The 69,420-nt window shown below is 51.6% G+C and overlaps 3 protein-coding genes across 6 annotated transcripts; 1 reads left to right on the top strand and 2 right to left on the bottom strand.

Moving 5' to 3' along the window:
• Positions 1 to 25,126: 25,126 nt before the first annotated feature.
• TSPAN17 (tetraspanin 17) lies at positions 25,127 to 36,138 on the bottom strand. Of its 4 annotated transcripts, none has more exons than XM_027098168.1 (9): positions 35,830 to 36,138; positions 31,581 to 31,631; positions 31,344 to 31,490; positions 30,380 to 30,550; positions 28,550 to 28,675; positions 27,937 to 27,984; positions 27,344 to 27,460; positions 27,196 to 27,257; positions 25,127 to 26,714 (listed from the first exon to the last, which is right to left on the bottom strand). In XM_027098168.1, the coding sequence occupies exons 1-9, from the start codon at positions 35,914 to 35,916 to the stop codon at positions 26,678 to 26,680; spliced, it is 846 nt and encodes a 281-aa protein (XP_026953969.1). In that variant the 5' UTR covers positions 35,917 to 36,138; the 3' UTR covers positions 25,127 to 26,677. The 4 variants fall into 4 exon arrangements, with proteins under 4 accessions (XP_026953969.1, XP_026953970.1, XP_026953973.1 ...); XM_027098169.1 differs by adding an exon at positions 35,333 to 35,433 and having other exon boundaries at positions 25,127 to 27,257; positions 35,830 to 35,919; XM_027098172.1 differs by lacking the exon at positions 31,344 to 31,490 and having other exon boundaries at positions 35,830 to 36,041.
• A 2,047-nt stretch (positions 36,139 to 38,185) lies between these two features.
• Positions 38,186 to 42,158, bottom strand: EIF4E1B (eukaryotic translation initiation factor 4E family member 1B). The gene is made up of 7 exons (XM_027098166.1): positions 42,096 to 42,158; positions 41,092 to 41,261; positions 40,699 to 40,794; positions 40,021 to 40,084; positions 38,939 to 39,052; positions 38,665 to 38,804; positions 38,186 to 38,300 (listed from the first exon to the last, which is right to left on the bottom strand). The coding sequence occupies exons 1-7, from the start codon at positions 42,156 to 42,158 to the stop codon at positions 38,186 to 38,188; spliced, it is 762 nt and encodes a 253-aa protein (XP_026953967.1).
• Positions 42,159 to 52,299: 10,141 nt separating this feature from the next.
• Positions 52,300 to 61,557, top strand: SNCB (synuclein beta). Its single transcript, XM_027098178.1, has 6 exons — positions 52,300 to 52,560; positions 53,181 to 53,310; positions 56,126 to 56,167; positions 56,378 to 56,496; positions 60,361 to 60,450; positions 60,800 to 61,557. Exons 2-6 carry the CDS (start codon positions 53,190 to 53,192, stop codon positions 60,830 to 60,832), a joined length of 405 nt encoding a protein of 134 aa, XP_026953979.1. The 5' UTR covers positions 52,300 to 52,560; positions 53,181 to 53,189; the 3' UTR covers positions 60,833 to 61,557.
• The last annotated feature ends 7,863 nt before the right edge of the window (positions 61,558 to 69,420 follow it).

The raw sequence follows: 69,420 nt of genomic DNA, 5'->3' as shown, positions 1-69,420 counted from the left end.
GTGGGTGGTATCACAACGTGGGTAGGTAGTTGGCAGATGGGTCATAGGTTGGTGTCTGCCCTGCTGACACCCCCAAGACATACACGGGCACATCTGGTTCTTGGCTGTCATCTCCCTTCAGTGCTGGCAGCCGATGAAGTGTCTGTGTCCTCATCTGGTCCCTGCTTGTAAGGACCAAGACAGGGCACAGGGGACCTGGGGGCCTCGCTCAGCCAGGTGCCCCCTGCAATCAGATCTTCAGCTCTGCTGGGGATATAATCCTTCCTAGCTGCCCTGCTTCAGGGATTCCCTCCCCTCCCTCCTCCAGACCTAGAACAGCCCCAGCAGGGCCCAGCTCACTCATTTCATTCCTTACACTCTCTCTCTTTCCCAGCCAGACAGAATTTTTAACCTCACGTATCTGTGGTGACCAAAAATGCGCTGGGCAGGCATTGTTCCAAATTTACTGTTTATGATGGGACCTGGGCCTTTGGGAGCTCAAAAGCTAAGATTTAGCTACTTTTGATTCTCTCTGCTCCTCCGCATAGCCTGCATCCTGCAGGTCGGGTCTGGTTGCTGTGGGTGGTGGGAGTGTGATACAGTAAAGAGGACATTGCAGGCCTTGCTGGCCCTCGCTGGGGAAGATGTCACAGTGTCACCCACCTCAGGCTGGCTGGGGTGAAGCCACAACCCTGGGAGAGACAAGGCCATCTCTAGTGACACTGTGTGCTGAGAGCCACACATGGGGGTGGGGGCAGCTATAGAGGTGGGTCCCTCCCTGTGGGGCAGGCCTATCAAGGCAGCCAGACGCCCAGTGGGGAGCTCCTGGCAGAGGCCGGAAAAGCTGCCCTGCCTGCCACCTAGAGGCCAAGTGGACCAGGAACTTGAGAGCACCAGCCACAGTTGGTGACCAAGGCCCAGGGGCTGATGTCGGAGCTGGAGGAGCCCATCTTGTTGGGCCGGACCCGGGCTTCTTGGCTTCTCTGTGTTTATACCTTTGTTAAGTCCCAGCAGTAACAAAACTGTGCACAGGGGACCCAGGGAAAAGGTTATTCACACGGGAGCCAGGACATAAAAAGGGGCAGCACTTGCCACTGATCCCTGAGGGGTGGGTGGCAGGAATCAGAAGGAGAGACCCCCAGGGAGAGAGGGAATCCGAAGAAGCAGTGGTCTAGGTTTAATTAATGGAAACAGGAGCCCCTCGTAGGGGCTCCCAACTCAGAGGAACAACTGCAGACTCCAGACAGCAGGCTTATCTGCTTACTCACATCAGGGAATATCACCTGGCCCCAGCAGTCTCCTGGACTCTGAACCTTTTGAAAGTACTGATGACCTCAGTCAGGTGTCTTTTGGTTCCAAGTGGCCAAAGCCCCACTGTGACTATCAGTCACAAGAGGAAATATGCTGACTCACAACTGAAAGTCAAGAGATGGCTGAGCTGGCCATTGAGAGCCTCTGTGAAAGTAAATTTTATGTCAACTTGGCTGGGCCATGGGACCAAGATATTCAGTCAAACATTATTCTGGGTGTTTCTGTGAGGGTGTCTCTGGATGAGATTCACTTTTTTTTTTTTTTAACATCTTTATTGGAGTATAATTGCTTTACAATGGTGTGTTAGTTTCTGCTTCATAACAAAGTGAATCAGTTATACATATACATATGTTCCCATACCTCTTCCCTCATGCATCTCCCTCCCTCCCACCCTCCCTATCCCACCCCTCTAGGCGGTCACAAAGCACCGAGCTGATCTCCCTGTGCTATGCGGCTGCTTCCCACTAGCTATCTATTTTACATTTGGTAGTCTATATATGTCCATGCCTCTCTCTTGTTTTGTCACAGCTTACCCTTCTCCCTCCCCATATCCTCAAGTCCATTCTCTAGTAGGCCTGTGTCTTTATTCCTGTCTTACCCCTAGGTTCTTCATGACATTTTTTTCCTTAAATTCCATATATATGTGTTAACATACGGTACTTGTCTCTCTCTTTCTGACTTACTTCACTCTGTATGACAGACTCTAGGTCTATCCACCTCATTACAAATAGCTCAATTTCATTTCTTTTTATGGCTGAGTAATATTCCATTGTATATATGTGCCACATCTTCTTTATCCATTCATCTGATGATGGACACTTAGGTTGTTTCCATCTCCAGACTATTGTAAATAGAGCTGCAATGAACATTTTGGTACATGACTCTTTTTGAATTATGGTTTTCTCAGGGTATATGCCCAGTAGTGGGATTGCTGGGTCGTATGGTAGTTCTATCTGTAGTTTTTTAAGGAACGTCCATACTGTTCTCCATAGTGGCTGTACCAATTCACATTCCCACCAGCAGTGCAAGAGTGTTCCCTTTTCTCCACACCCTCTCCAGCATTTATTGTTTCTAGATTTTTTGATGATGGCCATTCTGACTGGTGTGAGATGATATCTCATTGTAGTTTTGATTTGCATTTCTCTAATGATTAATGATGTTGAGCATTCCTTCATGTGTTTGTTGGCAGTCTGTATATCTTCTTTGGAGAAATGTCTATTTATGTCTTCTGCCCATTTTTGGATTGGGTTCTTTGTTTTTTTGTTATTGAGCTGCATGAGCTGCTTATAAAGTTTGGAGATTAATCCTTTGTCAGTTGCTTCATTTGCAAATATTTTCTCCCATTCTGAGTGTTGTCTTTTGGTCTTGTTTATGGTTTCCTTTGCTGTGCAAAAGCTTTGAAGTTTCATTAGGTCCCATTTGTTTATTTTTGTTTTTATTTCCATTTCTCTAGGAGGTGGGTCAAAAAGGATCTTGCTGTGATTTATGTCATAGCGTGTTCTGCCTATGTTTTCCTCTAAGAGTTTGATAGTTTCTGGCCTTACATTTAGGTCTTTAATCCATTTTGAGCTTATTTTTGTGTATGGTGTTAGGGAGTGATCTAATCTCATACTTTTACATGTACCTGTCCTGTTTTCCCAGCACCACTAACTGAAGAGGCTGTCCTTTCTCCAGTGTACATTCCTGCCTCCTTTATCAAAGATAAGGTGACCACATGTGCGTGGGTTATCTCTCGACTTTCTATCCTGTTCCATTGATCTATCTTTCTGTTTTTGTGCCAGTACCATACTGTCTTGATTACTGTACCTTTGTAGTATAGTCTGAAGTCAGGGAGCCTGATTCCTCCAGCTCCGTTTTTCGTTCTCAAGATTGCTTTGGCTATTCGGGGTCTTTTGTGTTTCCATACAAATTGTGAAAATTTTCTGTGAAAAATGCCAGTGGTAGTTTGATAGGGATTGCATTGAATCTGTAGATTGCTTTGGGTAGTAGAGTCATTTTCACAATGTTGATTCTTCCAATCCAAGAACATGGTATATCTCTCCATCTATTTGTATCATCTTTAATTTCTTTCATCAGTGTCTTGTAATTTTCTGCATACAGGTCTTTTGTCTCCTTAGGTAGGTTTATTCCTAGGTATTTTATTCTTTTTGTTGCAATGGTAAATGGGAGTGTTTTCTTGATTTCACTTTCAGATTTTTCATCATTAGTGTATAGGAATGCCAGAGATTTCTGTGCATTAATTTTGTATCCTGCTACTTTACCAAATTCATTGATTAGCTCTAGTAGTTGTCTGGTAGCATCTTTAGGATTCTCTTTGTATAGTATCATGTCATCTGCAAACAGTGACAGCTTTACTTCTTCTTTTCCAATTTGGATTCCTTTTATTTCCTTTTCTTCTCTTATTGCTGTGGCTAAAACTTCCAAAACTATGTTGAATAAGAGTGGTGAGAGTGGGCAACCTTGTCTTGTTTTTGATCTTAGTGGAAATGCTTTCAGTTTTTCACCATTGAGGACGATGTTGGCTGTGGGTTTGTCATATATGTTTATTATGTTGAGGAAAGTTCCCTCTATGCCTACTTTCTGCAGGGTTTTTATCAAAAATGGGTGTTGAATTTTGTCGAAAGCTTTCTCTGCATCTATTGAGATGATCATATGGTTTTTCTCCTTCAATTTGTTAATATGGTTTATCACGTTGATTGATTTGCGTATATTGAAGAATCCTTGCATTCCTGGAATAAACCCCAGTTCATCATGGTGTATGATCCTTTTAATGTGCTGTTGGATTCTGTTTGCTAGTATTTTGTTGAGGATTTTTGCATCTATGTTCATCAGTGATATTGGCCTGTAGTTTTCTTTCTTTGTGACATCCATGTCTGGTTTTGATATCAAGGTGATGGTGGCCTCGTAGAATGAGTTTTGGAATGTTCCTCCCTCTGCTATATTTTGGAAGAGTTTGAGAAGGATAGGTGTTAGCTCTTTTGTAAATGTTTGACAGAATTCGCCTGTGAAGTCATCTGGTCCTGTGCTTTTGTTTGTTGGAAGATTTTTAATCACAGTTTCCATTTCAGTGCTTGTGATTGGTCTGTTCATATTTTCTATTTCTTCCTGATTAAGTCTTGACAGGTTGTGCATTTCTAAGAATTTGGCCATTTCTTCCAGGTTGTCCATTTTATTGGAATAGAGTTACTTGTAATAATCTCTCATGATCTTTTGTATTTCTGCAGTGTCAGTTGTTACTTCTCCTTTTTCATTTCTAATTCTATTGATTTGAGTCTTCTCCCTTTTTTTCTTGATGAGTCTGGCTAATGGTTTATCAATTTTGTTTATCTTCTCAAAGAACCAGCTTTTAGTTTTATTGATCTTTGCTATTGTTTCCTTCATTTCTTTTTCATTTATTTCTGATCTGATTTTTATGATTTCTTTCCTTCTGCTAACTTTAGGGTTTTTTTTTGTTCTTTCTCTAATTGCTTTAGGTGCAGGGTTAGGTTGTTTATTCGAGATGTTTCCTGTTTCTTAAGGTAGGATTGTATTGCTATAAACTTCCCTCTTAGAACTGCTTTTGCTGCATCCCATAGGTTTTGGGTCATCGTGTCTCCACTGTCATTTGTTTCTAGGTATTTTTTAAATTTCCTCTTTGATTTCCTCAGTGATCACTTCGTTATTAAGTAGTGTGTTGTTTAGCCTCCATTTGTTTGTATTTTTTACAGATCTCTTCCTGTAATTGATATCTAGTCTCATAGCGTTGTGGTTGGAAGAGATACTTGATACAATTTCAATTTTCTTAAATTTACCAAGGCTTGATTTGTGACCCAATATATGATCTATCCTGGAGAATGTTCCATCAGCACTTGAGAAAAATGTGTATTCTGTTGTTTTTGGATGGAATGTCCTATAAATATCAATTAAGTCCATCTTGTTTAATGTATCATTTAAAGCTTGTGTTTCCTTATTTGTTTTCATTTTGGATGATCTGTCCATTGGTGAAAGTGCGGTGTTGAAGTTCTCTACTATGAATGTGTTACTGTCGATTTCCCCTTTTATGGTTGTTAGTATTTGCCTTATGTATTGAGGTGCTCCTATGTTGGGTGCATAAATATTTACAATTGCTATATCTTCTTCTTGGATCAATCCCTTGATCATTATGTAATGTCCTTCTTTGTCTCTTCTAATAGTCTTTATTTTAAAGTCTATTTTGTCTGATATGAGAATTGCTACTCCAGCTTTCTCTTGTTTTCCATTTACATGGAATATCTTTTTCCATCCCCTTACTTTCAGTCTGTATGTGTCTCTAGGTCTGAAGTGGGTCTCTTGTAGACAGCATATATATGGGTCTTGTTTTTGTATCCGTTCAGCCAATCTGTGTCTTTTGGTGGGAGCATTTAGTCCATTTACATTTAAGGTAATTATTGATATGTATGTTCCTATTCCCATTTTCTTAATTGTTTTGAGTTCATTATTGTAGGTCTTTTCCTTCTCTTGTGTTTCTTGCCTAGAGAAGTTCCTTTAGCATTTGTTGTAAAGCTGGTTTGGTGGTGCTGAACTCTCTCAGCTTTTGCTTGTCTGTAAAAGTTTTAATTTCTCCATCAAATCTGAATGAGATCCTTGCTGTGTAGAGTAATCTTGGTTGCAGGTTTTTCTCCTTCATCACTTTAAATATGTCCTGCCAGTCCCTTCTGGCTTGCAGAGTTTCTGCTGAAAGATCAGCTGTTAACCTTATGGGGATTCCCTTGTATGTTATTTGTTGTTTTTCCCTTGCTGCTTTTAACATGTTTTCTTTGTATTTAATTTTTGACAGTTTGATTAATATGTGTCTTGGCATATTTCTCCTTGGATTTATCCTGTATGAGACTCCCTGTGCCTCCTGGACTTGATTAACTATTTCCTTTCCCATATTAGGGAAGTTTTCAACTATAATCTCTTCAAATATTTTCTCAGTCCCTTTCTTTTTCTCTTCTTCTTCTGGAACCCCTATAATTCGAATGTTGGTGCATTTAATGTTGTCCCAGAGGTCTCTGAGACTGTCCTCAGTTCTTTTCATTCTTTTTTCTTTATTCTGCTCTGCAGTAGTTATTTCCATTATTTTATCTTCCAGGTCACTTATCCATTCTTCTGCCTCAGTTATTCTGCTATTGATCCCATCTAGAGTATTTTTCATTTCATTTATTGTGTTGTTCATCATTACTTGTTTCATCTTTAGTTCTTCTAGGTCCTTGTTAAATGTTTCTTGCATTTTGTCTATTCTATTTCCAAGATTTTGGATCATCTTTACTATCATTATTCTGAATTCTTTTTCAGGTAGACTGCCTATTTCCTCTTCATTTATTAGGTCTGGTGGGTTTTTATCTTGCTCCTTCATCTGCTGTGTGTTTTTCTGTCTTCGCATTTTGCTTATCTTACTGTGTTTGGGGTCTCCTTTTTGCAGGCTGCAGGTTCGTAATTCCCGTTGTTTTTGGTGTCTGTCCCCAGTGGCTAAAGCTGGTTCAGTGGGTTGTGTAGGCTTCCTGGTGGAGGGGACTACTGCCTGTGTTCTGGTGGATGAGGCTGGATATTTTCTTTCTGGTGGGCAGGTCCACATCTGGTAGTGTGTTTTGGGGTGTCTGTGGACTTATTATGATTTTAGGCAGGCTCTCTGCTAATGGGTGGGTTGTGTTCCTGCCTTGCTAGTTGTTTGGCATAGGGTGTCCAGCACTGTAGCTTGCTGCTCACTGAGTAAAACTGGGTGCTGGTGTTGAGATGGAGATATCTGGGAGATTTTCGCCATTTGATATTATGTGGAGCTGGGAGGTCTCTTGTGGACCAGTGTCCTGAAGTTGGCTCTCCCACCTCAGAGGCACAGCACTGACTCCTGGCTGTAGCACCAAGAGACTTTCATCCACATGGCTCAGAATAAAAGGGAGAAAAAGTAGTAAGAAATGAAAGAAAGAAAGAAAGAAAGAAAGAAAGAAAGAAAGAAAGAAAGAAAGAAAGAAAGAAAGAAAGAAAGAAAGAAAGAAAGAAAGATATGAGGGAGGGAGGGAGGAAGGAAGGAGGGAAGGAAGGAAAGAAAGAAGATAAAGTAAAATAAAATAAAGTAAGATAAAATAAAATAAGGTTATTAAAATAAAAAATAGGGCTTCCCTGGTGGCGCAGTGGTTGAGAGTCCGCCTGCCGATGCAGGGGACGCAGATTTGTGCCCCGGTCCGGGAAGATCCCGCATGCCGCGGAGCGCCTGGGCCCGTGAGCCATGGCTGCTGAGCCTGCGCATCTGGAGCCTGTGCTCCGCAACGGGAGAGGCCACCAACAGTGAGAGGCCTGCGTACCGCATTAAAAAATAAAAATAAAAAATAATTATTAAGAAAACAAAATTTTTTTAAAGAAAAACGAAACAAAACCAAAAAACAGACGGATAGAACCCTAGGACAAATGGTGGAAGCAAAGCTATACAGACAAAATATCACACAAAAGCATACACATACACACTCACAGAAAGAGGAAAAGGGGAAAAAAATCATAAATCTTGCTCTCAAAGTCCACCTCCTCAATTTGGGATGATTCGTTGTCTATTCATGTATTCCACAGATGCAGGGTATGTCAAGTTGATTGTGGAGCTTTAAATCGCTGCTTCTGAGGCTGCTGGGAGAGATTTCCCTTTCTCTTCTTTGTTCGCACAGCTCCCGGGGCTCAGCTTTGGATTTGGCCCTGCCTCTGCGTGTAGGTCGCAGGAGGGCGTCTGTTCTTCGCTCAGACAGGACGGGGTTAAAGGAGCAGCTGCTTCGGGGGCTCTGGCTCACTCAGGCCGGGGGGAGGGAGCGGTACAGAGTGGGGGGCGAGCCTGCGGCGACAGAGGCCGGCGTGACATTGCACCAGCCTGAGGCGCGCCGTGCGTTCTCCCGGGGAAGTTGTCCCTGGATCCCGGGAACCCGGCAGTGGTGGGCTGCACAGGCTCCCCGGAAGAGAGGTGTGGATAGTGACCTGTGCTCACACACAAGCTTCTTGGTGGCGGCAGCAGCAGCTTTAGCATCTCATGCCCGTCTCTGGGGTCCGCGCTTTTAGCTGCGGCTCGCGCCCGTCTCTGGAGCTCCTTTAAGCAGCGCTCTTAATCCCCTCTCCTCATTCACCAGGAAACAAAGAGGGAAGAAAAAGTCTCCTGCCTGTTCGGCAGGTCCAGACTTCTCCCCGGACTCCCTCCTGGCCAGCCGTGGCGCACTAATCCCCTGCAGGCTGTGCTCACACCGCCAACCCCAGTCCTCTCCCTGCGCTCCGACCGAAGCCCGAACCTCAGCTCCCAGCCCTGCCCGCCCCGGCGGGTGAGCAGACAAGCCTCTCGGGCTGGTGAGTGCCGGTCGGCACTGATCCTCTGTGCGGGAATCTCTCCGCTTTGCCCTCCGCATCCCTGTTGCTGTGCTCTCCTCAGCAGCTCCGAAGCGTTCCCCCTCCGCCACCCGCAGTCTCCGCCCGCGAAGGGGCTTCCTAGTGTGTGGAAACCTTTCCTCCTTCACAGTTCCCTCCCACTGGTCCAGGTCCCGTCCCTATCCTTTTGTCTCTGTTTATTCTTTTTCCTTTTGCCCTACCCAGGTACATGGGGACTTTCTTGCCTTTTGGGAGGTCTGAGGTCTTCTGCCAGCGTTCAGTAGGTGTCCTGTAGGAGTTGTTTCACGTGTAGATGTATTTCTGGTGTATCTGTGGGGAGGAAGGTGATCTCCGCGTCTTACTCTTCCACCATCTTCCCTACGATTGAGATTCACTTTTGAATTAGTAGACGAGTAAAGCAGATTGCACTCCCCAGTGTGGGTGAGCCTTGTCGAATCAGTTGATGGCCTGAAAAAACAAAAAGGCTGTCTCTCCTCCGAGGAAGAGAGAATTCTTCCTGTCTGACTGCTTTTGCATTGGGACACCAGCCTTTTCCTGCCTGCAGACTTGAATTGAAACATCAGCCCCTCCTGGGTCTTGAGCTTGCCAGCCTTCAGACTAGTGGAACTCCACCTCAGTCTCCAGCTTGGCAACTCACCCTGCAGATCTTGGGACTTGTCAGCCTCCATAATCACATGAGCCATTTCCTTATAATAAATATGCAAATTATATCTATTTATATACATCCTATTTGTTCTGTTCTCTGGAGAACCTTGACTTATAGAGCCTTTCTGGAGCCTTTGAGGGAAGGAGGCTCCAAGGTCAGCTCAGGAAGTGGCTTGAACCTGTCTTATGCTGCCAGGGTCTGCCTGAGGTGAAGCCAACCCAGGAGAGAGCTGGGGAATCTCTGGAGGGTCCTGGAGCCCAGAGGTGCACCAAGCTCGTGCCATCAGCTTCTGAAGTTGCCTCAAAAGGCAATTCCTCCCACTAGGATGGATAGAATCCAAAAATTAGACAATAACAAGCGTTGGCAAGAAATGTGGAGAAATCGGAACCCTCACCCACTGTGGGTGGCAATGTAAAGTGGTGCAGCCTCTTTGGAAAACCGTCTAGCAGCTCCTATACACAGAATGACCTCGTGACCTAGCAATTCCACGCCTAGGCGTGTACCCAAGAGAAATGAAAACATGTGTCCATGCTGAAACATGTACACAACTGTTTATAGCATTATTCATAATAATCCAAAAAACGTGGGATGAAACGATTAAATGTCCATCAACTGACTAATGGATAAACCAAATGTGGTCATTCTATACGATGAAATATTATTCAGCCATAAAAAGAATGTTCTGACACATGTCACAGCATGAATGAACCATTATGCTAAGTGAATTAAGCCAGACACAAAAGGCCGCATAGTGTGTGATTCCATTCATACGAAATGTCCAGAATGGGAGGACCTACAGAGATGGAAAGTAGATTACTGGTTGCTTAGGGCTGGGGGGACATGGGGATGATAGCTAAAAGGCTTCTTTTGGAGATGATGAAAATGTTCTCAGTTGATTGTGATGATAGTTGCATGTATCTGTGAATATACTAAAAACCACAGAATAGTATACTTTAAATGGGTGAAGTATGAGGTATGTGAATTATACCTCAAAAAGCTGTGTCTTTTTTTTTTTTTTTTAGAGCATCTCTCCCTTGTAATCTTTGCAACTGGACTCCATAGAGTTCTGGAACCTGAGTCTTTCTCCCAGGATAGAGAGCCTAGTTCTCACCAGGCTGCTGCCCCCATTCCCCTAACTGCCCCTCCCACATCCCTGAGGGTGGGGCCCCAGATGCTGTCCTATGGACGGGGCCCAAGCAGGGAGCCTCAGCCCACATCCATGGGCCTGAGCTAAGGTCTCCTACATTTCCGTGGACCCTCATGTCTCTGTGCTGCCCACAGGGAGCCAGGGTCCCTGGAGCACCCCTCTATGCCTGTGCTGCCCACCCCCTGCCTTGTGTTTTGGTACTGTCCACAGACTCTGGCTTCGCCTTAGCTGTTCTCCTTGGCCCTGCTGGCCAGCTACCCTGCCAGCCACCCAGTGCCCTCTGATTTCCGCCCTTACTCACCCTCCAGCCCTTGCCTGTGGCCCCACCATCATGTCCAGCATCAACCCTGATGGCCTTTTGCGTGCCTGCCTGGAATCCAGCCCCTACCTTTTGGGGTCACGCCTGGAGCTCTGGGGTCAGCTTCCTCCCTTCCACCCTGATGCCCAGTCCATCCAGGTCTTTGATGCTCCCTGCTCTGCCGCCCACCTCTAGCCAAGACATGACCCTCTGTGCACTTTCACTCGCCGTCACCTAGGAGGTGGGGGCTGCTGGGGGCAGTCAGCTGGAGCCCCACAGTGGGGACACTTTGGGCAGTGATGCATCCGACGTCCTCCACCTGAAAAAGCATGCCTCTCTCCACCAGTGAGCTCACTGCTCACCTGCCCTCAAGAAACTGGCCCAGGTGCCAGGAGCCTTGCAGCGTGGTTAGTAATTGTGAAAACCTGGGAGCCACCCAAGTGTTCGTCAAGGGGTCGCTGGGTGGCTAAAAGACAGGCTAGTCATGGAAGGGAGAACGACCTGGCAATTCCAGGAAGGATCGAGACCCACATGGGTCTACTCACACGGAGCTTGAAAACATATTGAGTGTAAAACACAAGAAGCTGCATGATGCAGTACGATACCACTTAAGAAAGGAAAACAAATCCACAAAAGAGTACTACCTCTTTTAAGGTATCTTTGGATATTTGTAAACTCAAGAGGAAAAAAATCCTTAGTAGTTGCCTCTGGGGAAGGGGAGGAAGGGGTGGGGTTGGGACTGGTGGTCACAGTGGATTTTACCTGGAATGTTCTAATTTTTTCAAAAGGAGAATTGATCCTTGTATGACATGTGTAATTTATCATAGCTGAAGAGAGACAAAGAATTCCAAGAGCTGGGCCACATGCCCCCTGTGCCAGCCTCACTCCTGGCTCCCCGCCTGCCCCCATTCCTAAGGCTTTCCTGCAGTCCCACCCTCTAGCTGGACCCAGAGCTGGAGGCTGTTACATCTTCCATTTAAAACTCCTCATCCACGCCCGCACTGGGGAGTTTCTTATTCCCTTTCCGATGTAACTGTCTGTCACCGGTAATAGTCTTTTTCGATTTCATTTCTTTGAGTTCCTGCCAGCCACTCTGAGAGCCGCCTTCCCATCCCTGCTGCCCCCCCACCCAGACCCAAGTCAGGGGGAAAAAAATACATTTTTGCCTTTACTATGATGTATGCGATCCCATAAAATAGTGAAACAGATATGAAAGGTTGAGAGGAGGTAGATAAATGGCTCCTATTATTCTACCAATCAAATGAAATACCTATCCACGTCCTCATTTGAATGATAATAAAACTCGGAGAGGCTGCTGGTTCGCCGTTGTCACCGCTGGCAGTGGCTCGAGCCGCGGAGCCACAGGCCAAGGTAACCTTGGGGTGTCCTCTGCAGCCGGCAGGGAACTGCAGCCCCCGTCTCCTCGCGCCTCTCCCCCAGTCCGAGGCTTCCCATGCTCCCACCCCCAGCCTCCTTCCCCTGCCCCGCCCACCCAGCTCACCCACTGGACAGTTTTGCACCTGTCTGCCCATACCCCCCACTCCCTCTAAGGTCCACAGGGCAGAGCCAGGCCCCAGAACAAAACACTAGGGTCCCCCAGGAATGTGCTCCCTGTCTGCCACAGTCTTCCAACCACCCTCTCAGCTTTCCCACGCAGATCTCCTCTGGGAGCCCCTGACCTCCTATCTAGGCTGAGCACCCATGCCGGACACTCCCTTGGCACTTGCCACATGCCTCAGTGACCATGTCTTGTTCTATCTCTAGTCCAGGGCACATCTGTCTCCACTGCTGGACTCAATCCTGGGAGGCAGGGGCCACGTGGGTCTGGCTTTGCAGCACCCTCTCGACCTAGGCACGTGCGCAGAGTTTCATTCATTCCACCTGCATTTACCAAACACGCGTGGAGCCCTCCCAGGTTCAGACGGGAAGCCCTGCCCAAGGGCAGTCACTCCGTAGGGGGGGGCAGGTGAGGCCACCTCCCCTTCTGAGCCCTGACATACCAAACCCTTATGTGCTTACAGTTCAGCTCCCCCGGCACTTTCAGTGTCTCTTATGAGTCCTTGCCTGACAACCAGGGGACACTGGTGGTTTTTGCCTTCCCTGTGTCTCCCCCACTTTGCAGGGAGCAGCTCCTGAGGACTCAGCCCTTCTCCACCACAGGGAGTCCTGGCGGCTGTCAATCAAGAGACCCTGGTGGGTACTGACACAGGCCCGTGAGGCTAGGCAGACCCCTCTCTGTGATTTTGACTCTTCAGCAGAATTTTTCATTCTGATGGCCACCCCCTGAAGAGACTTTACCTGAAGGTCTCACTGCTTAGATCCGCTGTGCTGCCCTGATTTCTGTCCTTTCCTTCCAAATCCCCTTGCTCAAGGTAGCCAAGGTCAGTTTCTGGTCCAAAGACTGACCAAGGTCTGGACAAAGCCCCAAGATGACTTCCAAGGCACTGGGACTTGCTCCATCATCTCTCCCAACTGTGACATCTCATTGTCTGTCCCCTCTTTGGGCAGGGGCCTGTCTGAGTCATCTCCTCACACTGTCTCTCCAGCACCAGGGACAACGCCTGCCCATAGGAAGTGGGTTGCTGACAATGAGTGAAACAGGGGTGGGGTGCCCTTTTTAGAGATGAGGATGATGAGCCCCAGAGGGAGAGTGACAAGTCAGGACCCAAGTCTGGGAGTTCTCCCCAAGCCTGGGACCCCTCCTCTGCCATTTGCTCCCAAATACGTGACGCCCTCTCCTGGGTTTCCTCAAGCCAAGGGAAATCCAGAGGAAGCGTCTCCTGAGAGCCAAGCCCGCACTAAGGCTGCAGGTTCACGAGGGAGGGGAATAGCAATCATGGTGTGCAGGGCTCACTGATTACAAGCAACAGAGAGTTCCCGGGTTGCCCTGGGAAGTTGTCAGGCAGCTTACTGAATCAACAGCAGCTCAGAGCCTGCTCAGGCCACTTATCCGTCCCTGTGTCAGACCTCCCTCTGCTCGGGACTCAAAGCCCTGGCACAGAGACGGGCAGGTAATCCTCCTTTGGCCAGGGTAAGGCCTTGAAGGACAGTCCCCACTAGGCTGCGTGTGATGGAGGAGGAGAATCCCCAAGAGAAAAAACTGGAACTGTTACTTCTAGCAAGAGGCGTGGACTCGGGCAGCTCAGGTACCGTAAGCGAATAAGCCAAGCCACCCAGACTCTGAATTTCTGGTTCCTGCCTGGCTTGGCCTCCCAAGGGCTGCTTTGGGCCTGGCCCAGTTGTTCAGATTCCCCACAGGGTAAAGATCACAGACTTGGAGAGCAAGGGCTCCTTGGAGGGGACTGAAACTGCACATTTTGTAGCTGGGGAGCCCAAGGCCCACGGAGAGACAGTGACAGAGCCAAGATCCCTCCAACCCCAGCATGGGGCCAACACTGACTAGGGACCCTCAGGTCTCCACCAGGGAAGAGGCAGCCTGGCTGGGGGCAGGAGCTGTGAGCTGTGTGACCTGTGGCAGGCCACCAAGCTCTAAGCTCCCATCCTCCTGTGTATAAAATGAGGCTGCTTGTCAGGGTTATTGTAAGGATTAGGCAACTATGACATTGATTTGCTCATGTGAAAATACTTGGAATAGAAACAAAAACATATGTCCACGCAAAGATTTGTACGTTCATACAGTTCATAGCAGCTTTATTCATAATCGCCAAAATCTGGACACGATCCAGATGCTCCATCAACTGGTGAATGAATAAAGAAACTGTGTGTCCACATGAGGGAATACTACACAGTGGTAAAAGGGACAACTATGGATACGCACAACGAAGTGGATGCATCTCAAGAGCATTATGCTGAGTGGCAGAGCCAGACTCAAAAGGCTGCCTCTGCGGGATCTCAAACACAGAGGTTCATTCTTCTGTAAAGTCACTGCAAACACTGAATTTGTGAGTCTGAACCATCGCTCCTGGGAGAATACGCACAGGGTTAGGTTCCTGCAAGCCTCTGGTCACATGTGCGTCAGCCAATCAATACATAACTTTGTTGTGTGTGTGTTTCTGTTTAAAGACACTTTATTTAATACATATAGTTGAATCATTAACATTGAATTCACGGCCAGAGGCACTGTAACTCATGTCTCTACGAAGCTTATCTAACACACGTATTTTTTCCATCAGGCACATCACAGCCTTCTCACACTGAGGAACACTGGACAGCACTTCAGCACTACATTTGGGGCCATTTTAAACAGCAAAACCACCACCAAAAACAAACAAACAAACAAAAACAAATGCCAAAATGCAAAAATCGCAGCACTAAATAACCTGCAAAGAGAACGCTTGTTTACAGTGGGAATTGAAGCAAAAAGCAGAGCCTTGTTTTCTTCAGTCTCAGCTGGGAATGGCGTCATATGAATTACATTTTTCACCCCTCTGCGTGTGTCTACAAATGACCACGAAAGCACCACGAGAGTTGATTTGGGGGTTACAAATAAATTTTAGCAAGTAGGTGAGTTCTCAAATATGGAACCTGCAAATACTGAGGACTGACTGTATATGAAAAAAATCTAACCTGCAGTGACAGAAAGTAGGTCAGTAGTTGTCTGGTTGGGGGAAGAGCAGAGACTGGCCAGGAAGGACCATGGGGCACCTTCTGGGTGATGACAATGTTCTGTATTTTAATTGTTATGGGGGTTACACAGGGCAATGCATTTGTAAAACTCATTGAAATATACACTTAAAATGAGTGCATTTTATTGTTTGTAAGTTTTACTTCAGTGAAGTTGAGTTTATAAAAATGACTTACCAAAAATGATATCTGATCATTCTTCCATTCTTCTTGGGATCTTGGGGCCAGCCCCCTTGGAAGGGTCAGCACAGAATAAAGGAAGAGGCAGGGATGCTGACTTGGGCTCCATTTGGAAGCTGTTTGCACCCCCAAACCTCACCCCTGTGAGACAGCATGTATGATGCAGACCTTCAGCTTCTCCCACCCAGACATTCTCATTCCCATTGTGTCAGTCATTACTCTTTTGGTTGCTGGTGACGGAAACCCAACTCAAATCAGCTTAGACAAAAAGCAGAGCAGTGGGGCAGGGGAGGACATAGAAAACAAACTTATGGTTACCAAAGGGGAAAGGGAGGAGAGGGATTAACAGATACACACTAATATATATAAAATAGATAAAAAACAAGGACAGCACAGGGAACTATATTCAATATCTTGTAATAACCTATAGGAAAAGAATCTGGAAAAGACTATATGTATCTATATATACACATATATATGTATATATATATAAAACTGAATCACTTTGCTGTACACCTGAAACATTGTAAATCAACTATACTTCAATTAAAAAAAAGACTTATACACAAATTTTCATAGCAGCTTTTTTTTTTTTTTTTTTTTGCGGTACGCGGGCCTCTCACTGTTGTGGCCTCTCCCGTTGCGGAGCACAGGCTCCGGACGCTCAGGCTCAGCCGCCATGGCCCATGGGCCCAGATGCTCCGTGGCATGTGGAATCTTCCCAGACCGGGGCACGAACCCGTGTACCCTGCATCGGCAGGCAGACTCTCAACCACTGCGCCACCAGGGAAGTCCCTCATAGCAGCTTTATTTGAAGTAGCCAAAAACTGGAAACAACAGGTGAATAGTATATCCGCACTATGAAATATTACTTAGCAATAAAATGGAATAAACTATTGATACATGTAACAACATGAATAAATCTCAAAATAATTATGCTGCATGAAAGAAGCCAGACATACAGTATGATTCTATTTATATGAAGTTCTAGAAAATGTAAACTAATCTATAATGAGGAAAAGTAGATCAGTGATTTCTTGTGGGTGAAGAGAAGGACAGGAGAAAAGAATTCCAAATAATCCTCAGAAAACTTTGGGGATGATGATTTGGGGTGTTCATTTATTGATTATGATGATGATTTCGTGGGTGTATACATGTTAAAATTGGTCAGATTGCACACTTTAAATATGTACTTTATTGAATGTCAACATTACCTCAATAAAACTGTTTTAAAAATTGAAAATAAAAGTCGGGGTGCTATTTGTTCATGTCATTGGAAAGAGCAGGAAAGCTCTGCCATCAGACATGACTAGATCTAGGGATCAAGTATGGTCACCAGGCCAAGACTGATCTCCCTCTCTTGACTCTCTCTGTGTCAGCTTCACTCTGGGACCATGGGCAGGAAGGTGGTCACCAGTAGACCCAGAACACCAAGGAGAGGGAGTATCTCTGTTATCAGCAAACATTCAGGAACAGATGTCCTTTGCCAACCCTCCACAGCCAAAGGGATGGAACATGCTGACTGGTCAGGCCTGGGTTCTGTTCCTACTCCCCTTGAAGAACACGGACTGAGGGTGGGGGAGATTTCTCCCCAAAAGATAACTCAGGTACTGTTTCCAGAAGATGGGGGAAGAGACAGGGACCAGGCAGAAACAGTAGGTACCCAACACCCAATTTGCCTTAAGCCAGAGCTACTTTTCCTGGACATAACTAAGTCTTTTCCTGGCATCCCAAGAGCTCTCTGACTCACTTCTGGTCTCAGGGAAACATCATACTTCTATCTTTCTGGCAGCACCATGATGATGGAACTTTGTGAACACCAGTGAATTTTCTCTGACTCTTGCTATTAGAGGATCAGTTCTGCTCCTGCCTCCTTCAAGAAACTTCTTTGAGAACACACTGAATTTTTCTTCAATTTAACAAACATTTATTAAGTATCTGCTTAATTGGAAGCAAGATGAAAGAGATGGTCCCTCCCCTGTCTCTTCCTTTCTATTCTTTTTTTTTTTTTTTTAAGATTTTTGATGTGGACCATTTTTAAAGTCTTCATTGAATTTGTTACAGTATTGCTTCCGTTTTATGTTTTGGTTTTTTGGCCCCAAGGCATGTGGGATCTTAGCTTCCTGACTAGGGATTGAACCCATACCCCCTGCATTGGAAGGCGAAGTCTTAACCACTGGACCACCAGGGAAGTCCTTCTTGCTTTCTATTCTTTACACTTATTTATTTTCTTGTGTTATTGCATTGGCTAGGACTCCACTACAATGCCAATACTAGGCATCCTTGTCCAATTCCTGCTACTAATGTTTCATCATTAAGTATAACATTTGTCTTATATGTCTGGTAGATGCCCTTTATCAGGTTAAAGAAACTCTCTTTTATTTCTAGTTGCTAAGAAATTGTGATTTTAAAAATAAGCATAAATTGATTTAAAATTTATCAAATGCTTTTTCTAGATCATATTTTCTGTAATCCAAAAGCTATACTACACTAAGCTCTAGGAGAGGGGAGGCAGGGGCTAAAGGAGCATTTGAGTAGTTCCTTCAAGGATGTGAGAAACTGACCAGCCTCAATGAGGGGAATGGCATTGTAGGCTGCGGGGACAATCTCAGCAAGGATATGGGCGTGTGAACACGCCTTTAGAGAATGAGTACTAGTCTGAGTGGTTCTTTCATGTGAAACCCCCTCTCCTGGTTTGCAAACACCTGCCCACTGTGGGTCCAGGACACACCTCAACCCCACAGGAACAGTAACTTGGGCATTCTACAGTGAAGTCGGCACTCATGGCAAAAATCAGGAGAACAGTCAAGATTAACCCATGGAAACTGCTTACATTGCCTATAAAAAACATACATGGGTTTTATGTCTAAAACTCTGTAAGAATTCTAGAGTGCTCCTGCTTGCCTGCCAGGCTGACTCCAACCTGCTTCTGGGAGTTTATTAAGCTTTATCCTTTAACATTTACACTCATTAATATATTTGTTAGTTGCTGGAAGGATTACCTGAGTTGTAGCTCAAGTCAGCCAGAAGTTAGATGATGCAGAATGTCATTGTGCCGTACATGCAGCCGAGACGGTATACCTTGTCCCAGAATGGCCAGCGAGGCTTCTGTGCCTCCTCTAAGTCAGGCTGAGGCTGGCCCTGACACCACTGAAAGTCTGCCCCTCCCCAGTCTGCAGGCACATGACCAGAGAGTGACAGGGGTCTTCCCAAGCCCGACTTCCTTGGCCATGCTGACCCCAGGGCAGACCTTTCTCTCTGTCTTTGCATGTGGCCAACACCACCAGGAAAGGGGACCCATTCACCATGACCCCACACACCTGGCAACTGGGCTTCTGGCCTTGACCATGATCGTCCTTACTTTATTGCCACCGATTTCTCAGCTCATCTGCTCCTCACCGGACTTGCTCCAGTCACACTGGTTCCATCTTCTTTCTCAAACACCCAAAGTTCATTTCTGCCTCAGAACCTTTGCACTGCCTGTTCCCTTTGCCTAGAGTGCTTTTCTTTTTTCTTTTCTTTCTTTTGTTTTTTTTTTTTGTTTGTTTAAATGCACCTCACTTTATTTTATTTTACTTATATTTTATAAATTTATTTTTATTTATTTTATTTTTGACTGCATTGGTTCTTCATTGCTGTGCTCAGGCTTTCTCTAGTTGCAGCGAGTGGGGGCTACTCTTGGTTGAGGTGCGCGGGCTTCTCATTGTGGTGGCTTTTCTTGTTGCGGAGCACGGGCTCTAGGCTCTCGGGCTTCAGTAGTTGTGGTTCGCGGTCTCTAAAGCGCAGGCTCAGTAGTTGTGGCGCATGGGCTTAGTTGCTCTGTGGAATGTGGGATCTTCCCAGACCAAGGCTCGAACCCGTGTCCCCTGCACTGGCAGGCGGATTCTTAACCACTGCACCACCAGGGAAGCCCTGGAGTGCTTTTCTTTGTCACCATTCAGGTTTCAGTTCACATGTTGCCTCCCCAGCCCTCTTCCTAAAGTAGCACTCCATCCTGCATCCCTGTCATGTAACCCTGTTTATTTTCTTCTGAGCAGTCATCACCATTTATTACCACATGAAGTATTTTCCTAGTTACTGTCCATCTCCCTGCCCATGAAGAAGATCCTGACTGTTCTGGTCACTTTGCAGCTACCCAGTGCCTGGCACGCCGTAACCACTTAATAAATATTTGTTGACTGACTGTACAATGGAATCTATGGCTGGCCAATTCGGTTTTGGAGTGTCTTGGTCCCTCCTCCACACATGACTAACTGGGGACCCTGCCTTACGTTGGGCCCCAGCACTCATAGCTTTCCTAGGATGCCCTCCCAGAACTCCAATCCCACCTCCAAGACTGGCCTCTGCCTCCACCCCAGCAGGCAGCTGAATTCCAGAGCCCCTCTGCCCACCTGTGTGCTAATCCTGCCCCAGGGTCAGGTTGAGGGTCGGATGGCAGCCTGGAGGGGTGGGCAGAGGCAGCTGCAGACTTCCCAGCTGACTTGAAGGCCTTGCATCTCCATCTCCTGCCTGTCTCTCCACCATGTGCGGGCCTCCAAGTAAGCGTCCCTCAGCGGCAACTCCCTCCCCAATCATCCCCATTAGCTACTGTCCACACTGGGCTGGAGGGAGATCAATTACCAGTGCTGGCCACTGAACCGTGCTAATGAGGATGTACGCACACCCAGCTGGTGGTGGGCATGGGTGGGAGGGGCAGGGGAGGCTACTTACTAAGTGCTTGGTGGGGCAGGTCCCCTCTAGGGTCCCTGGAAGATGCTCCCTTGGGGCAGAGACCCCAGGAACCATGGTTTAGCTCAAGCTGTGTGTGGGAGCAGAAGAAACAGCCTGGCTGGGGATTCGGGACTCAGGGAGTAGGGGTGACACTGATGAGAAGAGGTGCATTCTCAGGCTTGGCCTGTTCGGGTGTCCCTGCTGCCCAGCCCTCTGAGCCTTTGCTCAGACCCTCCCCTCTACCAAGAATGCCCTCCCTGTGTCTACCCCATATCCCAAGGGCCAGTTCAGATGTCATCACCAGCAACGCTCCTGGACCACCTCTACCCTTACCCCTGACAGAAAAACCACTCCAGCCTCTTGGCTCCTAGCCCCTTTGGACCTCGCTCTGTGTAATTCTGACTCTACCAGATTGTACTGATCTGTTTGAAAAGACACTCAGCCTCTCTCATAAGAGCAATGCAAAGGAAAACCATGAGAAGAGATGGTTTTCTTCTATCAGATTGGCAAAGATAGAAAAGGTGGATAAAGGCAGTGCTAGCCCTCGCTGCCGGAGCAGGAGGGGCAGGTGCCACCTTAGTAACCGAGTGTGACCTCTTCAGAGGGTAATTTGACAATAGCTATGTAAATTCAAAATGTACCTGCCCTTTGACCTAGCCATTCACTTCCAAGCATTCATTGTCTGAGATACAAGTGCCCAAAGATAAAAGTACCAGAGTGCTCACTGCCTGGAAATGTCCTCCACATTGTCCATCAAGAGGGTGGTGAGAGTCACTCAGGCCACGTCACACAATAGGCATCCCCAACCCCCTGCCCGTGGAGTGAGATAAGCAGAGCACCCATCTCCAAGCTATTGCGGGGAGTCAATCAGTTAATATAAATAAAGTGCTTAGAGGAGCGTCCAGCACAGAGTAAGTATAAGTTCTTGCTATTATTATGGGTTTGCTGTTCTTGAAAAGCATTGGGTGGATCTCTACATATTGATATGTAATTATCTCCCAGAAATGCTGGTCAGTGAAAAATGCAGACAGAGGCCGCCAGTGGTGCAGGATGTGGATTGGGTTCTGGCTGGCTTTGTTTCTTGAGGAGATCTGCTTTTGAATGCATAGACCATCTCCAGGGAAGTGGACAGGGCTGACAGCAGTGGCTGTCTCTGGGGAGGGGCAGGAGACTGGGAGACAGGGGCGAGAGGAAGATTTGCACAGAGACTTCCACGCAGTTTGCAGTTTTTAACCACATGCCTGCACCATCTATTCAAACAAATAAATCACTCATGAAGACTGGTGATTCACCTGTCTGCATCTCCCACCAGACCATGAGCCCCCTGAGGGCAGACACTGTGTTGGAGCCACTGCAGAATTCCCAGCCTGGCACACAAAGGTACCTGGCAAATGTTGGCTGATGGGTGAGCTGGCTGGAATTCCATGTGGTCCCTCTGCTGGGACTCCCCCGCAAGGCATGATTCCCAGGAGATGCCCACAGATTAGGGATGGGGCATGCTGGAGCAGCCTGGGGAGCATTTGGCCTTAGTGGGAGGCAGACCTCAAAAGCTACTTCCTAGAGGATCATTCCTGGAAGCAGGACCCAGGTGTCCAGGTGCATCCAGGCCTCCAGGAGCCTAAGATAACAGCCTCGATCAAGGGCAGGACCCTCTCTCAGGCCACAGCGCAGGCCCCTCTGTATGCAGGAGGCTGATGTCCCCATCTATCTGCATGGCTGTACGAAGGACCAGGGAGGCATTACCGTGGCAACAGCCTTCACAGTGCCAAGGGACTAATTGTGTGGCTTTCACACTTCTGATGGGCTGAGTTCCAGGTCCCAGATCTGTGGTAATGCAGCCTACCAGGCCGGTGCCTGGGCTGAGGAGCAGAAATGATGCCCCTAGGCACAGGAAGGGACCTGCTGGGCCCACCTCTGCCATCAGCCCCGACTTCGAGCCACCCTCCCTTGTAGCCCTCGTCCTGTGCAGTGAACAGTGGCTGCTCCAGCTGGAACCCCAGGAGAGGAGGCCCGGCTGTGTCTCTCACCAGAGCCTTGTGGCGGAAGAGCCCCAAAGTGGGAAGAGCTTGACTGTCCACTATCCATGGGCAGTCAAGGAAAGGGATGGAGAGGTAAAACATGGCTTATCCCCGCAGGGAACACCCCCGAAGTGGAGAAATGAAGCAGCTTTACATGCACAAATGTGACTCTGTCTTCAAAACACATCACTGGTGTGTGTGTGGGGAGCGGTGGGGGGAAAGCTAGCCCAGCAAGATGCGGACAGTATCCCGCCACTTAACACACATACACACGATGCTGAACACTGTCTCTGAGTGCATAATATGAGGAGGAAATTTTTAAAATGTAAGTGGTCCAGAGGGATCTATAGCTCACAGCTTCAACATCACAGGGAGAGGAGAGGGGAATAGAATAGGGCAGTAAGGGGACCTTAGAGTCATCCATTTTTTAAGTAGACTGGGTTCCTATTTTTACCTGTGCTACCAAAATGATTTAAAGTTAATATAAAAAGTCATTGCTCTATCTTGCTGTCTCATCAAGGCTCCCTCTGACCACCCTCTTTAGTGCCGAGGCCTGACCTAGCCCCTACACTCCCAAGGCCCCTTGCTCACTCATATTTCCACAGCAGTGAGGCTCACTGTGCCTGGTCTTCTCCCTTCCTGGGGGGAGGGGGCAGTGGGGGATGGCTATACCAGCTTGTGTGTGAGGCCAATCTGGCCCACTGCCTGTTTTTACACAGCTCCAGAGCTATATATAAAAGAATGGTTTTATGTTTTTTAATTGTTGAAAATCAAAAGAGGGATAGTATTTTGTGACACATGGAAATTATATGAAATTCAAATTTCAGTGTCCAGATAATGTTATTTGAACATGGCCAAGCCCATTCGTTCGTCTTGTCAAGAGATGCTTTCTGCTATAAAGGCAGAGTTGAGTGGTTGTATGACCTGAAAGCCTAAAATATTTATTTGGCCCTTTGCAGACAAAGGTTGCCAACCCTGATCTGGACTGTAAGCACCACAAGGATGGGGGTCTCGTTTTGTTCCCTTATGTATCCCGAGTGCCCACCACAGCGTCTGGCACACAGTTAGGTGCTCAGTAAATCTGGCTGAATGAGCGAATGGACGTGTATGCGTTGGAGCATGTCGCTTCAACCTCCTAGAGAAAGTGACCCCCTTCCCAGCTCCATCTGGCAGACATCACTGCCTTCAGGGATGGGAAGGTGGGCTCAGGTCTCCCTGAGCACTGCACTGGGAGAGGCATCTGTGGGGCAGGCAGTGTCATTTGCTCTAAGTCCTCGGAGAATAAAGCAGAGGGTGGCAAGGTCTGGATTTGGTACCAACAGGGTGGGCCCCCAGGTCTCTGGAAGGTGGCATGTCTTTGCTTAGCCACGCGGACCTCCCTCCAACGACCCACAGCCCCTCTCTGCCCACAGCTGACTCTGCTGCCTGCGTGGGCTGCGCTTTGGTGCCCTCTGGTGGCCGCCAGGAGTGTCTCTTTCCAAGGCATGCGCCAGCCACCCTCTGGAAGTGAACCCTGGCCCCGGACTCCATAGCCCATCTGACCTCCTCGTCCAGAGATCCAAGGGCTCAATGGTCCGGCTCAATCTGTCCCTTCCAGTTCTTCCCCCGCCCTCCCCCCACGCACAAGGTAGCTTGATATCAGAAGATGCCCTCCTGCCAAGATGATAGGGGAGCTGCTGGCAGCCTCTCCTCTGGTTAGACTAGGTAGGCCCATGGCTCCTGAGGGTCTCCCAGGCTGCAAGACAATGCCCACCTCTGTCACCTCCAGTGTCCCTGACGGTGGGTGGGAGGGTGACCTTGGTCCCCATGTCCCAGGGATCCTAGTGTGATGGGCAGTAGGTAGCTTATAAGCTTCCTTGTGTTTTCTACACATCCGGAGAGGTCCCATCTGGGTAAGGGCTCCTCAGTCCAAGGAAAATAACTGCTCCAAGTTCTACTTTGGGGACAGAAGATTTGTCTCTCACCAGCATGAAACGCCACGTGCAGTGATCATCATGTGCTCGTCACCACATGCACATTGCACCACTACCTCTACCAGGAAACCATGGGCTCTGGGAGGGGAAGGGCAAGTCTGAGCTGCCTCAGCAACCCCAGCCTCCAGTCAGGGCCTGAGTGGATGGATGGATGGATGTCCTGCAGCAGAACTGAGCTTTGGAGAACTCTGGGTCCGCAGCCAAGCTCATGACCACTCCTTCCAGTCATGCCCATGCATCTCATCAGTCCTATTTCCAAATATATCCTGGTTCTACCACTTCCCTCTGTCCGTGCCCTCTGCCCCTCACTCACTTGCACCTCTCCAGCACCCCAGCCTCCCTTATGCCAAGCCTACCCAGCTTCAGGGCCTCTAGGGCAGCTGGTACCAAAACCTGAAACACTGTTCCCCTGGAGCTTCCCAGATATGGGACTTCTTCCACCACCCCAGCAAGGGGTCCCTTCTCACAGGCATTCCAACCATCACTGTCTAGCTCATCACTCTTATTTTCTTCATAGGTTATATTACTAACAAAAATGCTTATTTGCCTACTTGTGTCTCCCCCACGAGAATGCAGCATGAGGGCTGGGACTTTGCCCTTCTCTCTCCTCCACATCCCCGGCACCTGTGTGGAAGCTCAACTCATGCTTGGGGAACGATCCCTTGCTGTCCCTTACTGGTTCACACTTCAAGTATGCAGGTGTCACCCAAATGCATCAGAAAGGCAGGACGGGTCTGGTGCAGAACTCCGGCGAGAAGGCTCAGATCTGGGTGCCTCCTCCAGCTGTGTGGTGGGCAACTCGCTCCCCTCTCTGAGCCCAGTTTCTTCATCAGGAAAAGAGTCTCCACCTCACAAGGGGGTTGTGAGGTTTGAGGGAGAAAATGAAAAGTAAAAGCTTGTGAAATTAAAAATTTCAAGACGTGCACAATATTGTGAGCTCCATTTATTGTACTCCACTGGTACGTGTCAGGGACCCCAGGACACTGTCCAGCCTGTGTCTGGGAGCTACAATGCTGGTTGCATACCCCACACCCTCCCCTCCTGGCAGCAGCTCCCAGCACCCCTGAATGGCACAGCAGCCAGGACCCCAATGGGTGATTATCCCAGAGGGAACCGTAGTGACACAGGGGCCAAAGCTGGCTCCCTCCTCTTTTGTTGGGCTTGCAGCATTTTTTTTTCATTAGTTGTCAACACCTTAAAAATAGGAATATTTCACATAAAAGCCTGGATCTCTGGCTTCTCCAGATTTCTGACATTAGACCTGCATTCCCACTTTATAGCAATTAGCCACAACTAAATGACAACCACCAACTTCAGATGGGGACCTGTGCTTTGCCAGTCCCCACCACTCTATTGTACCTCAAGGTCAGCTGCCATTGTCAACTTGATGGTCCAAATATTTTTCATTATAAAGCAATGTCTCTCTGTGTAGTCTTCAGGAACAGTAGGAAAGTCAGTTGCACTGCAAAGACCTCACAAGTCAAAGGCCTACTTCATTCATTTATACAACCTTAAGAGCATCTGAGTAAGAGATCTGTGAACCAGCCCAAATCCCCCCTTTTATCCACAAAGGGCACCCTAGGGATGGGTGCGGCAGTCACTCTACACACACCCCTTCATGCAGCTAAGAGGCAGAGCTGAGAGCAGCAGACTTCACAAGTCTGAGCCAGTTGCTCCTTTCAAAGTTCTCAAATTCCCTGAACCCAAAGTACTGGTAAGCTGGGTGGACACACCAGGCACTTGGCTGTACCAGAGTGAGGTTGTGGACGAAGCAGCCAGACCCAGGCAAAGCTTGCTGGTGTGCCCTCTGGTGGCCATGAGGCAGCTCTGCAGGCCTCCATGAAGAGTTTTGATTTGATTCCAAGTGAGCCCGTGTCAACCACCATGGGTCCCAAAGCAGGCTCCCCCCAACCCCATGTGTGCCAAGTTTTCAACTTCCAACTACTTCCTTCCCCAAACATTCCTGATCTCCATTCCACCCCTCAGCCACTCTCCTGGGCACCCATCTCAGTCTCCAGTGTGGCTGGACTCCTCCTAGGCTGTGTGGCCTCTTCACGGCAGGGTCCAGCCTCCCCATTCTTCACATCCTGGTGCCTCACCCCAGGCTTAGCCCACGGCAGCCTCGCAGTGGTTGCAGGGAAAAACCCTACAGCAGTGGGGAGGCCAACCCCAACCTACAGGGTGAGCAGCACAGGCCAGGTGGGTCCCTCAGAGAACAGGAAGCACATGACCCAGGAGACGATGTCCCAAGAGCTGCTGTGGCCAGATGGCCAATCTTCACAAGAAGCTGGGGACCTGGACTTTTATGTGAAATACTCCAAGTTTTACAGGTTGTCTCAAATGTATATACTACCCAGGCCAAGAAAACACATTGGCGGATGGCTCCAGGCTGGGGCCCAAGATGGAGAGCTCTGCTGAGAACCTGCAGCTGACAGAACCTTCAAGATGCCGGGCGGAAGCCAGTGGTTTTCAAGGTTTTGTTTATTTGAGTAGTCTGTAGCCGTCATCATGTTTGATCCTGAGAGGCAAGCAAGGGAGAGAAAATTCTTGGACCCATTTTAGAGTCTGAGACATTGAGGCTGAAGTGGGCTCCTGGCAGGGTCAAGGTCACAGCTAGTGGAGAGAGCTCTGAGATACATGAGGCTGTGTCCCACGCAACAGCAGGCCCCAAGCCCACCCCACCTGGCCTGCCCCCTTAGCTGTGCCCGTCCTAGTCCCCTGGAGAGCCAACCACCCAACAACAGCTGAGATGGCGGCTCCCTGTGCACACCCACTGGCCACACCCACCCTCCGTGCACACAGCTACAGGACAGGCAGCCCGGGCAGAGCCATGCAGCTCTCTCCATGGGTGCACAGCCCAGAGGCACGCAAGCCCCATGTGGGGTTCAGGTCCAAGCAGAAACACCTCCTGCAGCCTTGCCCATCATGGGGAGAGTTGCGGGGGGGGGGGGTCCCTGGGTCAGCCAGGCGAGTGGCCATGGCCAGCGAGGCAGCCTCACCAGTTGGCCTTCACTGCCTTGATGTCACTCACGAGGTTCTGGGCCAGGCAGATACCAAAGATCTGTAACGGAGAGCAGGTGAGGGAGAGGCCACTGGCAGGGCAGGTTGTCCAGGGCAGAGTGAGGGCATGCAGGGCCACAGTGGTACCTGGAGGAGGGCGATGCCCACAAAGATCCCAGCCACGATGATCAGGTTGTCCTGCAGCCACTTTTCAAACTGGCCCACGCAGCCTTTGGTGTGGATGAAGCCCTGCTGCTCCAGCTCCTGGGGACAGATGGGCACCAGGCTCGGCTCAGCCCACCCACCACCACTGCAGGCCCCATCTCAGTCCAGCTTGCCAAGCTCAGCTCCGCCCAGGACCTTACACCTTAGTGCCTGCAGCCTGGAGCTCAACCACAGGGCCTTCTCCTCATCGGGGTCTCAGCACAGATGCCTTCTCCTCCGAGAGGCCTTCCCTGACTGCCCTGCCTCAATCCCATCACTTCTCTGATTTTATTTTCTTCCAAGTGCTTAGCTGAAATTGTCACATTATTGTTCGTATTTCTTTATCCATGTCTTACTGTTTTCTCCCTCTAGTGGAGTCCACTGCCTTGTGTTTGGCTGTACCAAGCCCCGCGTGCCTCCTAGGACTCAGCATCCCCTCCCCTGAATCCCTGAGGCCTTTTAGAGCCTAGAGGGGACCCCCCCCTTCCGATCCCAGTGCCCCCAGCTGCCCCCAGCCCTGTCCCCTCCCCTCTCACCAGTTTGAGCCGAACATCGTAGCCACACTGAGTGTTGAGGACATCTTCCTGAGAAGAAACAGGCCAGTGAGCAACTCAGTGGGGGGGGGGGCATCCATGGGGTCTCAGGGGAAGCAGATGGAACCGTGGATTCCGCTGCGTCCACCGCTCCTTAAGCTAGGCTGGCTGGGACCCGTGCACCTCTTTCCCTGATGCCAGGGCGCATGGCCACAACACCAGCTTGAACTGCTTCAGTTTTAGGAACCCTGACTGCTCGAGTTTTATAAGAATGGGAAGAAACCTGGCCCTCGTTGTCCCTGTGCACTGTGACTGGAGGGGTGTCACCGAGAGAAGCTTCTGCTCTAAAGAAAGCCATAAAAGGGTCAGAACCCCCAACCCTGCCACCCCAGCATGGTGGCCCAAGAGGAGCAGTCCCTATCCAACAGGCCTCAGCACTGCCCATGGACACAAACTCCCCAGCCCACAGGGCTACTCCTATGTAAGCTGACCTCCCCCGACATCCACATCCACAGCCCCCAGAGCAGGGTGGAGTCGAGCCAGCCCGGGGATGGGCTCTTCCCAGACTGCGCCTGCGAACTGCGAGGCCCACCCCTCCTCACCAGGCCCCACTCACCACAGGGTCCCTGACGCAGCAGGAGAAGGGCACCCCGCAGCGCTCCCGGCTCGGGTTCACGTCAGTGCAGTTGAAGTAGATATTGAGGTTCCAGTCGTTGGGCCCTCGGGCTCCGCAGCAAGACCACTAGCGGGTGGGAGAAGAACCCCAGGTGAGCCAGGCCCAGTCCAGGAGCCCCATCCTGTTTGGGGACAGGCCCAGGCTGCAGGAAGACAGGGCTGGGCTGGCCGGGAGGGGGCCTAGAGGCAGCCAGGCAGGCGGGTAGCTCCGCCACAGACAGGCCAGGCCTGGGCCCAGGGCCACCAGAGCAGCTTGAGGCTCCTGCCTGGGTTGGTGGGGGCTGGGTGGAGTAGGAAGGGGCTCCTGAGCTTGTCCCCTAGTCTAAGAGAGGATGAGAAAAGGAAGGGAGGGGGCAGGGATGGTGGCCCAAGGACTGTGGCTTCCTCCAGGCCACCTTGAGGGGTTCGAGTTTCAACAAACCCTGTGGGGAAAGGCACCACTGAACCCCACATCTGTGACCCGTCTCCCCACACTTGCCCCAGCGATTTTTACAGAAGACCTTCTCTCTTCCTCTCTGCCAGGACAGGAGGGCAATCCTGCCACCCTCACAATGATCCCATTCCACTTTACAGATGCTGCTGTCAGCACCTGTATCACCATTACCCCTACCCAGCACATCATGGGGCTGCAATGAAGCAGGGAGCTCATGATCTAGTGGGGAGACAGGAGCACACAGCCTTAACTCACTGACATGGCACAGGCTGCTAAAAAGCTGGCCCTCAAGGGACCAGCTCAAGGCTGGTCCTGAGAGGCCTTCTCCTCTCCCAAGGCTGCCCCCAAGAAGCCTTCGCCTTCTCCGGGCTTCCCCATTTCAGCCCTTACCACAGTTTATAATTCTACACACACATGCACACACACACACGTTTGTTTGTTTTGCTCTTTTATCATCTGTCTCTTCCCCCAGACTACCAACCCCACAAACACAGGTCCCAGCTTTTTTCACCTCTGAATCCCCCCCCCCAGCCCCTAGCCCAGAGCCTGGCACAGAATAGGTCCATAACAATTCTGTGTTGAATGAACAAATAAATCACATCCTAACCACCTGCCTCTCTGTTTACTTCTGCCCTGGGTTGAGAGCTCCTCAAAGCAGGCACCGGCTCTGGTTCACCTCTGGATCCCAGAGCAGTTCTTGGGGTGGATGGCACCAAAGGAGTATGACTCTGAGTGTGTGTGACTACGCGTGTGAGTGGGTGAGAATGTGCAGGCGGGAGGTGTCTAGGATTTTGTGAACTGTTCACTGACTGCTTCTTCACAGGGGTTAGGTTTGCAAGCTTGAGGGCAGAGCTTCTGGGGGGCAGGTCTCAAACTCGAATATGTTCAGAGGCCAAACGAATAATATAAATGAGGGAAGAGGGCCGACAGGTATAATAAAATAGAGTGGCGGGGACGGGGCAAACAGTCCCTCTACCAGCAAAGGGGGCAGTGGCAATGTAGCGCCAGCCCATACTGTGGGCCCAGTTTAGTAGAAGAAGAAATCTATATTTTTATGCCACGTTTCCTCCTTTAAGTGTTCTGTAAGCCCAGCCTAGGAGCTGCCAGTTTGGATCCTCTGGCCTCTGTTCCCCAATGCTGTGACCATGCAGGGCTAGGCACATGGAGATCACGAGGGGCTGGCTTCCTCTCAGACAGGGGCCCTCCTGGCTCACTTCCTTGGGGCCTGCCTGGCCTGGTGGGCGAGGGAACAGACCCAGCACACAGGGAGCTTGCTCCCTCATTCATCTGTCCAGCACGTGCCTCCTGCATGTGGTCAGAGCTGGATGCTGGACTTACGTATTCCTGAGCAAAGTCAATGAGGTTCTGGAGGTCAATGTCGTCCCGATAGGCCTTGACATTGTTGTTGATGAAGAGGTTGAGCTGGTCTCGAATCCAGTCCTTGAAGACGAAGGCCAGGATCCCTGTTGCCAACTCCAGGAAGAAAATGAGGCCAAGGAACACGGAGAACTGGGGTTGGGGGCACACAGACAGTGGGGGTCAGAGATACAGGGTCTGGGATTGCCACTGGGTGGGGCTCCAACCTCCTGCACCCTGACCCAAGACAGCCCAGAGTCCCCACCTTCTATCATGTTAGTATTGTTTTATGATGAAAAAAGATAGTGCTGTTCTTACCTACCCTGTTGTCTTTGAGAAACCACTCTCCACACACACATTCAGTTTCTGCTGCTACGCAGGAGCCACCTCCACCTCTTTTCCCATTCCCACTCCCACATAGAGGACTGGGCATGCGTCAAGATCCCACCAATCAGAGCATTACCTCCCCTGGGACCACAGGGATTGGTCCAGAGGCAGCCAATCAGGACTAAGGAGATGCAGTTGAAGTACTTGGGCAGAATGGTTGGGAAGGGAGAGCCTCACTCAGCCTCCATCAGGAGTTCCTGGGAGGGCAGCTTGAAGCCAGCACCCACCCATTCCTGGACATCTTTCCACCCCAAGAGGACTGGAGCCAACCCAGAGGGACAGAGCTGAGAAACAGAGCGACTAGGACAAGTGACACTGTGGTGGCTGCTGGATCCAAATGCGCTGGCAGTTAACACGCCCTTGGGCTTTCTTAGTGCCCCTTTTAGCTTAGGCCACTAGGTTTCGGCCCCGTACAACAGAAAGGATACTATAAACGTGGAGAATACAAATCTAGTGATTATTGTTACAATAACATAATAATAAAACTACCATTATTAAGCATGAACTATGCAAGAAGTGGGTGGGAGGAGGTTGGGGTCCCCAGTGGGAGGGCACTCACAAACTTGAGCAGGAAGGTGTTCTCCCGGAGGGCCCCAATGCAGCCGGCAAAGCCCAGCACCGACATGATGCCTCCTACCACTACAAAGAGCCACACAGGGTCAAGGCCTCCCAGATCTGTCAGCGCCGAGATGTTGGAGAGAACACCCTGTGAAGGGCGAGCAGAGGCAAATGGGGGGAGCTGGCCCTCCCACCATCTTGACCCAGAGCAGCCCCACACCCTACCCCACCGCCTTACCTTCTCACCCCAGGCCCAGAGACCAATGGCCAGGAACAGGGCTCCCAGCACCTGCAGAAGCAGCAGCAAAGAGCTGAGGGCTGGGGCACCAGCATCCTTCCCCACCCCCAGCAGAGCCCCCTCCCCACTACTGCTCAGGGTCTTCAGGAAGCCAGGGAGAAAGAGAGAAAGAGGGGAAAGGGCTGTAAATGGGATCCAGGGTCCTTTCTTCTTTTTTTTTTTTTAACATCTTTATTGGAGTATAATTGCTTTACAATGGTGTGTTAGTTTCTGCTTTATAACAAAGTGAATCAGGTATACATATACATATGTCCCCATATCTCTTCCCTCTTGTGTCTCCCTCCCACCATCTGTATCCCACCCCCTGTATCCCACCCCTCTAGGTGGTCACAAAGCACCGAGTTGATCTCCCTCTGCTATGCGGCTGCTTCCCACTAGCTATCTATTTTACGTTTGGTAGTGTATATATGTCCATGCCACTCTCTCACTTTGTCCCAGCTTACCCTTCCCTGTCCCCGTATCCTCAAGTCCATTCTCTAGTAGGTCTGCATCTTTATTCCCGTCTTGCCCCTAGGTTCTTCTGACCATTTTTTTTCTTTTCTTTTTTTTAGATTCCATATATAGGTGTTAGCATATGGTATTTGTTTTTTGCTTTTTGATTTACTTCACTCTGTATGACAGTCTCTAGGTCCATCCACCTCACTACAAATAACTCAGTTTTGTTCCTCTTTATGGCTGAGTAATATTCCGTTGTATATATGTGCCATATCTTCTTTATCCATTCATCTGTTGATGGACACTTAGGTTGCTTCCATGTCCTGGCTATTGTAAATAGAGCTGCAATGAACATTTTGGTACATGACTCTTTTTGAATTATGGTTTTCTCAGGGTATATGCCCAGTAGTGGAATTGCTGGGTCATATGGTAGTTCTATTTTTAATTTTTTAAGGAACCTCCATACTGTTCTCCATAGTGGCTATATCAATTTACATTCAGGGTCCTTTCAATCTTCCCAAGAATGCATCTCAGTGTTTCTTCCCACAGGACACAGCTTGGAAGACTGAACCGTCCCCAGCCCTAAGACGGACAAAGGCGGGCCCCTTCTTGGAACTCAGAATTGGAGCAGAGGATGGCCAAAACAGTCCCACCAAGTGGCAGCAGCTGTTTCCTGAGCCTCTGTTCTCACCCCAGGCCTATGTTAGGGTTCCAGGCTCCTGGCATCCTCTCTGCCCCCTCCCAAGTCTGGTCCTCCTGCTGCCCTGCAACTCTGTGACTTCCACCTCACTCCCGTCCCACCCTTTCAACCTCTGTCTGGCAGAGTACGTTTATAGTTCACAGCCAAAGACCCCTAAATGACAGGGAATCCCAATTCAGCCCCGTATCAGCAGAGTGGCACCAGCCTAGGCCTTCTAAACACCACCCACCATCCCACCTCATTTCCGTACTAGGAAGAGCCCTGGATATCGAGGGCAGCTGCCTGAACCTGGGCAGGACATCTAGTCTCAGAGGGAGAGTGCCCCTCTGGCCCAAGCCCAAGGCTGCGACCCCACTCCTTCAGACCTCCCTCTCCCACCTGCTTTCTCTACAGGCTCCTTCCCCTCAGCACAGAGCCTCAGTCAGCTCCACCCCTGACCTGCCACCTTTAGCACCTTCCCCTCTCCAACCCCAGGCTCCTCCCACTGCTGTACTCTTTTTCTAGAAATATTTTTCCTTCCCTCCCCCACACTGGATCTGGGATGTGAAACCAAACATCACTTCTCCTGCCTCATCCCACTTGACCCGCCGTGGCCTTTAGGTGAATGATCACTATTTTCTCTTTCCCAAACCTCTCCATGGTTAACGCAACGCCGTTCCTCCTCCTGCCCTTTCTCAGCCTCCCTCCTACAGTGCTCTGCTTCACCTGCGCCATGCACATGGCTACCCCCCTCCCCCACCAGGTTCCAACCTCAGCCTTCTAGTCTTCTTTTTCTCACACTCATCTTTCACCCCATCGTGACACTGGCATCTCCTGATCTCCACCCAAACCTCTCCCCGGCTCTAGAGCCCTTAGTCCACCTGCCTGCTGCAAACGCCTCCATGTCCCAGGATCCATTCCATGCACCAGAAATACATCAGGGAATAGGACACATGAGCTCTCAGCCCTCATGGAGTTTACACTCCAGTGGGGGAAATCCACAGTGAGCAAACAAGGTAATTTCAGATACCAACAGAGCCTTTAAAGAAAATCAAACAGGGTGATGAAATGGGGAGTTAATAGGGTAGTGGGGGCATGTTTCAGTTAGGGAGCATGGTGACATTTTAGCTGAGGTTTGAATGATGAAAAGGTGCACTGAAGAGAAGAGAATTCTAGGCGGAAGTACTGGCAAAGGCCCAGAGGTAAGATCATGTTTGGCAGTGCAAGGGACAAACTGAAGGGCAGCAAGGCCAGACACCACAGGGTGCTGTGGGCCACGGGGAGGAGTCTGGACTGTATTCTAGTGAGAAAAAACTGGAAGGTTCTGAGCAGGGTAACATAAGGGTCTGCTTTCCATTAAAATAAAAAAATCTCTGGGCCTGTTTCACAGGTACCTCCTTCAGGCCACCTTGACCCAAAACCAAACCCCCAAGTGGCCCAGTCCTGTCAGTTCAGCCTCATAACTTACCCTGGAGCCTTCCTCACCTTTCCCACCTGCCACCACCCCAACTTTGCCCCAGCCCTCCTCCCTGGTCTCCCTACCTCCAAACCCTGCCCCTCACTCACCCTCCCCATGTCAGCCAGGCAGATCTGCCTCCAAAACAGAAGCTAGAACATACCCATCACCCAGCACTGAAGCCTTGAGTGCTACCCTCTGCCCTCAACATAAAACTCAAACTCTCTGCCCCAGACTTGGGGCCTTTCACACTCGGGCTCCCCATCCTGGAGGACCCTGGAACAAGCCTGGGTCTCTCATGCCTCTCGCCCCTTGACATCTGGGGGGGTTCCCTCTGCTTAATGCTCTGCCTCACCTCCATCTACTGCCCACTGAGCTGTCACCTTGGCTCTGCACTTACTGGCTGTGTGACTCTGGGTTAAAAGATTTAACTTCTCTGTGCCTGTTCCTTCACCTGTAAAATGTAGATAATAAAGTAGCTGCAAGAATACAGTAAGTTATAATTCATTTAATCTGCCTAACAGTCCTGAGGGGCAGGCTTCATTATCACCCACTCGCTGCCAGGGAAGCTAAGGCCCAGAGAGAAGTGACTTGCCCACTGTCTCACAGCTAGGCCTGCTTCACCCAGAGCCTCAGACTTCCCTGACTAGTGCTCTCTGCACATGGCTCACACCCTCGAGGCTGGGCACTGCTGGGGCCAAAGGACACCCACATTGCATGAGCAGCATGTGGGTAAAGGGCAGTGCCACTGAGTCCTGATAAACAAAACTGAATGGGTCTGGCATTCTGACCCAAGACGTCAGAAGCAGAGACTGCAGAGGCAGCAAGTAGCCTTGGAGATATGGGATGAAGAGGGAGAAGGGAAAGATGACTTGGCAGGGCCCAGGGCTACAGATGCCACCCTGGAAGGGGCACCAGCAGCTCCCTTCTCCAGGCAGGGGCAGCCCTGCCCTGGAGCCTCGGTTTGGTCAGCTGTGGATGTTGAATTCTGTTCCCCAGGGCCAGCTCTCCTGGCCTCTCATCAGGAAACATCCCCTGTCCCCGGCCGAGAACTAGGGCGATTGGCCCTCCCTGCCCGCAAGCCTCTTTGGGGTGGGGGTGGGGCTTCGACCTTTGACCTACCCTCCCCCTTTGTAGGAGCTTAAGGCGAGGCAGCAGGCCCAGGTACTGGAGAGGTAAAGGGGCAGGAGACGGGATCCCGTCCTTCGAGGTGGCTCTCATCCCTACGGGTAAAACCAGGGGTGGGGCTCCGCGTATCCCTGACACCCCCGGGTAGCAAAGGGGCTGGGAGGGAGAGGGGGCGCCCGCACTAAGCGTGCCCATGGGGTCTTCACGGAAACACCTCCCATTTCTCGGCCGGGCCTCGGGAAGACCCCGGAAGAGTGTCCCCCCCCCCCCCCCGCCACTACCGCAGTGGCTGGGACCCGTCCCCTGCAATCCGGGCCTCTTCGTAGTTCCCCTGGGTGGTCCTGGGGGTGGGCGTGGAGGTGCGAATGGGAGGAAGGAGTGGGGGGACGGTCCCAAGCCCTTGTGGCAGAGAGTGTCTCCCCCTAGTAGGGGACTGAGCCTCCTTCTCCCGCCATCCCCAGCACAGGGCCCAGAACCCACCCCGCTCTCACCCAGAAGACGATGTTGAAGCCAAACAGGAAGTATTTCCCGCAGCAGCCGACCTCGGGTTCCTGGAAGTGCTGGTGCTTGCCGGTCATGGTGAGCGGCCGCCCGCCGGCCCGGGAACCGGAGCCGGGGGCTGGGCCCAGCCCTCCGCGGGCCGCCCGGGGCTGGAGCCGCCCGGGGCCTAGCCCGGCGGCTGCGGCTTCATGGCTGCGGCCACCCAGAGCGCCCGTCGGGCCCCGCCCGACCCCCAGGGTCCGCCCCGCAGGGACCGCCCTCGGCTCCCGGACCGCCCCCTGCTTGGTCCCCCTCAGAGCCCCACCTCTAGGCCTGACTCCGCCCCCTCCATAGGCTCCGCCCCCAGCCTTACTCCCCTTTGGAGCCCAGTCTCCCGACTGTCCCCTCCGGACCCCACCCCCATACAGGCCCCTCCCCACAGCCCGACTCAGCCCTCTCGGAGGCTAGCCTCTAGGCCTGACTCCTCCCTATGCGCTGGCCGCTGCAGCGTCCTTCAGACCAACCTGAGATGCTGAGGGCGCCGCAAGTCGCAGACACGAAAGACCCCTAGTTCCCCCCACACCGCAAAGCTCAGGACCAGCGCCACCCCAATCCCCGACCTTGCCGTCTGTTCCCATCCCTAGAGAGGAGTAACTACTGAGCTGGTGAGCGAGAGGAGGATGGTTATATGGATGGTGTTTAGCACACGTGCAGGACGTTTTATTACAGTGGAGTCCAATCAGAAGCGCTTTTTGGGTGCTGGGATGAATTGGGAGACTGGGATTGACATATAAACACTTGATACTATGTATAAAATAGATAACTAATGAGAACCTACTGTATAGCTCAGGGAACTCTACTCAATGCTCTGTGGTGACCTAAATGGGAAGGAAATACAAAAAAGAGGGATATTTGTATACCTATAGCTGATTCACTTTGCTGTACAGTAGAAACTAACACAACATTGTAAAGCAACTATACTCCAATAAAAATAAATTTTTTAAAAAAGCGCTCCTCACTGGATGGAAATTCTTTTTTTTTAAATTTTTTTATGGCTGCGTTGGGTCTTCGTTGCTGCGCGCGGGCTTTCTCTAGTTGCCGTGCGTGGGCTTCTCATCGGGCTGGCTTTTCTTGATGTGGAGCGGGCTTCAGTAGTTGTGGCTCACCAGCTCTAGAGTGCAGGCTCAGTAGTTGTAGCTCGCGGGCTTAGCTGCTCTGCGTGCATGTGGGATCTTCCCAGACCAGGGCTCGAACCCATGTCCCCTGCATTGGCAGGCAGATTCTTAACCACTGTGCCACCAGGGAAGCCCCAGAAATTCAGTTCTACCTCTACTCGTTCAAACTCAGAGTGGATGACACCTGGGTCTTGTGAGGGCCACTCCTGCTGCTCCCTGCCCCTTCAGTTTTGCCAGGGGCATATACTGCATCCCCTGGCTCAAGCCCCTTTGGCAGTTAAAGCCCCCCGCCCACCATCTAACCCCTCTCCCCCTACCAGCTTCCACCCTGATCAGGCTCCTTGGTACCTGGGGCGTCTCACATGAGCCCTCTCAAGGCAGGACTAGAGCAGATCAAGGTTTGGGGGGCCTGAATTTTACTCAATTTTAGAGTCCTCTTTAAAAATAATTCTGGTTTTGTTTAAAAGTATTTATTTAGGAAACAGAAAGGGGCTTAAGCTTCATCACCTTCCAGTTAATCATCGTCTAGCAGAACCAGAGTAAGGCCTGACCACCTCTCCTGGGCCAGGGCCTCATCAGTCGCCCCCGCCCCCGCTCCCACCCCTCTAGGGACCCACGCACAGCTGGCTGAGGGGAGGTGTGGGATACAGGGTAGGCTCCAAGGCTACAAATCTGATGAGAGGTAATCCATAAAAGTTTTTAAAGCAGAGTGATCAATCGCGAGAGCCCCCCACTCCTGTCCCTGAGCTCCAGCTCTGGGTCAGCGGCCTTGAGCCCCCTCCCCCAAAATGGAAGAGTCTGGCCCTCAGGCCACCTAGCCTCTTTCCCCGAGGTGGGGAGCACGGAGTAAGTCCTGGATCCTAGGATTCTCTCCTGTTATCTTTCCACCTGCAGTTGAGCCCTCCTCCCACCAATAACTCACCTCACCCCACTCTACCCAACCCAACCCTCAGGGTGAAACAAGCCCAGGCTTTCCTCCACCTTTCCGTTGCCCTGGTCCCTCACATTGGGTCCCCCACCAGAACTGCCCCTTGTCCTGGGCCCCAATTCACATTAAAGAGTGTTCGTATTCACTCCAGAATAGGTGAGAACCATGCCATCTGCCCCCAGCCCAGCCCCTTTTACACACACACACACACACAGCAGTGGGAGGCTCAGGGGCAGCCAAATGGGCAGTGGTGCCAGGGTCCCCTCACACCACAAATTTGTTCTTGGCTAGGGAGTTGCTCTTGGCAGCCGTGTCTGCGTGGGCCTGGTACCCAATGATGGTCTTTGTGGAGAGTCCCAGGCGCTCTTTGTAGACACGCCTGGGAGGTAAGTGGGAGAGGAAAGGAGACAGGCAGTCAGCAGCGGGTCCTGGAGATAACGTGGGACCCTGGGTCCTTTGCTCAGAGCTCCTACCCTGGTTCCAACCACAGTAACTCCTGTTGTATTTGTCTTACCCATGTGGAAACCCAAAATGTGCCTAGTGCAAAGGAGAAGAGGTCTGTTAAGAAACAGTTTGAAATTGAGATGCCACACCCTTTACACAAGGGGTGAAGAAAGAAGGGAGAGACAGCATGCAGAGTTCCAGAGGTCTCCCTTGCAGGCCAAACCATGCCCCTTCCACCACTTTCCCCTTCTCTCCTAGAAGAGACCCAGCCCCCACCCTGTGCCAGAGATACCCCTCACCCAATGCGCAGCACGCCCTCCTGGTTCTCTGTCTCCCTCGTCCATATGGCAATCTTGTCCCCCTTGGTTCGGATGTTGATGACGGCCCCACACACCTCCCGGCTGTGCTCCTCAAAGCTCTCCCCGATCAAACACAGCAGCTGGAGCCAAAAAAAAGGAGGAGGATGAGGCTTCCTGGTGGGCACAGAGTCTGCCCCCACCACCCTGAGACCACCGCTACACACCAGCCCAGCCCCTTCCCTTGGGAAGCCTCCCCGCCCAGTCCCCCACTCACCGTCTCCAGCCATAGGTGGTCCAGCTCACTGTGGCGCTGCTGCTTGGTGAGGCTGACCAGCCAGCGGCCACCCCGCCTATTCCTGCTGTCTTCCCACATGGGCTCAATGCCATCCTGGGAGGCAGGCTTGCAGATCAACCACCTCCCTTTGTTCAGAGGAAAGTGAGGGCCTGGCCACCTCCCCAGGTCCTGCTCTAGCCCCTCAGTAGGCCTCCACAGGCCAGGACCTTTCTGCCTTCATCCCTCCTGTACAAGCAGGTTCTACCAGCCATTCAGCCCCCCAGACCCTCCTGTGAGTTCCCATGGGCCCCTAAGCCTCAACATCTGTCACCTCACATAGCCTTGCGTGGGTGTGTGTTTATCTCCTGTACTGAACCAAGTTCCTTGATATGAGAGTTCAAATGGAGGTGATTAAGAAAGCATCTGGGGGAGGGGCTTCCCTGGTGGTGCAGTGGTTGAGAGTCCGCCTGCCGATGCAGCGGACATGGGTTCGTGCCCCGGTCTGGGAAGATCCCACATGCCGCGGAGCAGTTGGGCCCGTGAGCCATGGCTGCTGAGCCTGCGTGTGGGGAGCCTGTGCTCCGCAACGGGAGAGGCCACAACGGTGAGAGGCCCGCGTACCGCAAAAGAAAAAAAAAGAAAAAAAGAAAGCATCTGGGGCAACCCCAGTGCGGCCAAAGGCAGACATTCCAGGCTCAGCTGCTGGAAACAAGTCACCTAAGGAAAATCTTTAAATGCTGATGTGAGGGCCCCACTGCACAGCACCTCCAGGGACAGGCCTGGACATTGATGAGTGTCCTGGGGCAATTCTGATGCACCTCCCTAGTTAAGCAGCCAGGCCAGAAACCTAGACTCCTTCCTTGTTCCCCCTTCATTCCCCTCCCCTGTCCTTCAAGGTACAGCTCAGGTCTGACACTCTGTCCATGCTTCTGCCGAGCGGTCCTCTGATCTGAAATTATACTTGACTCTGAGGGAGGCTGTCCTCGGCACCCCACCCCCAAACGCCTGTGAGGGAGGAAGCTGGGAAGAATCAGCCCCCCTGTGCCCTGGGGACAGGGTGGGGGTGGGGAAGCAGGGCTTACCTTGAACAGGGTGTAGTCACAGCCGGAAGAGAGCTTACTGGCCAGCTGGATGTTATTGTACATCCTGGAGAGAGGCCCCCACCCCAGGCTGAAAGTCCAGGCTTTTTAGAGCCTGGTTCCAACTGGCCTCAGAACTCCTCAATCTCTTACCAGACCCCACTGCTTTCCACCCACCTTCCAGCCTCCAAGCCTTTGCTCATACCGGTGCCCCCTGCCAGGAATTCCATCCCCACTTGTCCAGACCTTCAAATCCTACCTTCTCACCCACTTCTAGGGTTTGTGAAGCACCTTTCAGATCTCCTCACTGGATCACCACAGACACTGAGACAGCCTTAAAACTCACTTTGTGGCTGAGACAAGCTCAGAGAGGGGCAGGAACTTGCCCAGGGTCACAAAGCATGGAGCAGCAGAGTCAGGGTCAACTCCTTGTTTCTCCCACTTCCCAGGCTCTCTCCCTGGGTCCCAAGGAGGCTTTGGGGGGGATGTGCCCCAGCCCAATCCCCCCGCCACCTCCTTGCAGAACCCACCAAGCCCCAGTCCTCAGCAGATGCTGCAAGGCCCCAGGGAAGACTGGGAAAGCTGTGTAGAAAGCAGCTCCCTGGAGGGGTGGGGTCTACGAAGGATCCCCAGCTCAGAAACCCATGGCCCCAGCCTCCTCCATGAGGGACAGACACTCACGCCCAGAAGTCCTCCACGGTGTCAAACTTGATGACCAGATGCAGGTTGTCCTGCCAGGCCCTGCTGCAGTCATTCTTGAAGAACCACAGAGCCCACCTAGAGGAGGGCGGGCCAGGAGGAAGCAGAGTGCACCCACCTGCCCTCCCCCAGCAGCAGCTAGGTTGGCAGGGAAGCCCTGTCCCTCCAAGGGCAAACAGGGAGATAGGATTTGGGGCACAGGCCACCCAAGGTGACTGGAGCCAGTTATCCTGAAGGGCCAGGGGATGAGTGAGGGTCTTTAACCCAGAATCTCAACTGGGTTAAGGCTGGAAGGGCCACCAGAGCCCAAGTCTTAGGCCAGCTCTGGCTGTTCCCAGATGAGGAAGTGATTCCAAGGCCAAGAGTAGGGCCTACCTGTTCAGCAGTGGGTGCAACTCCAGCTTGCTCTCCACGGGGCCCTCGGCCCGGGCCTTCCTCGGAGCCTCCTCACCCACCCACACCCCCGCTGCTGCCTCCTCTTCCTCTTTCTCTTTCTCTTCCTTCTCTTTCTTCCACTTTTGGATTCCACCCTCAGCCTCTTTGGCCTGGCCAAAGAAAGAAGTCAAGGTGGGCGGTGAGCCCCAGCCTTCGCTGCCCAAGGGGGCGGGCGGGTGGACTTACAGAGTGCGCGGTAGCCATGCTACAGCCTGGATTCCACGGGCACCCAGCATCCGAGGGGGTCCCCAGCTGGCGGCCTTTAACCCACCATCGCCCCGCCCCGCTCACCCAGGACAGGGGACTGGGAGGAGCCAGCATAGGGGTGGGGGAGTGGGGTGTTCAGAGGGGGAAGGGCTTACACTATTACTTCCATCAGCAAGCATTTAGTGAGCACCGGAACCCCGGGGGCTGGGAACACAGCTGTGAAGAGGCAGACCTAGCCTCCGCCCACATGGTGCTGGCCATTTGGGGGCTGAGACACGATGGTAAGGGTCAGTATTAGGGGTCTGCCCTTAGTGAAACCGCATCCCGCCAAGGGTGGACGCTGAATTTAAAGCGGACCGTCCCAGACATGGCAGAAGCTGCGACTCTGACATGGGGGAGGGGGGCAGGGCGGGGCCAGGTCCGAGACCTTATACACACATTGTGGTGTCTCCTTTTTGGCTCTGCTGTCATTCACCCCCTCGATTTCACCATCAATGTCATCTGACACAGGCATTTATCTGGTCTCTGGAAGCACCTAAGGGTTTTCTTTCTAATGTGATTATTTAGAAACAAGGAGGATATAAAAAATCCACATTTTTGGTTGCTCTTGAAATTTTAGAGAGGTCTGGCAACACTGAGGCCTCCTTCTCCCAATCTGCTACAGCGGACGCTGCCTTAGGGAAGAGCAAGTAAGGTTCCACACAGGCCTGCCGGCCCACTGCACTCCTGCTTCCTACCTCCTGGGCCATCTGAGTGTTCTCCACCTGGGCATGGATGGCGAGGGCCAGTGCACCTGTCATACAGCCTGGGTTCAAGTCCTCCCTGCCCTGACCTCAGCCAAGTACCTGAACCTCACTGAGTCTCAGTTTCCCTCTCTATAAAATGGGAATGTTAATGATACACAACGCAGAAGCTTAGGTATTAAATGATATAAAACACATAAAGCCCACAAAACAAGGCCTGGCTCAGTGGTCAATAGCAGTCAGCTGAGGGCTACCCCAGGGTGGAGGAGGGACTGGGGAGGTGAGGGTGGGAGGGAGAGCTCTGGCTGGGGAGACCCTTTCCCTGCCTTCTGAACAGCAGCCTTTCTGCAGGGGCTGAACGCTCCCCAAACTTCTTAAGGTTTTTCACCCTTCTCTTGTCCACTTTGAGGGTCCCAGCTCTGTAAGGGACCAGTCCCTTCCCCTACCCCACAGCCAGAGAAGCCCATGACCACCTGGAGGCCGACAGTTAATATCTGTTCAACCCACATCCCTAAGCTCCAGGGTGTGCCAGGCCTAGGCCTAGGAGGCAGTGAGGAGCAGAAGATGAGTGTCCCCTGTGCTCTGGTCTATCAGGGGAGCCAGGCATCAGGTAATCTCACAAAGACCTGTGTCATCATAAATGCAGACCTCTGAAGGAGAGGAATTCACAGATGGGAGAAGACAAAATCCATGACCTGCGCTGAGGGCTTTAGAGCAGCACTTCTCAAGAGCATGGATCAGAATCACCTGCAGGGCTTGTTAAACACGGACCACTGGGCCCTGCCTCCCAATTTCTGATGCCTTAGCACAGGGCTTGGGCCTGAGAATTGGCATTTCTAACAAGTTCCCTGATGATGCTGGTCAGAGACCCCGTTTCAAGAACCACCGACTCAGAGGCAGTTCACAGAAGAGGTGACATTTGAGCAAGCATTAACTAGGTAGGTGGAGGAGGACATCTCGGGGAGTGGAAGCAGCACGAGCAGAGGCTCTGGGGCAAAGGGCCCGTGAGGTACTGGAGGAAGAGAAGAAAGACCACCACTGTCGCTGAGGCCTAAAGGGGGCAAGGGGGGTGAGTCTTGATCTTAGGAAAGTGGAGAGCCATTGGGTGCTTCAAGTGGGTACAGAGGGGCTGGGGAGGTAATCAGATGGGCTTTCTAGCAAGTTCTCTGGCTGCTGTGCAGGAAACAGACCCTGTGCAATTAAGAGCGAGTGGGAGGAGATCTACTTGGATGCTGACGTAGCTGTCCAGGTCACAAATGGGGTGGCAGGGAAGATGAAGAGAACATGTATTTAGAAGGAAGATTCAGTAGTGCTTGGTTGTGGATAGGCTCTGGAGAGGTGGGCATGAAGTCCCAGCTACCTGTTGCTGCATAACAAACCACCCCAAACAGAGTGGCCTAACACTACAATAATCATTTATTTTGCTCACAGAACTGCAATTTGGGTAGCACTCGATAGGGATGGCCCATCTCTACTCCAAAGCCCTATCGATTGGAGTGGCTTACAGGCTGGGGCTGGGGCTATCTTCTCACCCACAGTGGGGCGGTCTTTGCTGGCTGACAGATGGAACCTCAACTGGGGTGTCAGCTGGGACAGTTCTATGCAGCCTCTCCATGTGACCACTTGGCTTCCTCACAGCATTGTGGCTGGGTTCTCATAACCAATGTCCCAAGAGATGAGAGGCAGAAGCTGCCAGTTTCTCAAGGCCTCAGCCTGAAACCTGGCACAGCTTTATGTCCAGTGTACTCTTTTTGAGTCCCAGGGCCCACATTCAACAACAGGGACATAATCCCACCTCTCAATGGGAGGAATGTTGAAGAATTTTGGACAGGAGAAGCATTGGAGGAGGGCCAGGCTTGGGGAGAGATCACGAATCCAGATCTGATGGAGAAAAAGGGGGAAAGGACCCTCTCCAAGTGCCAGACATGGTTTTAGCTGCCTTAGAGTCCTGGCCCAGAGCCTGGCATGGGATGATCCTAGCAGCCACAGCAGCCCTTCCCACCATCTTCCACGTCTTCCAGCGTGGGGCAGCCCCTGGAGTCTGGGGTTGGGTGACTATGAAGAGACCCCAGGAGGAACCCCTCCCCCAGCCCTACGGGGTTCTGGTCCCTACCCCAGGCCCTCCGAAGTCTGTCTGTGGAGGACATTTTCACAGTGGGGTTGAACAAGTAGAGGCTCTTGAATCCCAATCCTGCCATTCTGTTCCTAAAATATCTCGAATCTGCCCATTACTCTCCCTCCCTCACCTCAGCAAGCATCGCCATCTCTGGCCTGGGCCACTGCCTCTTCTCTCCTAACACTCTCCTTGCTTCCACTCCTGCCTCCCTACAAAACATCCTCCACGTGGCTCAGAAGGATTATTTAAACAATCAGTCTGATCACTTAACTCCTCTCTTTAAACCTCTCCAGGATACCCAGGATGTGATCCAAAGTCTAGGTTCTGGGACTGCAAGTTCCTGCACGATCCAGGCTTACAGGGCTGATCCTCCAAGAGGCCAGTCTCGTTCCTGCCTCAGGGACTTTGCACTTGACATCTCTCCCCAACTCTTTATATGACTGACTTCTCCCTGTCCTTCAGGGCTTGACTCATTCCACCTTCTCAAAGAGATCTTCCCTGACCACTCTATCTAAAGTAGACCACTCTCCCCCATGTACTTTATTTTATTTTATTTTGGGCTGCATTGAGTCTTCATTGCTGCGTGCAGGCTTTCTCTAGTTGTGGCGAGCGGGGGCTACTCTGTTGTGGCGCACAGGCTTCTCATTGTGGTGGCTTCTCTTGTTGCAGAGCGTGGGTTCTAGGTGCACGAGCTTCAGTAGTTGCGGCACATGGGCTCAGTAGTTGCGCACGGGCTTTAGGGCACGCAGGCTTCAGTAGTTGTGACTTGCGGGCTGTAGAGCGCAGGCTTAGTAGTTGTGGCGCATGGGCTTAGTTGCTCCATGGCATGTGGGATCTTCTGGACCAGGGATCGAACCCATGTCCGCTGCACTGGCAGGTGGATTCTTAACCACTGCACCACCAGGGAAGTCCCCCATATACTCTTTAACTCAGCATCCATTTTATTTCCTTCTTAGCACTTAGCACCACTCATTCATTCATTCGTTCAAAAAATACTGACCTAGTAGTTGCTTTGTGCCAGGCACTGTTTTAGGCGATGGGGGGTAAAGATGTGAACAAAGCTGATGGTTCCTCCTCTTTGCTTTGGAAGGCCCCAGGACTAAGTGTTGACAGAGTGTTGATCTGTCAACACTTGCTGTTTCACGGTCTCACCCAGTCTCGGGCATTGAATGTGACGAGTACGGTGCACCTGTGGCCCCAATCTGAAATCCCAAAGAGCACATCCAGCCAGCTGCCTGCTCACAGCTCCACCTGGGTATCTAATGTGCATCTGGCTCAGGCTTATTGCATCCAAAGCTGAATTCCTGACTTTCCCCTGTCCCCAGACCTGCTCCTCCCACAATCTTCTCCATCCTTCCACCTGCTCAGCCAAAAATTCTGGACGGGTCCTGACTCCTCTCTTGTAACCCATCTTCAGCTCTACCTTCAAAATATCCAGGATCCAGCTGCTTCTCTCCATCTCCATTGCCACCACCCTAGCCCAAGTGGACTGTCACCTTCCCTGTACTATGGTGATGGCTTCCAAACCGGTCCCAGCTTCCACCCTGGCCCAAGAACAATCTACTCCCTACACAGCAATCTTTAAAAAGGAAAGTTAGGTCACATCACTCCTGAGCTCACACTACAAGGGTCTGTAAGGTCCCACCAGCTCTCAGCCTTCCCTCCCCGCTACTCTCCATCCCTCACTCACTCCACCACACTGGCCACCTTGCAGGTCTTCAAACGTGCCAGGCCCACGCCTGCCTTAGGACTTTACTCTGGCCACTCCTTCAATTCCTACCTCAAGCCAGGCCTTCCCTGCCCACTGCATTTAACTGGTCAAACCCTCAGCCTCACCCCAGCACCCCCATGCTCTTTCTCTTCTTCGCTTTCCCTCCAAGCACTTATCACCTCCTGACACACCCTATATTTTACTTATTTATTTTACTCATCATCTGCTTTCTGGTACTAGAATATAAGGTCCCCAGGGCCTCTTTTACTCACAACTCTGTTCTCCAGTTCCTGGAGCAGGGCCTGGCTCAGAGCAAGTACCCAGAAATCAGAGTCACGTGGGAGAATTGACCATTAGATTTAGCGAGGTGAATGTCACTGATTTTGACAAAAGGGACACAATCTAAGGCATTTTATTTGGTCACTAGTTCATTTGTTAATTGTCTGCTGCCTCCTTCTAGAATAGTAAGTTCTAGAAGAGCAAGGACTTCATGCATCTTGTTTTCTGCTGAATCTCCAGTACCTAGAACAGTACCTGGAACAGAGTAGGCACTCAGGAAAAACCGACTGAAAAGAATAGAGGCCAATGACCAGTTACATGACTTTCCCTCTCTGGGTGTCAGTTCTTTCATCAGTAAAGTGGGAATGAAAGTGCCTGCTTTAAGGGATTGATTTTAGGGCTTAATGATGTAGTGCCTGGCACACAGGTGTTCACTCAGTATCACCCACCCACCCCCGCTCTGTTCTTAGCACCCCAATCCCGCCTGCCTGTCTTCCTCCCCATCCTGAGGCCCGGACAGCAATAATGTTGGTAAATGTTCAATCACACTGTCAGGCACCACACTCAGAGTTATAAAGACACTTCTGGATTTTTGCAGAACCCAGGCAAAGCTAGGATCCCTGGGATTCTCTTAAGAGAGCACCTGCTGCTCCAGCTGGGATTTTCTCCCAAACCCTTCTTCACACTCTCCCAGCCTTTCCTCTCCAGAAGCTTCAATAGCTGTGCTCCTTGGTACACTCTTAAGAAGGGGAGAGAAAAGAGAGGAGTGGAGCGGCCCATTTTCCAGTGGGGAGAGAGAACAGAAACAAAGAGAGGGCCCCGAGAACTCACAGGTTTAGGGCCTGGCCAGAAAGAGACGCAGGGGCCTGTGCTCTGCCATCCTATGCCCTAAAGGGGGGCTGGCCATGTGACATGGGGTAAAGAATCCATTGTGCTAGAAAGTAGTGGCCCAGTAACCATGCCACCTTCTTCTGGAGACAGCACATATGCAGAGAGAGAAACAAAGATGTGGCAAATGTAAGTGAGGATATTTGGGTATTCATTGTGCTTCTGAAGGTTTTGTTCATTGTATTATGTTTGCAACTTTTCTCTATGTTTGAAGTTTTTAAAAATAATAAGTTGGGGGCAAAACTTTGGGAGGGGGGACAGAGCTGCTTGTGGCTCACCAGTAACAATTCTCCCCTTCTCATACTTTGATTCTAGGAAGTCATAAGCCCAGCAAGATGACCAGAGTTTTCCAGCCTCCCTGCAGCTAGGTGTAGCCAATGAGAAGTAGACAGAAATTGTTGGCTTCTGGGAAAACTCCTTAAGGAAGAGACAGAAAACTGGCAGGTACTCTTTTTAGCCTACTTCCCTTCCTCCTGCTTTCTACATAGACATGATGGCTGGAACTGAAGCAGCCACCCTGGGCATTGAAGGGGCCTTGAAAGTGGAATCCAGGTACTAAGAATGGTAGAATAGGAAGGTAGGATTCTGGGTCCCTGAGGACTGTGAAGTCATCACACCAACTATGGACTGCCTACTGCAGTAGCACAACTTCTTTAAGTGAAAGAATAAACACCTGCTTTGCCTAAGCTTCTGATTAGCAGCCAAATGAACTTCCCACCTGATTCAGATTTCAACCTGTTTTCTGTTCCCTCTACACTCTGGACTTTTCCACCTGCTGGATCATCTGCTGGGAAAGCTCACCACCACTTGTAAGGTCTTTCTCATCTTTCAAAACCCAGCTTGAATGTCACTTTCTTCTGGAGGCTTTTCCTAGGTACCTCTTCCCTCATGGACTCCCAGCACCTCCTATTGCTTCTGTTAAACTCCCCCACAGACTGCTTGCTGACCATTCGGGGATTCTTTACTACTCATTGCTTTGGCTTCCCTGTAACATTTTGTCCTCTAATCCCTTGGTTTCCCTGTCACCGCTCTCTCCAGTTTCTCCTCCTCTCTGTGCTGCTCCTTCTCAGGCTTTCCCTGGGCTCTGGAACTCAGGAAGTTTGCAGTAAATCAGGATTCCGTTCTGGCCCCTCCATTCTTTTCACTCTACCTGTTCCCCTGGGCAATTGCATCCTCCAGCCACCACCTCTATGCAGATGACTACAAATCCAATGGTGTACTGGGCTGGCTTGGACCAGCTCCTGAGAACAAAGTTTCAGGAATTTTGTGAGCCAGGTGTTAAGGCCATTATTAAAAATTAAGTTATATAAATTTATGATTATATAAATATGTTCAAAACAAAGATAATAAACACTCAAAACATAACTTCCTAGTTATTTTACTATTATCTATGCTTTTAAGGTTATTTTTTATCTATTTTATCTGAATGGTGGAAATGCTCAGAGACATCACAGTGACAGCTTGAAATCAACCACAGCAGGAGAATTTACACCACGGGTATGGGCAAACTCTACAAATCAAGGTGCTTCCCTGCTTGGAAAGCCATGTATTAAAGATTTCCTACTATACCATGGCCCAAATCGATACCTGAAGCCAGCCTGGAGTGACTTCCTGAGCTCCGGGCTCAGATGTCCAACTCTCAGCTGGACTCCTCGTCCTGCACATTCGGTGTGCCCCAGACAAACTCACCATCACCCCCCAAAGCTGCCCCACCCCCTCAATGCCTATTTCATTTTGCAGCAGCATCACTCACCCCGTTGTCCAAGCCAGAAACCTGGCAATCTTCCTGAACTCGTCTCACTCCCTCCTCCCCAACATCTAATAAGTTATGTCCTCAGTGATGCTCATGTCTCCCCTCCAGTCCTGTTCTAGCCTCACCGAGGCTTCCCTGGTTCAGGCTTCATCATTCCTCCAGTGGATTCTGACCCAGCCTCCTCACTGCTCTTGCTGATTCTAGCAGTGTCCCCCTCCAACCCACCTCCATTTGGGCCCCATAAAATGCAAGTCTCATTTATGTCTCTTTTGTACTTAAAATCCTTCAGTGACTTCACAATTCCTAAAATAGGGAGTACAGACACCCTTCGTATGGTCTTCTTTCTCTCTTCCTCCTCTCTCCTCCCTACTGCTTGGTCCTTCCTCATCTGACATTCAGGGGATCTTAGTCAAGAGTCATAAACATCACTTCTGGCTTATTTAAACAGATAAGGAGTTTATTATCCATTAGTGGGAAGCTCAGAAACTCTCCTGGAAAGCCAGAGTCCCCTTGGAGACCATGCAGCCTGGAATGATGGCCAAATCACATTGTCAAGCAGTCCCAGGAAGACTCCCCAGATGCTACAGCTGAGTACAGACAGTACAGCTTGCCCTATTGCTGACTGATGCTTCCAAAAGCAGTGCTGCCCCTGGTCCCTGGCAGGAACTGCCACCACCATCACCACCACCTGTCTTCACCAGAGCAGACTCTCCTCCTTCCCTGCTTCTTCCTGGCACTAGGTTCAGGTTCCAAGTCTGGGGCTGAGGTCACATGTCCTGGCAGCAAGGAAAGCTGGGAAAGCATTGTCAGCTCCTGGAGTGGGGAGATGGGCTCTGCCTCATAAGGTGCGGGATCCCCCAGACATAGGAAGGAAACAGTTTCAATGATGAGAGGCCATGCTGTTCCCCATGCCAGCTTTTAAAATTACACAAGTAAAATACTATTCAAGGAAAAGTAATCAAACAGCACAAGAAGGAAGGTAATGAAATGTACAAGCTTCTCTCCCTGAGTTCTCTCAATCCCATTTGCCAGTGGCAACTACTGTTAACAGTGTTTTGGAAGTCCTTGCAGGTGTGTTCTTTGTATATCCAGATGTCTATATTTATATATAAGGTGTCTATATATAACTGTGTGAGTGTATGTATTTTCCTTGTATCAAAATTGACTAGCTCCACAAGAAAAGGGAGCCCTCCTACACTGTCAGTGGGAATGTAAACTGGTGCAGCCACTATGGAAAACAGTATGGATCTTCCTCAAAAAACTAAAAATAGAGTTGCCATATGATCCAGCAATTCCATTCCTAGGCATATAGTGGGAGAAAACTATAATTCGAAAAGATACATGCACCCCAATGTTCATAGCAGCACTATTTACAATATCCAAGACATGGAAACAACCTAAATGTCCATTGACAGATGAATGGACAAAGAAGATGTAGTACATGTATACAGTGGAATATTACTCAGCCATAAAAAAGAATGAAATAGTGCTGTTTGCAGCAACATGGATGGACCAGGAGATTATCATACGAAGTAAAGTCAGAAAGAGAAAGACAAATACCATATATCACTCACATGTGGAATCTAAAATATAACACAAATGAACTTATCTATGAAAAAAAAACAGACTCGCAGACATAGAGAACAGACTTGTGGTTGCCAAGGGGGCAGGGGGTGAGGGAGGGATGGATTGGGAGTTTGGAGTTAGCAGATGCAAACTATTATATATAGAATGGATAAACAACAAGGTCCTACTGTATAGCACAGGGAACTATATTCAATATCCTGTGATAAACCATAATGAAAAAGAATATGAAGAAGAATGTGTATATATATATATATATATGTATAACTGAATCACTTTGCTGTGCAATGGAAATTAACACATTGTAAATCAACTATGCTTCAATAAAATAATTTTTTTTTAATTGCCTAGCTCCACACATTACAGTTTGGCACCTTGCTTCTCTCACCTCACACCATGTCTTGTCACACTCCCATATCAGTACACATGGGTCTAGCCCATCCTTTCTAATGGCAGTACAGAGTCACACTGAGTGGATGAATCACAATTAACTAGCCAGTCCTCTACAGAGGGACATTTAGATTATTTTCAGTTTTTTGCTACAATAAACCAGGCTGCAGTGAACATCCTTGCACAAATGTCTTTGTGTGCTTGTATGAGTAGAGATCCAAGGGATGAATTACTGGAAGAGGAACTGTTGGCCCCAAAGGAGCATGCATTTATGTCTTTGGTAAATGTTTCCAAATCACCTTCCAAAAAGCATGTGACAATTTGCAGCTCTACCAGCAATCTGGGAACATTTTTTTTTCCAGGCCCTGCATAGTCTGGTTCCTGATTGCCCTCTCACACACCCTGCATTTCCAACCACAGTGCCTTTGCCCATGCTATGTCCACAGCCTAATATTCCCTTCCTCCCTTGTCTGCCAGATGAAATCACACAAGGCCCAGCTCTGATGTCACCTCCTCTGTACAGCCTTCCCTGACTCCCTTGAGCTGTCAGAGTCCCCTTCCTCTGGGATACTACAGCTTTTTGGGCATAATTCTGTCATATACCAACTAAGGACCTATGTGTGCCTGGCACTCTATGGCCATTTTGACAATCCAGACCATAACCACACTAAAAAGCATCATGTCCACCTCCTTCTCCCTCCCTCCTGGTTCTTCAGTCTTTTATCTGTTCCCAAGCAGAGTCCTGCCTCAGGGCCTTTGCACTTGCATTTCCCTCTCTATGGATCTTGCTCTCAAGCATCCTGGTCTTGGCGCCTCTCTGGGGTCTCTGCTCCCATTCACCTTCTCACAAAGGCCTCCCCTGACCAGTTGGTCTCAAGTGCCCCTCCTCTAGTAACTCTGGTTCATCTCCATTTCATCATCTTCATGACACTTCTCAGAAGCTGAAATAACCTTGTTTGGTTTAAGTGTTGACGTTTATTTTCTGTCCTGTGACCCATCTCTGCACACACAGAAACTCATCACTGTAAACTTCGAGGAGCAAGGGACCTTGTTTTCCTTTTCCGCTGTCTCCAGCCTCAAACCTGCCTGGCACCTAAGCGCTCAATAATCGTTCATTGACTGAACCATCCGTATTTTACAGAAGAGGAAATTGACATTCAGAAAGGAGAGCTGAGTAGCCCAAGGTCCCACAGTTAATAAAACCACAGCTGAGATCCAAACAGGTCTGAACTCTAAAACCAACTGCACGTCCCTACTCAGCACGCCGCATTTTCTCCCTCACCAGACTAGGCTCTTGGGAGCAGGACTTGAGTCTGACGACGCTCCGGGCTCCCCAGCGGCGTGTCCCGGGCCCGCCCCGTGAGGCTAGCGGGCTCCGCGGAGATGTCACCCTCCCCGCCCCCTGTCAGTCAGGCCGAGGGGTGGCGCGGCCGCCAGTGGGGGCGCTGAGCTCAGAGCTGCCGCAGCGCCCCAGCCAGAGCAGAAGCGCGCGAGAGAGCAGGGCGCTAGGAGCGAGCGGTGGCTGGCGACGCACCCAAGGCCAGGGCACTACTGCGCCCCGGCTCAGGGCTCACGCCCCGCCTGCTGCAGACCAAACTGAGCGCCTGGCCACGGCCCGATCCCCCATCGGCCCCGAGCCCACCCCAGCCCATCCTAGCTGAGCCCCTGCATCCGCCTGCCGCTGCTGCAGCCGCAGCCGCAGCCGCAGCTCCATCCCCAGCCCGGAACCCGCATCCAGGTGAGGCGGCCGCGCTCCGGGCACCCGGGCTAAGGAAAGGGCTGGGAATGGAGAAGGAACTGGATGGGATGGGGAAGGGGCTGGAGAATGGAAAGAGGACGCCGGTGGGTGCGTGTCAGTGTGCGCCCCGGGATATGTGTCTCTGTTGCTCGGTGTCTGCAACTGCCTGGGTGGCCGTGTGGACGTGCGTCCGCGGCCGTGTGCCCCCTGTGTGTCAGAGTGTCCGTGCGCTTTTGAGCGCCTGCATGTCCTGTGTGTGCACGTGAGCGTGTCCATGGAGTATGTTTGTGTGCATGGCCGTGTGACTCTGTCGTGTGTGTACAGACAGACCCCGGGGCTTCGCGCCTTGCCCAGCACTCCGGTTCCGCGGGGCTGCAGGTTGCAGGGCCCCGGATAACCGAGGCGGTGGCCTCTCCTGCGTCCCCGGTTTCAAGGACGCTAGGACTCGCTGCGGCCCTGTGGCCTAGCGCCGGGGAGGGGGTAAGGCGGGAGGGGGTTCCGGCCCGGAAGGGCGCCTTCGGTCTCAGGAGGGAGGGGAGGGGACACCAGCGTCCCTCCGGAAGGGCTGGGATGAGAATGCGGGGCCAGCACATCCGTGCCCGTGTGTTCGCCCTCCTCAGGCCGCCAGGATGGACGTGTTCATGAAGGGCCTGTCCATGGCCAAGGAGGGCGTCGTGGCCGCCGCGGAGAAAACCAAGCAGGGGGTCACCGAGGCCGCGGAGAAGACCAAGGAGGGTGTCCTCTACGTTGGTGGGCGAGGGGCGGGGCTTCCGGGGTGCAGGGGTTTGGTGTCCTTTGGTGCAGGGAGTGGAGCCGAGGTCCTTAGAAGGAGGGAGTGGGGGGTCTGGGCAGGAGAATATGAGTCAGCAGATGGGGCCGGGTCAGCAGGGGTCACTGAAGGCATAGCCAGTGATGGAACCTGGGCCAGTGATGAGACTGACTGGAGGGGGAATGGGGGAAAGATTGGTGAGGGTGGGGTTCAGCTGAAAGTCCAGGGACCAATGCGGGGATCAAAGGAGACAGCCTTCTTTTCCTTATTCTTCCCATTATTAATAGTTACCTGGTGCTGAGCCCTTACTCTCTGCCAAGTACCCTGTGAAATACATCCATAACATCTATTACCTCATTTAATGCTCCCTGCCCATCCACAGACCAGGGAAACTGGGGCTTCCCAGAGGTTTAACTATCTTGGTCAAGGTCACAGCTGATAAAACGCGAAGCTGGAGTTTGAGCCAAGCTTTATGGGCTCCAAAATGCCCCCTCCCCTTGCTGTGCTCCCCCCAGTATTGTTGGGGCTCCCTCCCAGCCCTCCTCTCCAGCTACTTCCACCTCTGAATCGCTCTCTGGGTCTCCCTCCTCCCAGCAGTTCCACCACTGGCATCTCTCCTCTGGGTGCACCCTCCTTGCAGCTGACAGCTGTCATCAGGAGAAAGGCCAAGTGGTTAAAATGTCTCACCCTAAGTGGGAAAAAAGAGGGAGCCTGCAGGATCATTTGCATAAAGGGAGGCAAGAAACTGATTGAATTCTGTCTGCTGATTCAGGGCTTAACTTGTGCGGTCCGTAGAATTATCTCCTATTCAGGCTGTAGAGGGCTGGTTAACTTGCCCAGGGTTTTGGCAGACTTGGAGTTGTGATAATTCGAAAAATACTTATTGACCACCTACTATGTGCTGGTAGGTGCCGGCTCTCCTGATAGTGATGCCAAGTATTCCAGTAGTGGGATTTGACATCCAGTGGCTGGGGTGGGGGCCACTTTGGTAGGGTAAACAAAGAGGGTAACATCTGAGCTGAGCCCGAAGAATAAGGAGGTTGGGAAGGGGGTGCAGAAAAGCAGGTGCAAAGGCCCTGGAATGGGCTGAAGGATACTGGATTTGAGAGCAGAGGGCAGAAAGAAGTGGTAGGAAATGAGATCAGAAAGGTGGGCAAGAGCCAGTTCATGAGTGGCCCCTGCAGGCCCGGGTAAAGCATTATTATAATTGCCATGATAGACTGTAAGCCAGGGACCGACAGGATCTGACTTCAGTATGGAAAGTCCCTCAGTCCTCTGGGGACAGAACAAATTGCAGGGAGGCCCGCTGGGTGGTAACATAGTTGCCAGATGAGGGTGGTTGGAGCTAGGGCAGAGGTGATGGAGACTGGGAGAAGGCTTGAGCCCACACCTGCTGGACCCCAGCTCTGGCCTCCCTCTTCCCTCCTCCCTTCTCCCTCAGCCCTTTCACTCCTGTGGACCCCTGGCACCCCTGACACTGTGTCCTTGCTAACAGACTCGGCCCCTCCCTTTCCCCTTAGATGGGCACCTCCTACTCCTCCTCCTGATGACCTCCAGTTCTTACTCATCAAAGCCTCAGCTCCCTGTAGCCTAGCATTCAACGTGCTTTGTGGCCCTGCCTCAGTTTCCATTGCTTCGAGCACACAGACCCCGTCGATGTGCTCCGCTCAGGCCCTGAAAACACACCTCTCTATGCCTTGCCCACATGTTTCCCTGTGCCTGGAACACCCTCCTCAGCCTCCTTTCTGCATATCCACCTGCTCCCCATTTGTCAAGACCCAGGCAGTGCCCCCTCCCCCATCACGCACCCCCTGGAGGCTGGAAGTCCTCTCCCCACTGCTTGAGGTCCAGGGCACCAACTCTGCTCTTCTCTTTCCTCCATCTGACAGTGAGCCATTGGCCTGGAGCCTGAATCAGAGCAGGTGCCAACAAGCATTTGTGGGAAGAATAAATGGATGTGCATGCACAACCCCTGACCCCTGCCCGTCTCTGGGTCTAACTGGACTTAGCCCTGAGAATCCTGTCTTCTTGCACCCTCCTCCTGCCAGCCTCAGCTGGCCCAGACACCCATTTCCGGCTCCGTCAGTTGTTGTCTGGGTTGCCAAATCCTCAGGATGGGAGACAACCCACTCCCCTGAGGGCATCCACCCCCCACCACCTCAGGTTAGGATGTCTTGCCTTTCCCAGTCGCTACCCTCCTGGAAAGACCCAGCCAATGCCATGGGTGTCAGTCACCATCTTCACGTCACCCTTATACACCCATTCTGCATCTAAGACTCTCCCAACTTTGGCCAGAAGGAGGGATTTGCACTCTAGTTAGAAGAGGGTCTTTAGAAGAAATGGAGCGAGGAATGTTGGGATGTGAGTGTCCTCGGGTAGGAAGTGGGCAGTTATGCATCAGGGGCACCAGGGGCACCTTTCCAAATACAGAGCCTTTTTTCCCCGCCCCCAGTTCCACCCCCCTTCCACCCCCATCTGCTCCCATCCTGGGCAGAGGATTAAATGAACCGGCGCAGGTAGAGTGCTTTCCCAGTGCTGGCGCTCAGGCAACATCCACCAGAGGTGTGGGTATCATATCAGGTGGGGGTGGTAGGGGACGGAGAGTGGGGAGAACTGGAAGTCCTGAGGATATAGGCATGGGGGGCACTTGTGGGATTTGGGAGCCCAAGGAGGCAGTGAACGGCCAGGATGCCCATTGCTGACTGGGTCCCTCTGCCCACTCTGTAACCGCTGTGCTTGCTGGAGTCTGTTCCCTTGGCTCAGAGCCCTTATGTGTGCTCATTTTTGTCCCCATAGGAAGCAAGACCCGAGAGGGGGTTGTACAAGGAGTGGCCTCAGGTACCAGCCCAGCCCTGCTCAGCCCTGTGTCCTCACCCTGGCCTGGGATCTGGCTGGCCCCCAGAGACTGCGGGGGAGGGGTGGTGAAAGAGGGTACCCCTAAGGCTTCCTGGGGGTGTGCTCCATGGGAAGGCAGGCCCTGGGACACTATGGAGGAGGGTGGCATCTATGCCTGCTTCACCCTGGCCCCCAACCCCCTCCCTGACGCAGTGGCTGAGAAAACCAAGGAGCAGGCATCTCATCTGGGAGGAGCTGTGTTCTCTGGGGCTGGGAATATCGCAGCAGCCACAGGCCTGGTGAAGAAGGAGGAATTTCCCACCGATCTGAAGGTGAGCTATCCTTCCAACACACACACAACACACACACACACACACACACACACACACACACACACACACACACACGTGCCAGGCACACCCATAAACCTGCCACCAGGCTCCCTGTTCCCCCAGCCAGCCTGGGGCACAAGCCACCTTGTCTCACGTTCTGCAGGGCCCTGCTAGACGCAGCTCAGAATGAGTCTGCATGAAGCTGTGTACGGGCATGGCACTCCCCGTGACTGTGACCCAGATCTGGCTGGATACATGTATCCTGATTGTGAGAGTCATCTGGACTACTTTTGGCCTCATTCACATATGTCACTGATTGTTCACTCATGTCTTTTCAGTCAACAAGTATTCATGCTAGAGAGGGATTGTTCTAGGGGTTACGACAGAATAGGTTCCTACATTCATGGAGCTGACACTCTAGTGGGAGAAGATACAGTAAAAAGCTAACCAGTAAGCAAGATGGTTTCAGACAGGGGTATGTGCTATGAAGAAAAGACAAGGGTGAGGAGATAGACAGTCAAGGGGTGAGGGGGCTACTTTAAGTTGGGAAGGCTTCTCTGAGGAGGTGACCTTAGAGCTGACACCCAAGGGATGAGGCAAACCATGTGGAAAGTATATTTCAGGCAGTAGGAAGAACATGTGCAAAGGCCCTGAGGCAGGCATGAGCAGAAGTGGGCCATGGGGAGGGGTGAACTGTGTGTCACACATTTGTGCAGACATGTTACCCCAGGCAAGTGGTGGCGGCTACCCACGTGTGCAGGAAGTCAGATACCTCATTAGGACACGCTGTAGGGTGAGAGCTGTGAGCTCTGGAGCCCCACAGAGCTGGATCTGAATCCTAACTCCACTACTTCCTGTGTGACCCTGAGCAGGTCCCATCATGTCTCTGAGCCTGATTCTTTGCCTCTAAGACAGGAGATGAGCACAAGAGGACTTTTAGGTAGATTAGAGATAATGTAGCTCAGAGGTTCTCAAAAACTTGTGTGCATTAGATCACCAGGAGGCCAGGTTAAAATACAGACTGTTGGTCCCATCCCTAGAATTTCTGATTCAGCAGGTCTGTGGGGCTCGAGAATTTGCATGTTTAACAAGTACCTGGGTGATATTGATGCTGCAGGTCCAGGGATCACACTTTCAGAACTACTGATGTAAAAACCCTGGATGGCATAGTGAGTGCTCAGTAAGAGATGATGGCCCCACGATCACATGGTCAGCCTGTGTGCACCCCCAAGGTCTTGTGTCACCATAGGTGTGCTAGGACAGTGCACTCTGTGGGTCTATATGATGTCTGTAGAGACACGCCTCCCATGGGGTGCTCTGTGTTGTCCACGTGTAAGTGCAGACTCCACCTCTGTGGGGGTGGGGCTTTCTTCAGCGTGATCAGGAGATCAGAGTGCATTCAGCATGAGGGTATCCATGCTGAGGACATCCCACAGCACCCTCCACTCCAGACATTTTGCACAGTTGGTTCCTTCCCCTGTCTGAAAGCTGGGACTTGACTCAAGTTCTGGTTCAAGTCCTGTCTCTGCATTTTATCAGCTGTGTGACTTCCCATTTCTTATCCTTATGTTTCCAGTGATTGCTCCCATTCACTGATCTCTTGTGTGGGTAGGCACTGTTCTAGATATTGTACGTGGAGTCACTCATTGAATCTTCACAACATCCCTGTAGAGAAGGCATCACAATTAGCCCATTTTACAGATGAAGGAACTGAGGCTCAGAGAGGTAAAATGACTTGCCCAAGATCACAAATCCTGACTGCCCCCCTGAGAAGGTGGTTGGGAGGATAAGCTCAGGTTCATGTCACTGTAGTCCCTTGGTGCCAACATGGGGCCAGGCCCAGCGCTGAGAGCTGGGATGCAGAGAAGGCAGGTCTGGGCCTGAGCTCTCAGCTCAAGGCTTGGTGGGGGCCTTGCACAGAACCATTTCTCTCAGGCTGCCTTCCTCTTACCAGCACTGTTGACACTTCAAGCCTCCTCTCTCAAGGGAGCTCAAGATCATAGACTTACAATCCAAAGCCAGGTCTTTGGGGCCACTGGCCCATGCAAGCTGGGGGCGCAAGTTTCTGTCTCTACCTCCCAGTCTGCTCACATACGTTATCATAGAAGCCTCCCCATATGCATACAAAGCAGAGACACCATCCCATTTCCCACCCGAGGCAGCTGAGATCAGAGGTAAAACGACTTACCTAATGCCAAAGAGGTAGTGAATGGCCAGGCTAGGATGGTTTTTAAGTGAACTTTTTATTGAAGTACAGCATTCATGCAGAAAGCACGCAGCTCCATGAAATTTTCACAAATTCAACTCTCCCCAAGTAACCAGCACCCAGATCAAGATACAGAACATCAGCCCCTTGGAAGCCTCCCTTACACCTCCTCCCAGTCCCTACTTCCGGGGCCAAGACTAGGGTGAGAGATGTGAGGTATCTGGAGCACAAAATTTAAGGGAGAATGCTTATTCCAGGGTCTCCTTTGCACCCCAGGTACCTGACTCTCCTCACCTTTGTCCTGGCCCTGTCTCCCTCCGCACAGCTAATTGCTTCCTGACTTCTGTCACCACAAATAAGTTGGGTGTTTTTCAACTTCACAGAAATGTTATCCTAGAGCACATGCTCTTCTGTACCTGGCTTCTTTCATTCATCAGTAAGTGTGAGAGTCAACCATGCTGTGGTGTGCACTGTGGTTCCCCATCCTTGAGGTTAAGTAACCACTGTGTGATAGGATGACAGAGCACACATCCATTCTACCGTTGTTGGACATTTGTTTCCCAATAATGTGCAGAGCTGGGATTCTTAATAGTCTGTTTCTTTCCTGGGTTCTGGTCATAGCTGGGTGACTTTGGGCAAACTAACACTTCCCCCCTCCTGGGCCTTGATGGACCCACCTGTAACTGGGGAGTGAGCCAGGCCAGGAGTGTAAACTCATGTGCCCACAGGGCCCATGACAGGTAATGTGAAGGAGCTGAAGCTGCCTGGATGGAGCCGGAGCAACTGGAGTGTAGAGGTGCCAGCCCTCCAGGGTCCCAAGATTCTCACCTCTGTCCAGTAGGGAGGGACAGTGGTTACATGTGGAAGTGGGGGAGGTGGGGTGCCCCTTGCCTACAGGTTCCCCCACACGTGGCCTTGTGCAGCCGTGCCTGGACCTCAGGTTACTGTGAGTGCCCACGTGTGCAGTCAGCTCAGTCCCATGTTTGTGCACATACATGTGCTCGCCCACAGGGGACTGGCCATGTGTCTGGCAGCCCCCTATTTGCGTGCCTGCTGGTTTGCACCGGTCTGGACAGCAGATGCAGTGGGGAGGGGAGAGTCTTAGCTCACACATCCAAGCAACACCATGAGCTGTCGCTTCCAGCTTATCTTAAAATAGCAACAGCTGAAGAAACCAGGCCACACAGGGCCCTGGGGGAGGGATGGGTGGAAAGTGGCAGGGGAATGGCTCAGAGCCCCTGCTCAGCCCTGTCCCTGAGCCTCCATCTCCCTCCAGGGTTATCTCTGGGGACCTGATACGCACCCCCTCACAGAGCTGACACAAAGAGGGTAGGGATAAATGGGTGACTGAGTGTGCCATCTATCTCCCCATCCCACCCAGTCCATATGATGGGAGCACAGGAGGCTGCCACATGCTGGGGAAAGGGGTATGGAGAGCCCTCTCCCCCTCGCCACCCCCAGCTTCAAGCCATAATTGGAGGAATTTCACTCCTCCATCCCACTTCCAAGGCACTCCAAATAAACAATTTAATTAAAAATTCTGGTTGCATTGCCAACAAAACCTAGCCTTCCCCCAATCAACCAAAAACTTCCCAAGGTAGGAATTTGAGGGGCATCACCAGCTGGCCTCATGGGCACTGTCTCTTCTCTGCCTGCAGCCAGAGGAAGTGGCCCAGGAAGCTGCAGAGGAGCCGCTGATTGAGCCCCTGATGGAGCCAGAAGGGGAGAGTTATGAGGAACCGCCCCAGGTGAGGGGTGTCAAGGCTGGGTGGGGCTTTGGGCATCCCCAGCTGGGGTGGGAGGTTCCTGGCAGGATAAGGTTAGGCCTGGGAGCTTCAAGCTCCCCTTTTCTAGAACCCAGACACCAGAGGTGGCAACAGGGAGGGAGGACAGATGGGGCCTAGCACTGGGCGCCAGGCACCCCTGCCCAGAACATCCCAGATGTCCCCAACTTCCAGGTTTCTCTTCTGCCCAGGGAGAGGGACATGCACTATTCCTCCTTGAGGGGTAGGGGTCTCTGGGCCGGGCCTGGCCACTTGGTCTCCAACCCCTTCCTCTTTTGCTCTTCTCCACTCCACCCCCATCCCTCTGATGCAGGAGGAGTATCGGGAGTATGAGCCAGAGGCGTAAGGGCCCAGGACGGCCCCCCACCAGCAGCACAATCCCTTCCCTGTCCCGTGCCCCGCCCCCCAGAGCCAGGATTGTCCTTCTACCCCTTCCCCTTAAAACACGAGATCTTCCTTCGCTCCGAGGCGCCCCCTCGGAGCCTGTGTTAGAGTCTGTCTGTCTCACCTGCCCGCGACCAACCCTGGGGCGTGGACAGGGCCGGGGCTGCGGCCACGGCTGGTAGCCTAGCCCCACCTATGTTGCCCCCTCCCCACCCCATCCCATCCCATCCAGTGTCTGCGCGGATGTAGCATGTTCGATGTGTTTTTAAACGAGTCGGAAAGCAGCGGCTCCCCTCCACCCCCGACAGAGGCTCTCTGAGGGCCCCCGGGCAGCCCCAGAACCCCCCCACACCCGCATTCCCACATCGACCCCAAGAACCTTTTTTTTTTAACCAAAACCAGGAGCCAGGCTGTGCCATGCCCCTCCCCCAGCCGGCCCGGTCCGAGCGCGGGCGTCGTGTGTCGTGATTGTGGCATGGAGAGTCCCCCACCCCCGTGTGAGCGTGTCCCGGGCGGGCGGGCCCGGCCGCCCCCCGGGTGTCCATGAATAAAGCCAATCTGTCTGTAGCAGGCGCCGCACGGGCAGGGCTGGGCTGGGCTGGGCGCCGGATGGGGACGACCGACAGGCTTCCACGTCCCAGCCTGCCCCACGCCCCTCTTTGGGGCCCGGCACACTCAGCCCAGGTAGAAGACTGACCACATCTGGCCTCAGCTCCTACCTGCCCCGCACCCCTGGGGGACGACCTGGATGGAGGGGTTCCCCCCAGGTTGGGCCACGCTGCGGGCTGGGAGGCGGGAAGGCGGCCTCGGGCGCCACCTACTGGACAGTAAACTCCTACTGGGCGTGCTGAGCGGAGGGAAGTCCGCTGCAGCCAAGGCGCAGGGCCGACGGGCTCAAGGCGCATGCAGCGCAGGCGCCTCGATGATCACGCACGCGCGGACCAGCGTGCACGCACGCTGGCCGACACGTGCAGACCAGCGCGCGCACTCAGAGCTGCACACGCGCCGCGATGAAGCTCTGGGAAAACAGCAGCGCGTTCACTGGAAGAAGCTGCTTCGCTCAAACCTTTCCCCGCGAGAACGCTGATACGCACATACCACTGCGCACACCTGCTCACCGCAGAAAAACTCATCCCAGGGGAGGGGAAATGGGCAGTTGCCACGGAAAAAAGCAGAGTTCGGGCAACAAGTGCTCCACCCTTCCCGGAAAGGAGTCCGAAAGTTTGCGACCTCGGCTGAGGTGAGCAAGGGTATGCAGAAATCTGGGAAGCCGACCAGGCGCCTTGAGCGGATGAGTATTGGCACTAGAGGGCCCCCAACACCGCCGCGGTGCAGGGAAGTAGGGGGGCGGAAATGCCGCTTTGCTGCTCAGAGGCCCCGCCTCCATCAAGGCGAAGGCACTGCTCTGATTGGCACAGAAGTTCCCCCGCCCCAACCTGTGATAGGCCCCGCCCCCGACGATGCAGTGCTCTTGCTCTCTTTTGCCGCAGACGCGGGCTAACTTGACTCACCCATGCGGAAGCCCGGCTCTGCTTTGCCGCAATAACCCGCATTCTTGCCTGAGGAAGACCCAGCCCCTTCTCTGCCAGGTCCGACCTCCTTTCCGACTCAAACCTTGCTTCGCCCCTCCAGCCCCAAGGGCTGGAAGGAGCTTGCTGTATTCAGTCAACCGCCAGGTGTTCAGCGCCCCCTCCTTCCCTGAGTTGTTCGGGGCGGGGGGTGGTGCCTGGCTCGAGAAGGCCTTGCACGCTGGGGGAGACCGGGGTCCACTCGGGTCACCTTGGCCTGCAGTGTACGAGCCTTTACTTCTGGAAGTAGGAGGCTTATGACAGACGTGTGTGTAGGGAGAACAAACCGGTGGACTCCAATTCTCTGGCTCAATGTGCGGGTTCCAGGATGGCCAGATCCTTTTTGGCTGAATTAAGACATTATTTACAACCCACAGTCGGCAGGGATTGCAAACTCGTGGCCCTTAGGTTGAATTTGGCCTGTAGAGATGTTTAATTTTCTAGCACAAGGTTTAAATATTTTTCATTTGATTCCAGTTGGCGACAGTCCCTTTCCCTCCCTGTGTGTGCCTCCCATCCACTTCACTCATTTTCATGAACTGCCTGACCTCTGAGGAATTTGAGTTTGCCAACCCCTTGCCAGCTACCAGCACCTGATATCCATTTTTAGATGCCCAAACCAGGTTCACCATCTGGCTTGTGAAGAGGTTTATTCCTCGTTCCCGGGTGCCAAGCCACACACCTGGTTTTCTGAGCTTGATTTTCTGCTCAGAGACCAGTATTCTCATCTGCAGAGGTCACTTTAAATGCATTCCAGGCACAAGCCCAGAAGTGACAACGGAAGATGCCAGCCCTGTGTCAGACCGAATTCCTGACTGTGAGTGCCTGTGTGAGCACACACAGCTCATGGGCTCCACCCTCAGGAGAGGGACAGAGCCATTTCCCCAGTGCCCAGTATCTCCCAGGCATCCAGCACTTGCCTCCATTCATTTCACTTGAAACTGTCCTCAAGGATTCCTTATTAGCCCCAATTTATGGATGAGAGAATGGAGGCCAGAGAGGCAGAGTTACCTGCCCTAGGTCACATTGCTGGGAAGTGGCAAAGGCCACATCCAGACCTGAGCCTGACTCCGAAGCCCAGTTCCTTTGGAATTTTCCAAAAGGGACTCGCTCTGAGGAGAGACAAACAAAACCCACCAACAACAGGAAAATGTGGAGGCAGCAGAGTGTAGATAACAGATGCTTGCGCAATTTCATGGAGACTGCAAGTGAGATTGTGTGTGTGGGGGGGTGTTGAGTGTGCACACTAACATATGGATGCAGGTGTATCTCTGTTCACACGTGTACATGGAGGTTGCCCACACGTTGTGTGCATTTAGTCATTCGACAGTGTGTGTTGCTCACCTGCTCTGTTCTTAGAAGTAAGGGGCTGCAGGGAACAGCCCTGCAGGTCACTGCCCTGGCAGAACTCATGTCCATGGATCAGCAAATATATGGATCAAGATAATTTTGGGTTTTATGGAGAACAGAAAACAGAGCAGGGCTTCCCTGGTGGCGCAGGTTGAGAGTCCGCCTGCCGATGCGGGGGAGGCGGGTTCGTGCCCTGGTCCTGGAGGATCCCACGTGCCACGGAGCGGCTGGGCCCGTGAGCCATGGCCGCTGAGCCTGCGCGTCCAGAGCCTGTGCTCCGCAACGGGAGAGGCCACGGCGGTGAGAGGCCCGCGTACTGCAAAAAAAAAAACCAAAAAACAACAGAGCAATGTGATAGAATGTGACACAGTAAGGGTGGTGACCAGCATTCAATTGCGTGGTCAGGTCAAGCGTCTAAGGAGGCGAGGTAGAGCTGAAACCTGAATGAAAAGGAAGTGGCCTGGGAAATCTGGGGAGGGCGAGCATCACAGCACAGGAAGAGCCCTGCTGCGTCTTTGTGGACACGGTGTGTGTGGTTGGCGAGGCCACGCCTGGCCAGGCCTCTGAGATCTGTGGGTCCAGCCCCACCCCACCTGGTTCACACCTTCCTTTCCTTAGCCTGCTTCTTTCCTTCACCTGGACATCTGCCTGCAACTCTGCCTGTTGAAATCCTTCCCTCTTCTGAGCTTCCCCTAGTTCTCTAACCAGAACTGACTCCTCCTTGTCACCCCCATCCGCTCAGCTGTGCACACGGAGACCCCCTCCTCACACATGTCAGCATTCTGTGGACCTTTGCCGGCTGGGTAACCTGAAACTGCCCTCTCTCCTGATGAAGGGATGGGGGCTGTCCCTGTGCCCCACCATTCACCCATCTCCCTCCCTGTCTTCCCACCCCCACCCTTAGTAATGTGGCTCCACAGCCTTCTCTGGAACTTTATTTTTGTTTTCTCCCTTCCCTATTTATAGCTCTCTCCCCTCCGAACCATCCCTGCATCCATCCTGTTGCCTAGAAACCAGCTCTGGGCTGAGGGTGGGGGAAGGCCAGGCAGAGCCCAGGCAGGGGGAAGGAAGAGCTGTCACCCACTCCCCTTCTCGGTACTGCCCCCAGGTTCCCAGAAGCCCACCTGCCCTCTGCCCAGTACCCACAGGTGTTTTTTAAAGATAAAACAAAATGTGAACAACAGCCTTTTTTGTGAAGTTCTTCATGGCTTCTAAAGGGCATGATGCACATGATTGCACTCACGCCTCTCAACACCCTGCCCCACTGGAGGCCCAGGCCCATCTTTTCAGATGAGGAAACTAAGGCTTTGGAAAGCAAAGGTCCTGTGGGTCAAGACTTCTCAGTAGAAACTCCATGGCTCTGCACTTGTTAGCCATAGGGCATTGGCCTGAAACATGGAAAAGAAGATTTAAAAGCATAAATGATTCCATAATCTGTTAGTTGTAGAAGGGTAAAGAGAAAAATTTTGTCATGATCCTGCCACACACCAAGCCACCAGACAGGCCCCCTACCTTGCCACTCCCCCATGCCACTTCCAATGCCCCAACCGTGGCCCCACCATGGCCCTGCCGTGCCCAACTGCAGCTTAACTCCAGCCCTAATGCTTACCTTCCACAGATTGGACCAAGAAGCCTAAGTTTGGTTCCTGGCTCTGTCACTTCGACTGTTTGACCTTAGATAGTTCACATAATCTCTTTGAGCTTCCGTTTCTTCAGCTCAAACGTAAGGATGATAATTTCCACTTCTAAGGATGCTATTAGTTCACTCGAGGACTAATAAGAGAATTAAATGCAATACTGATGAGAAAGTGCTTTGAAACTGTAGAATACTGTAACATGTGAGTGATCAATTAGAATAGTAAATATTGTTATTATTGTTGTTATCAGGGCCAAAAGGTGGGGCAGGGGAGCCAAAGTGGGCCCTGGGATCAGAGAGGGAGCCCCTTGCCTGTGTCCAGGCAGAAGGGTTCACTTCCCTGGCAGAATGAGGGGCGAGGTCGGGGGCTGCCTGAGAGCACCTGCAGCACTCTACTCTGAGGAGTAGAGGAGGGCACAGAGACCCTCCTGCTCAAGTGTCCATGCTCCCTGTCCCCATCCCCGACTGCCCCGCTCCCTGTCCGCTACCCAAGGCCCATCTCTGCCTTCAAAATAGGCTTTCTGGGCAGAGTGGGGGAGAGGGCTGCCAAGGAGCAGCTGGGCCATGATTCAGCCTGAGTCACCCATCCAAATGCCAGGGTGGCCCCCAGCTGGGCAGCAGCTGAGCCTACAGCTGCTGTGGGGAGGGGACCTTTGTGGGCAGCAGGCTGTGCTCATAGGTGCCTGGACGAGGGGCTCTCATGAATATCAGGGCAGGGCTGTGTGGGTCTGGGAGTGATGCATATGAGGAGGTCAGGGTGAGGAAAATGACTTCATGGACATCAGTTACCTGCACTGACGGAGGAGGCAGGGTTTGTGTGTGTGTGTTTGTGTACACACGCACACCTGTGCATGCATGGCTGTTGCATGTATATCTGACTAAATGAAGAGGGGCTAATAGTGTGGGCAGGAGTTTGGCTGCCAGCTTTGTCACTTTCTGTGTGACCCTGGCAAGTTACTTAACCTCTATGAACTTTTGTTGCCTTATCTGTGAAATGGGAATAATAATAATATCAATCTCAGGTGGTTTTTCTTAAGGGTTAAATATAAAGAGATGACTGTAAAACACTTGGGCAGTCAGTAAATGGTACACCACCACCACCACCACCACCATCTAGGGTATACTGGGTTATGCCCTGCATGCATGAGGATGGATACATATCTGAGTGTATCCAGGGCTGTGTCCATACAAGCCTCAGGGGGTGAGGGGTCTGGGTGAGTGTTTCTTGAAGAAGCAGATGAATGTGTGTTGTGTGTGCACCTCTGAAGCAAAGAGAACTTTCCAGAAAGTTGGGTTTATATGGCATTGCCTGCCATGTGATCCTGCCCACCCTCCCACCTCTTTCTCCTTCTCTCCCTCCCTCTCTCTCTCCCCTTCTCTCTCTCTCTCCTCTCTGTCTCTCTCTCTCTCTCTCACACACACACACACACATACACACACCTTTCCTAGAAGCTATGATTTGCTGAAATTTGGCCTAGACCAGGACCAGTGTCCACGCAAGGGGTGAGGAACTGTGAATGCCACTGTACTGGAAATCTCAGACCTTCTCAAAGGCCTTTAGTCTCAAGCAAAGCTGGAATGGGGGCCAGATCCCAAGGGTGATGTGCCTGGATTTGAAAGCAGAACTATGTGTAGATATGAACATGAGATGTGCGTGTGTATTTGCATGTGTGTGGCGGTGGGGCTGGGGTGGCACTGGGGGGTGGCTGCTGTCTCTGCTCTGGTACAGTCTGCTTGTCTCCATGGTGCCTGTTGCCACACACGCTTGCTTTTCAGAAAGTCACTGGGATTGTTTATTCCACCCCCAGCCTGGGCGCCAGCCAAGGAGCTGCAGGCATTTGTTTATCTTCTGGTGTGTATGAGTGTATATGGCTTCACGGAGGCAGACCAACCAGAGATATGCACGCACACACACTCACACTGGTGCGGGCAATCATGTTGGTTGTCACAGTATGAGCCTGAACCTGATGAGCCACAGTCCGGGCCCAGGCAGACTCACTCCACGTGGGGACAAAGATGACCCTCAGCAGCTCCAGGCAGACACACCACCAATTTAGCACCCCCTAAAGCTCCAAGGAAGTGGGAGAGCCAGTTGCCCTGGCTGTGGTCCTTTGCTCTACTTCTACCCCTGGAACTAATCACCGCACAGTGATTGGCCAGGCCTGGGTCACTGCCCATCCCTAAAAATGGCAGTGGGTCCATCCCACTCCACCACATGGACTGGAGTGAGGAAGCGGTTCCTCAAGGAAAATGGAGGTCCTGTGGTCAGACAAGGGTACACAGTGCTGGGCTTGCCATACCCTGGCATCCACCACAAGTGTTACACTATGCTTGGTCCCTGGGGATTTTTTTCTCCCTACATCCTCCTCAGAGCTCCGAGAGCTAAGAATTACAAATGATGAAGTTGAGGCCTAGAGAGACCTCAGTCAAGGCCACACAGCTAGCAACTGCCAAAGTCAGAATGTGAACCCACGCTGCCTACCTCCGTGCCCTTTCTGAGCTCCTGCTCCGCCTTGGCAGGTGTTTTGTTTTGTTGTCTGAAAATTTTCATTTTTAAACGTGTTTTTTATCAACAAGTCACCGTGGAACAAGAGTGGTTGGAGTGTGTCAAAGGGCACCGATGGAAAAAGGCCCTGACTGTGCACATGTAGCAGACATGGCCAGAGCTCTGACTACATCCCCTCAGATGACCATACTATTTCTGTGCCCACCAGTAGGACTCCCAACAGCCAGTACCCGCATCATTATCGAAGAGCTGTCCTCGGGCTATGGAACCCACTTTGTCCACATGCACTGTGGGCTAGAAGTGCTTGGGAATTAACACACAGCCCCATGGGCTGGCTCTTCACCAATGTCTGCCAGATGCTGGGATATAAATACACCAGCTCCCTTGCCCTCAGCCAGGGGAATTCTGAGATGTGCATTTACCCCCTTTCCCAAGACTTCCTGCAGGATTAAGCCTCACTCACCCACTGTGGTAGCTGGCTTGATAACCACCTCTTATTGGATGCCTTCCCTTCCTGGGTCACCTTCCCACTCCCCTGCTGGTGTCCCTGCACCTCCCAAATAAACCATATTCCCTGAATCTTCATTTCAGGGTCTGTGAGCTGCCCCAGGGTGCTGGATCCCATCCTATCCTTCCACACTGAGCATCTGGGCCCAGCCATTATGATCTCCTTTCTTGGCATCTCCCTTTCCCTCTCTACTGTCCCCCTCCCATCAGGACTTGAATGCCTCCAATGCCCCTGTAGAGATTATCAGATCCCCTTTCTCCCTCCAAGCCCAAACTTGAGAGTCATCTACTTGCCCTCTCCACCTCCTTGCTCCCATTAACTCATCAGTCCCTGCCCCACCCCACCCCAGTCTGGCTTCCACCCCCACCACTTCAGTAACCATGCTTTCATCAAATTTCCATTATCTTTTTTTCAAGTCCAGAGGACAACTCTCAGGCTGTATCTTGCCTTCCTGATGCAGTTTACCCTGACCTCCTTCTGGAATGTTCTCTCCCCTTGGCTTCTGAGACATCACACTCTCCTGGGTTTCTTCTGGTTTCTCAGACCACTTTTTCTCATTCTTCTTTTGCAGCCTCCTTTTCCCTTAATGTTGATGTTCCTCAGGATGGGCCCTTGTCTCACCCTATTTTGGCCTATACTCTCCCCTCATGTACCAACACACCTCTCCTGACCTCCATCACCAGCTCCCTGGTCTGTCGCCAGGCCTCGCCACTTCAGAGCTCAGTTTTGGACTCGGATGTCTCAGTGTGGCTGTTTCACAAGTCCCTTCTTTCCCCAGGGTTCATCAGGTATCTGTCCTCCAACCATTTGGCTCCCCAAGGCAGAACCTCAGAGGGGCAGCAGAATCCTCTCTCCACTCACACTCACATCCACCCCATGATGTAGACATGTTGACTTTACCCCTAAATAGTTATCAGATCTGGCCCCTCCTCTCCATCCCAATGGTTCAGGCATCATTACCTCTCACCTGGGCAGCTGCTAC

This window comes from Aethalodelphis obliquidens, unplaced genomic scaffold, assembly GCF_003676395.1.
Source record: "Aethalodelphis obliquidens isolate GAN/ISIS:26980383/991018 unplaced genomic scaffold, ASM367639v1 scaffold121, whole genome shotgun sequence".
In the NCBI taxonomy this organism is placed as follows: domain Eukaryota; kingdom Metazoa; phylum Chordata; class Mammalia; order Artiodactyla; family Delphinidae; genus Aethalodelphis; species Aethalodelphis obliquidens.
Note: the sequence above shows the minus strand (reverse complement) of the source record. Positions and strands in the feature narration are given on the sequence as shown.

Coding starts and splice junctions, on each gene's coding strand:
- TSPAN17 (XM_027098168.1), bottom strand. CDS start 35,916: ATGACCGGCAAGCACCAGCACTTCCAGGAACCCGAGGTCGGCTGCTGC. Junction 31,491..31,580: donor TCTGGGCCTGGGGTGAGAAG/GTAAGGCGGTGG, acceptor CGCCCTTCACAG/GGTGTTCTCTCCAACATCTC. Junction 26,715..27,195: donor AAGGCAGTGAAGGCCAACTG/GTGAGGCTGCCT, acceptor CTTGCCTCTCAG/GATCAAACATGATGACGGCT.
- EIF4E1B (XM_027098166.1), bottom strand. CDS start 42,158: ATGACAGGTGCACTGGCCCTCGCCATCCATGCCCAGGTGGAGAACACT. Junction 41,262..42,095: donor ACACTCAGATGGCCCAGGAG/GTAGGAAGCAGG, acceptor TTCTTTGGCCAG/GCCAAAGAGGCTGAGGGTGG. Junction 38,301..38,664: donor GAGGGCGTGCTGCGCATTGG/GTGAGGGGTATC, acceptor CTTACCTCCCAG/GCGTGTCTACAAAGAGCGCC.
- SNCB (XM_027098178.1), top strand. CDS start 53,190: ATGGACGTGTTCATGAAGGGCCTGTCCATGGCCAAGGAGGGCGTCGTG. Junction 53,311..56,125: donor GGAGGGTGTCCTCTACGTTG/GTGGGCGAGGGG, acceptor TTGTCCCCATAG/GAAGCAAGACCCGAGAGGGG. Junction 60,451..60,799: donor GTTATGAGGAACCGCCCCAG/GTGAGGGGTGTC, acceptor CCTCTGATGCAG/GAGGAGTATCGGGAGTATGA.